This window comes from Homalodisca vitripennis, chromosome 2, assembly GCF_021130785.1.
Source record: "Homalodisca vitripennis isolate AUS2020 chromosome 2, UT_GWSS_2.1, whole genome shotgun sequence".
In the NCBI taxonomy this organism is placed as follows: domain Eukaryota; kingdom Metazoa; phylum Arthropoda; class Insecta; order Hemiptera; family Cicadellidae; genus Homalodisca; species Homalodisca vitripennis.
The window spans coordinates 230,450,114-230,522,202 of NC_060208.1; positions in this window are offsets into that span (position 1 = coordinate 230,450,114).

The following is a 72,089-nucleotide window of genomic DNA, read 5'->3' on the forward strand; positions in this document are numbered from 1 at the left end:
AAAACGCAAAAAGTCATACTTTGAAACAAAAACTCTTAAATTCAAATATATTTTTACACTTACGAGTAGATAAGCTTGTTTTTGTGCAAGGAAAATATTAAATTTTATAGTAAAATGACTGAGATTTAACGATGAAATTACTTTTCAAATACATGATACGTAAACTTATAAAATACTTTAACAGATTTTATTCTGCTAAAGACAGCATTCTTTAATATCTTTTATTACAATTACTATTTTACCATTGTGCACGAAAATTTTAATCATTTTTGAAACCAAATCATTCAATCAATAATTCAGGAGGATTTGGAAAGAAGGGCCGTTGTGGTGGAGAGAGGGTAAACCGTGCCTTTGATAAATGCGTTACTGGTGAAACATGGCAATCTCCCCACACCGCAGGTCGATATCAGGGGGCTGAACACAAATAAAATGTGCAAAAACCATGCGTAAAACAACAGCTTTAAAATTGTGAATGCTAGGATTTAGACAAATCTAAAGTATATGTCAAAATTACAGAAAAATAATGCAAAGCGAAATTTGCAATATTATTTTACATTATAATTGTTTATGATAGTTCAGCAGTAATTATTTGCATTATATTCGAACTATAAGTAAAAACTTGATTTCGTCAAATTACAAGTAAATTTGAAACCATTTTAAATGGATCAAAACTTAAACAATATTATTAATTAAATTAACTAGGGTGGGATACTTAAATATTTGAGTTTTAAAGTACACTTTCAAAAAAATTAATCAATATAATTTTAAAAGAACAGGTGTGGAGGACTAAAAGTGTCGCTAACTTCAGAAAGTTTATATCCTACTTAGATCCGCCCTTGCAAATTGGTTTTTTAACGAGGTTCTTTACAGGTTCTTGCCAATTTTAAAGAGTAGGTGTTTTGTTATAAAATGTTTTCTTCTAAAGTTTAATACCTGCAAAGAGAATTCAACATCTTTGCTTATATTGTTAAGCTATTATAAAGAAAACTCAAAGCCATTTGATGTAATGGGTATTTTATACAATTCAGGCCGTTATTCTTATACAGGGTGTACATAAAGTCCTGCACGGGTATAATATTTTCTGAACGATAACAGATAAATCAACAAGATTTGGTACATCAATACTACACATAAAAAATCTATTCGTAGTAGGCTATTCTAGTTTTTCTTGTTTTAGTAGTGCTGTCCATCCTTTCTATCAGTGCGCTTTAGTACAAAAGAGTTTGTCGTATTGCTTGTAGTTCTTCAACTACACTACGTCGCTTGACGAACGTGAACGTATAACACTTCTTATGATGGTTGGTTGGGGAAATAACAGGACGATCCCACGAGTAAGCATGCCATTTATTTAATGACTACTTTCACGAGAGGAAGCCAATTTCTAGAACAAACTGTAGGGAGAACTGTTCAACGCTTTATGGAAACAGGAAGTGTTTCCGATCGTCATAGGTCAGGAAGGCCCGCTACTGCGACAACCGAAGACAACTCTTTAGATGTATTGCAGTCATTTATTGAGAATCGCAAGAGTCCCTACGCTCAGCGGCACAAACTCATGACATCTCTGTTTCGTCTGTTAAAAAACTTCTGAAAGGGTCTAATTTTAAGCCTTATAAAGTTCATTTGGTGCACGAACTCAACGAAGGTGATTTCGATCGTGGTATAGAATTTTGTGAAACTATGATGGCCAAAATAGATCGCAACGAAATTGATGTAATCAATATTGTGTTTTCGGACGAGTGTTCATTTATGCTGAATGGAAGCGTAAACAGGAACAATTGCCGTTACTGGAGAAGCGAAAATCCTCACTGGATGCGGGAGGCACATACGCAATATCCACTAAATGTCAATGTCTGGCTTGGTGTGATAGGTAACCAGTTGGTGGGTCCTTTCTTTATTGAAGGAAATTTAAATGCAATATCATACCAACGTTTTGCTGGAAAATGAAATTACACCAGCACTTTGAAACATGTTTGGAGAACATTTCCAGAATATCTGGTTTCAACAGGACGGAGCACCCCCACACTAACGGCATCGACGTAAGAGCCTATTTAAACACTGTTTTTTGGCAAAGGTGGATCGGAAGGCGGGGGACTGTAGAATGGCCAGCACGTTCAGCAGATCTGTCTCCATTAGAATATTTTGTTTGGGGTTTCCTTAAGGACAACTTCTACAAAACTAAACCTCAAAATTTAAATGAACTGAGACAAAGAATACCTCAAGAATGTAAGACGTTTCCTCAATTTTATCTGCAAAATACTGTTAATAGTTTTTATGTGCGTCTTTCCAACTGTCAAATAACCGGAGGTGCACAATTCGAAACATTTACTCTGAAAAAATTCGATAAGTAAACATATTTTTTAAATAAAACATTTGAACAGCCGCCATTTCGTACTGGATAAATCTTTTTGAGTGCGGTTTTGCGGCATTAAACTCTGCTAGATAAGCCCTTTAAAATGATGTCCATATTGACCTATGCGGGATGGACAGCACTACTAAAACAAGAAAACTAGAATAGCCTACTACGAATAGACTGGCTAATAGGAAAGTCCTAACTGCGACCCAAAGATAAGAGATTTCTAATTGTTACTGTTAGCAGGTTTTCCCCGTTATCAATATATTAGGACCAAATTTGTAACCCTTGAGGATAACTAAACGTCATAATTCACTTCTGTACAACTGACAAGCATAATGTAGTAGTTAGCTGCAGTATTCGTTTGGTTGCAGTTTTGCTTTACTGGGGTTATGGCTACTAATAAAATGTAACCAAGTAAAAACCTTTGAACAGCCGCCATTTTGTACTGGATCAATCTTTTTGAGTGCGGTTGTTTGGCATTAAACTCTGCTAGATAAGCCCTTTAAAATTATGTGCATAATGACCTATGCTCCTATTTAAGATTTCCTTCTGACTCCTTGCGGGACGTCCCCATGATATTACAGAAAACTGATAGTTCCTTCAAAAATTAGATTTTTAGGGGTAGTATTTATGTACCAAATCTTGTTGATTTATCTGTTATCGTTCAGAAAATATTATACCCGTGCAGAGACTTTATGTACACCCTGTATGTCATGATATTATGTCTGTATATGATTTGCTTCCCAGCTTGATCCAAAGTGACATTTGACGGATGTAATGAAGGTATTTAATTTACCGTTAAAAAGTTGGATTTTTTGAAGGAAACAGAGATTACTTAATTTTTATCTTACTGCGTAAAATAAATTAAGGATTTTTCATGACTACTAAATGGCTCAAAATACTAATTTTCGTAGACCTACCATTGCATTGCTACCTTTCATTCCGTATATAAATCGCCCCACACCAATTAAACTATGTTATCATTCACAATATTCTCTCAATTATAAAGAAAACTATTAAGTGTGATTAGATCACCAGTTGAGAAACCATCATATGCAAGGAAAAGCGTTCTGTGATAAAAATGGATAATTCGTAATATTTTAAATATATTTAACTCTCTTCAATGTACTTGTGATGAAAATATTATTACGTGTTTAAATAATTACCTAATATGTTAATATACAATTAGTTCGTATAAAAAAGAATACAATTTTTCGACAAAAAATTGTAATATCTAAAAAAACATTCTTAAGGTGCAGTTTACATTATTTCAAGCTCTGAAGGTCCGTTTCCTCAAACAAAGAAGATCAGCTCCTTGTTGAGGAGGGAAAGGAGAGGGGGAGAATATGAAAGAAATAGAGATAAGGAGTGGAGGTAAGATAGGTATAGGTATGACATGTTGTGTTATGTTATCCCTACAAAAATGGACTGGTCAGAGCACTGTAACCCCACCTACTGTGCAAGGGTGGAGCAAGTATGATAAGCTTCAAAATATAGAAAACCTAATATTTCTGCAGGTACGTCAGACAGGATGTCATGAAAAGCTTTTCAGGATAGTTCTATATATGTTTTAAAAATTACTACACCATTACCAGTTGTTTGCAAATATTTATGTTGTATTTTTATAGTACCTATAAGTCTATAAAACATTCTCATTAAATACGTGAAATACATTTCTTTCTTTTTTTAAAAATTGATATAATTTTCAATTTGACTTAAGGGGGCCATTTACCCATAAAAATGATTTTTTTTTTCAAAAATTTTTTTTTTTTTTTTTTCTGTTTTTATTTCTTAAACATTCTGGAAGACATGTTTTGGACATTTAAATAAGTTTTTATTGACTAAATCATGGTTTTTTGTGTGGTTTTGTACATGCATACACTGCCTGACTCCCATTTTTTTCGCCTGCATGCAGAAACCTTCATTATGCTACACCCAAATACAACTATCCAACAAAATTATTATTATTATACAATTATTATATAATTATACAATATAACAGTGGTTGTTTTCTCAGAGTTTTTTGATTTGTTAGGTTGGCAATACCAGCCAGAAACAATCTGATTTTTTGTACTGGCAAGCAGAAAGCCAGCTGTTTGTGTTTTGTTTTACTTCTCTAGCCTTGTTTTGTTGTGGTCAGTAAACACAGTGTGTTAATTTTTGAAGTTTGCTTTTATTTTCAGTAGAAAAGCACAAACTATAAATAGTGAAATTGATATTAGTTTTATATGTTAGTGGAAGTGTTTGAAGGACGGTGCTGTCTTCTTTGATTTGTTTTGAAGGTAGACAGATTTGTTTTGAAGAATTTTGGTGGTGAGCTTATGAATTTTTGTATTGTTAGTGAAAATGGCACCGATAAAACATTCTACTATTCAGAAAAGTGCTAGAACTAAGAGTAACAAAAAACTAAAAGCTGCTTTAGCAGCCAGTATAAAAGATGGGGGCAAGTGGAAAAAAACTTATAGGCCTACCACATCCTGTGATGATTCTAAACCCTGTTCCCAGTACTTCTTCTAAAAACATCTGAGAATAAGAGTGATTTAATTAGGTCTACAAAATCATTAGGCCTACCTACTATTAGAGTAAATGATATAAACACAGCTTTTACTAGGCGTAACTCGGAAGTTAGCTGCGAGGATAACACAAGCCTTCACGGCAGTACGCATAACACACCGGAGTACGCAGTGGTTGACATTAGGTGTTTGAAGCCTCTTGTTACTAGCCTAGCTTGCCCTCTATGCTTTCAACAAAATTTAGTTTTGAAGACATCAGACCAACGTGGGTTTGCAATTAAAACTTACGATTTCATGTAGTACTTGCGAAGAATTAAAAGCTTCTTCTTTTACTTCTGATACAATTGATGAATCTAACAACTTTGATGTAAACCGTAGAGTTGTGAAAAGTTTTACAGCATTAGGAAAAGGTTATGCTGCTGTAGAGCAGTTTTGTATGATTATGAACATGCCTATTTTGAGTAGCAAAACATTTAACAAGCATGCTTCAGTTGTAGCAAATACTGCCATTGATGTCAGTCAAAGTAATCTTGAAATGGCTCGAAAAGAGTGCGTGAAGTATACAAAGAAATGGATTGTACTGTAACTGACGATTCTGTCATTGATCTCGGTGTGTAAGCTACGATGGATCGTGGCACAAGAGAGGCCATACATCCAATTATGGCATTGGATGTGTGATAGAGCTACAAACTGGCCTAGTCGTAGACTATTGCGTACTGTCAAAGTATTGTCAGGTGTGTGAAATTACTAAGACAGAGTTAGGTGAAGATTCTCCAGAATATAATATTTGGTTTAGTGGACATAAAGACTTGTGCTACAAAAACTATGATGGGTCATTCCCCAGCAATGGAAACAAAAGCTGCGGAAATCCTTTGGCAGAGATCTTTGACCTATAACTTTCGTTATGTCACTATTTTGTCGGACGGTGATTCTTCTGTATTTGGTCACCTCCAGAGCCTTCATATTTATGGAAATGAGTTAGTCCTAACAAAAGAAGAATGTGTTAACCACGTTGCCAAACGCCTTGGACTGGGCTTCGCAATATTATTAAGACATGTCGTACTAAAGGTATAACCCTTGGTGGCAAAGGCTACGGAATGCTCAAGGAAACAACAATTATAAAACTGACAAAATATTACAAGAATAGCATCCTTAGGAATAAAGATGACATTTCTAAAATGAAAAGTGACATACTTGCCACTTTACATCATTGTACATCCACAGATGAAGCGCCTCGCCACTCAAAATGTCCTGATGGAGAAAAGAGCTGGTGTTTTTACAAAAGGGCGCAAGCTACAAACGTTACACCTGGTCCGCATAAGGACAACTTGGGTACTGCCATCACGCCACAGGTTCTCAGACACATCTTTCCTGTTTACCAAAGGTTAGTGGCAAAGGATTTGTTGGAAAGATGTGTAAAAGGAAGGACCCAAAATGCAAATGAGAGTTTGCATGGTACCATATGGAAAAAGTGTCCTAAAACAAGAAAACGTTTCGAAAAAAGACTCTTGAGGGCGCAGTAGCTGAGGCTGTTTCACAGTTTAATTTTGGAAACTCTGTATTTTCATTGAGCATGAGTGCTGCTGGAGTCTCTCCTGGAAGGTTCAGTGGTAGAATAATAAATATCAGAGACAAAAAGAGAGTTACTAGCACTGTGCGCAAGAACAATCTGCATTACAAGAGATATCGAAGGAATTTGAAGCTGAAGAAGCAGAGACTAGAAGACAAGAAGAAGAAGAAAGAAGGGGCCTACTTATGGAGCAGGGGAACTTCTAGGAACTTATATCCTTATAAGTAAGTGTTTAAACTAAATACAATGTAAGAATTGTGTCAAGCTTTTGTTTTTTGGACTTTTCCGAAAGTTTTAAATTTCTGTGTTTTGCGTCGCAGGAAACACTCTAACTTTTTTATTTGTTAATATATCAACTTGAAATTTTTTATGTACTCTCCTAGATACTTTATCTACACACTGTAGCATGGAAATTACAAAAATACTACAAATAACCCCACAAAAAAAATCTTTTTGAAAATTTTTGTTTTAAAACCTGACTTTTTGAGGAAAAAAAATTTTTTATGGTAATAAATAACTGAATTTATTAAAAACCCATGCTACAGTGTGTAGGTATTTGCTTACCCTACAATTAAAAAAAAGAAATACTTAATTATCTATAATACTAATTAAAACTAGAGTGTTTCCCGTGATGAAAACAAAAAAAAAAAGTGCTCTCCCCCCCCTAAGGCAATGGGTGGGGGGGAAAGAAAGTTTTTTCATTGAAATTTTTTTTTTACAAAAACTAACCAGGTTATAATAAAATAGTCAAATAAAAAAAATTATATAATTAAAAAACTTTTGGTTTTGGGTAAATGGCCCCCCAGTTTTATTTCAATGTTAAACATTTTGGACAAGAACCACAAGGTAATCACATAAAACTTGTCATACATAGTGATATAGTATATGATTTAACTGATATAACTTTAGTACATTCTCAGTTATAAAAAAATAATAACAAAGATTCTTCTTACTTACATTTATCATTCAACTATCGCTTAGATAATGATATGTGTGTGTGTTTGTGTTACATTACCTTCAATTTTTGACCTAGTTTTTTGCTGTTTTAGACTGAATTAAAGCAAAAGAACAACTTGTATTAATGCTAAGATTTAAAATTATTTGTACTTTTTTCTGTTTAAGCAATAATTGTCTGGATTATTAGAGATAATTTGAAATGTATAGTAAATAAACTTAAATTTGTGGTATTAAATATAACAAAGCTACGCCTTTCCTATTCTGATATGAGTAAAACGTCTAATATAAGCCTTTTGATAAACAACTACTACCTCAGTTGGTCTTATTTTTCACAGTGTTCCTTTTAAATTTCTTAATATGTAATGATTTATTTCCAAACAAATTAATGTTGAAAGCATTGTGGAAAAAGTTTGAAAGGTTTTGTATAAAGAAAACAATGACCCAGCTTCTAAGGAATTTGAACAAAAGCTGCCACATTTTCACACACTAAACTACCAATGTACTTTACTATCAAGATACTGAAGATTTCAATATTAACTAAATATATGTGTCCTTACCACTTTAGAAAACCCTGACAGAACACTTTATTCGTCCCTCATTTTTCTCTCAGGAAGTGTTTTTGATGTAGTGTGATTATTGAACTTGTCCTATTTACAGTTATTACTTGTCTCAAAAATCAGAGTATTATGACCATTTACAAAAAGAGAGATAAATCTACAATACCAGTTGATTTTTTTGGTCATCCCATTCTTATTCTAAGTGTTGCTTTTTTATTGATGAATTAGTTAACAACGATTTCTAAATATATAACGCAATCGCGAACATTACATGATGAGAAGTCCTTTGTTGTTTGATTGAAGGAAGGTAAATTTGGTGTTGCATGAGATTGAATTTGACGAGTGATGCAAGTGTATTGAAACGCCCTAATTGGTGTGATTGGTATTGAGATGTCCAGCATAAAGCAAACCTCAATAGTGTTTACCAATGTTGCGGAGTGCCACTCAGGGATTATGTCGTCACTTAAACTGATCGTTTCCAATCGTGCAAGGTGATAACCAGAATAGTTGACATAGACATAGTGTATTTAAATAGTTTCTACTCTAGATCTATTTACACAAACACAATTTTTTATTGATGATTAACATGTGGTTGTATACTATTTGATTTTGGTGAGCCAAATACTTTTAATATGTATTTCATTCTTTATAGAAAACTCAGTTTCCATGCATGTACAACTGCCATATACCACAAAAAGACAACATAGCCACTACAAGTGTTATTGTTATTAAGATGTGCCAAGTTCACACCGTGTTCACCAAGCCATGCACGTTGTATTGGATATCTTTTTTGTGGAGCATACATAACTTTAAGCATTTTCAATACTATACTTTTACTCACACTATCCTAAGATTACACACTAGTCCCTCTCTCATCAGGGCGTTATCACTCAGGTGAGTAGACGGTTAGTAAGATAAAGACATAGACACACTTTTGAAATTTTGTCCTCAGTTCAGTGGAGATTGTATTTGGGTTAGGAGTTGACCAATATATCAAGTCTCCAGGGCTTATTTGTAAGGGTTCCTTATATTCAAAAGTACATGGACTCCATTTTAAGTCCCTCTCGGTTCTTGAATAAAGCATAATATACCTTGGCATCAAAATTATAAAATTAGCTTCAAATTAACATATTTTTACGCACGGAACACGGTATTATAAAACTGTACATTATACTGCGCATGTCTGTGTAAAACGCATGTTAATCAGACGAGTTATATGAAAGCAACTATCTTGCTGTACGTTGCATACACGTTAATTTGTCAAGAATATGCTTTCTGGAAATTAAAGGCTAGATAACGTAGGTAATACACAAGATATTAAACTTCCCGTGATAGGGACTGGATGTCTCTTATCTATCTAGCGAAATCTACCTCGGTCTGAAAGTGAGTGAAGCGAGACAAGCGTTGATAAGAGTTCTGGGAATTTGTGTTATTAAAATGATAATTGACATAAAATTAATTTTGGTGCAATGGCAAACTATTTGCCTACGGAATCTACTAAATACAGGCCTTATATTAAGTTTGTAAATTGCTGTATTTTAAAATTAATATTGAAGACTGTCTTTCACTTAAACTATTCTAATTTATAACCAGAGCAAATAAATAGTGATAATGAGGAGAAAGTCACGGATTGGGGTTGTAAAACAAACGAAGAATTAAACATTAAAATAATACGCGTTTACTCCCAAGTGTACAAATAAAACTACTATTATAGAAAATCAAGTTATTGGCTACATTTTTTAAACTAAAATATTACACGTTTTTATATCTTTTAAAAATAAAAATGATATTGTATTCATGGGTTTGGAGTAATCGAGCAACAATAAGCCAATACCCCCAAGTGAATAAATTAAATTACGGACTATACAAAATCAAGTTATTGCCTACATTTCCGTTCATTAAAATATTGCATGTTTGATGTATTTGAAACAAATAAATAAGTTTATACAACTAATTTTAGATAAAAAATTGATAAAATTTCTTATTCCAGAGTGGTGGCTTGCAAATATTATGGTGTAAATTAAATTGATTGTACTATTACTCCCATTACTTGTAATTTTGGTAGAAATACCTTTAACTTTTGGCTTTGAAACAAATGATAGATACGTATTTCTCGTATGTTATGTTGAATTTAGCCTAACTCAAAAATTATCCCTTAGAACATAAGCACTCGAAATATTCCATTATTGTATAGATAAGTTTACATTCACTAATAAAATGAGACTGAGATGTTATATTAAAACAGTGTGAAAATTAGAAATGTATAAAGATATAATAAACAAAAGAAGTGATGTGTATCTAAGGACAGTTTGAAAAAGTTCGAGAGAAATTGTTAAGTATATATTCAAGGCTATCCATAATAATATAGAGACACTCTAAAGTAATTTTTAGCATACCTAATCCAATGCTAATATAAAAATTATTATGCATCTAAATTAAAATAAAGGAACAACTAGAAAATTGGGCTAAATCCATTAAGTCTTCCTTTCTTTTTTTATGATTACCTCTCTAATTGATTATATTTTGAAAAGTGCAGTGATCTAGTCTAAAATCATATAGACAAAAATGAATCGCAAAAATGTTTTTTAGAACTCTTTTTGTGAAATATTCATTGAAATCAGAAGAAGGATTATATGAAGTAAAGTATTGGAAAATTTAACTGAAATATTTTGGAAAACAGAAGAAAATTATGTGTTATGATTAAAGTTTAACTTACCCCAAGAAATTGGAAGAAACGCTTATTTGCATTAAATTTATGTAAAATATTAAATATACAGTGTTTCATCAGTAGTGTAATGCAAATGGTGAATATTTTATTCCCGATTTCACCAGAGACGAGTAATGAACAAACTCCTTTACATTGTGATATGACATTTTAACATGATGTATTGAAACAGATAAATAAACAATAACATGCATAAGTGATCCATTTTTGCTAGACTAAAGTCCAAAACCAACAAGACTTGTAATGCAAAACCTTATAAACGATTATTTTGGCATGTATATTAGAATTAAATTAATAAGGATTTACACCTCGTACAGAAAGTAGAGAGAATTTCTCCCTAGAGTGCAACAGGCTTCACGTTCCTATGAAGGTATGTTATATTTCCTTTATCAGAGAAATAAGGCAAAGTCAACTATACAAATTAAAAAAATTTAGACCGAAATTTTATAACAAGTGCCCAGATTTAGAACCTTTTTAACCTAAGTATATTTTTAAGACCAACATATTTATATATTATTTCATTCGGGGCAAGAAAGCGAACTAAAATTAGGCACTTGAATTTAAACGTCTGAAAGTGTGGATCTTTTAACCGGAGTAGGCTTTTTCAGTCCTACGTATATGTATAATGTTTTCTTCATTGGGCCAACAAGGCAGTCTCCTATGGTAACTAGAAAATATCTTAGAGGGCAGATGAAAGCACTTGTTGACAGGAGCAGGTTTTTGAGAACTACTATTGTACCTTTTGTTGTCTTCATCACGATAATAAAGCAGACACAGCTGTGACGTTAGAAATATAATTAATTTGAAACAGAAGAGCTCCTACACATGAAAGACATGATACAGGAATCATGCTTAACTCTCTCACTTATAACCATGAACTTTCTGTTTTTAAAATAATGAAAACGAGAATTGCCAAATAAAAATTGTAACATTATTAAATAAAAGATTGATAAATGTATACAACAATAAGGGGTAACAAATTTTGTAGAGCATTTAAAAGAATCGTTTTCATCAATTATGGCTAACCAAGTACGTAACAGGAACCCGCGATAAACACCTACCGTAAAATGAAAATACTAAGAGGATCGGAAAAAAAGGAAAAATATTACATAGAAATTTCATATATTGCGATAAATATGTACTTAAAATAATAGTGTATATAATTTAATTTTATGAAGATGTTTAATTAATTTTATTAAACATTTACTCTTAATGTAAGATCTAAATGTGCCAAGTTAATAAAATCGTGTAACTCTCCTTTGAACACTGCAATATTATGTTAAATCTCGATTACTATCGTTAAGGTTTAAATTATATTTTTCAGTCGATTAATCGAGTATCTGTTAAAATTCTAGGCGCTGTATTACAATACTTGTATAACACAATAAACAGTGTTAAAATACACTGTGTTTTATCTGGAGGTAATGAACTGGTTTTAAATAAATGATAAGTAATACAGAAATGTCGTAGTCTATTATACAACTAAGCCTGTACATGGCTCTGCAATAGATCTGATAATCCTTCCATCCTGCATAGTGCCTGTCGTCTCTAGGACCTTTGTCTGTTCATGTTCACGTAGTTTATTATCTCGATTTATATTTTTACAATTTCTTTGCTCATGTTCTTTCGCATAGTGATAAACACCTGGGATTCATTATGGTTCAGTGCTTAGCTACATTTCCTCAGGTTTGAAAATTTTAGCAGCTTCCTGAGGTTCTCAAAATTTGTTCTTGATATTTTGCAAATGAATATGAAATCCCTCTTTTCCTTTAAGTACGTTCGTTATCCTGGCAAAACTTACTTACTACTAGCTGTACAAGTCTTGCACAAGAATATCATCCAGGATTTTGTGATTTAAATTTTCAAATTACCGTATAAATTCTCAATACATATGTATTTAATAATTACATAATATCTTGATCAATTATATCCATAGATTCTCACATTTTTTTCTTCCATAAATCATGATTAGCGATTATGCTTCATTTAGTTTTGTTCGTTGTATCCAGCTTACTTTGAAAATTTTCCCTAAGCTTTTCAATACCTTTCTTACCTTATCTTAATAATTTCCTTACGGATGTATCTACAAGTTTCCTCTACTTACTTTTTGTTGGCTTTAAGATTTTCTGCAGAACTTTTGTCTATTTTGCGTACATTCAGATGGAATCCTTGGCTTTGTTTATTTTCTATTGGTTGGATACTGCTTAACAACGCGTTATTTTCCTTTTCTCAAGTTCGAACTCTGAATTGCTTAAGCTTTACACTTATAACGAAAAATACTCCCCCAATAACTTTACGTAAATTCTTTCCTATGTCCTTTCCCAGCCATCGCTATTTTCCTTCATATTATTTGTTTTTCTACCTTTTGATTGTCTTTTTCCTCTATTCTTATTCATTAGTTTTTTCCGTAAAAGGGAAGTATTTTGTATTAATTTTTTATAAGATGGAAAATTTTTATCATATAAATAAGTTATCATTGTTAGATATGTTAAACAGATTGTTTTAAGGCAGTGGATATCATTCTTATAACATAGCCTAGTAAACCAATAACAGAAGAAATACTATCAGAGTGAGAGGGGAAGAGAATGAGAGGGTGATATGGGGGCTGAGTGATAGGCCGAGGGAGGTAGAGAAATATCTAATGGCAAGGCTAGGGCCGGTCTGAATAAGGAATTATTGAGTGAAAGTGGAGAGAGGGCTGGTTTGATGTCGGTCAGCCAGACTGCTGTATAATGCATTTGTACTTAGCTGATGAGTTTCCAAAGGCATCGTTAATACCTGGAGAATTCTTCAGGTTAATCGCAAGGTTTCTTAGTATCTTAGTGTTTCTGTTGCAAAAATATTAAGGAATTAATTAGAAAATTAATTATCAACATCACTAAGAAAATACAATGGCAGAAAAAAAATATACACTACTTGACTAAATGTCAACTAAGTATCTAGATAGTATATAATTTGTAAATAACCAAAAATATTTGCCTAACTAACATACCAATGATTTCTATAAAGTTTAATTCGCATTGAAATTCATTATTCAATTATAATAATGATGTTTATCTGGTATTTTAAATATATATTCACAACCCCTTTACCTTTTATTACAGTGAAATCTGAAACTGTTTTCTACTGATAATTGAAAACATTTCTGATAACCAAAAACTTCTAGACTGTTGGATTTAGGTTATTACTTTGGATAGGTTCTGCAGTTGCTTCAACAGAGAAAGTAGATTCTGGAAAGTTAAAAATTTGCTTCAAAGGACTATTTAATTCTGCTAATTTACACTATCACAAAGGTATATTTTTTCTCGTTTAAGATGGCTCTGTTGTGCATTTTAACTTCGCTTCTTTAATAGAATGAATCTTTTTGTGGTTCAGTAGCAAAAGTCATTCATATTTGGTTTTTATTTAGTTAAATAATTTTGAAGTACTATTTTTGAAATCTTTGATACACTTGAACTACATTGAAAAAGTATAGGCATTAAAAATGGATAATAAAATTACAATGAAATATTAGACGAAACAATTGTATAAAGGAAGATGTTATCAACAATAGTATCCCCCTTCAAACAACCTAGGCCTACTTGTCGCCCACCCGAGATCCTATCGTAAAGAAGTAAGTTAAATATAATGGAATCAGGAGAAGAAATGGTAGTATGAAGTAAGATGTTTCCAACAATAGTCTCCCTCTTCAGACAATTTGCCTGACTCCCACACGAGATCATATAATAAATGCATAAGTTAAGTTGAATGAATAAGGAGAGGAAATGATATCAACTAGTCCCACGAAATCTGTAACTCTGGAATTGTTTTGTTTCATATTCCACTGCCTACAGAATGGTTCTCCGAACCACAGCTACTAATAAAAGTACATTAGTAAAGCAAATACACGCACAATCAAGTCATTAAGTAGTATTTAACGTGATTATTTATTTGTGTATTAACACCATAATGTCTTATTTGAAACTATAAATAGGAAATTTCAAGTTGTATATTACTAACAACTAGTCTGCACCTATTATTATAGTGCTTCATTACTATAAAGTGAAGTGACTATAACAAGAAAAATGGTATTTGGTACAACCTTACAACCACTCTATTGTGTAACAATGCATAACGTACTAAAATCAACGTTTTAAGTACAGATTTCATGAATATTTATTTATTATTATATTTAGTAGTTTTCGATTTCAATTTGAAGTATACTATGCAAAACTGCATATTTGTTATTTTTTGAAGAGTAAATTCAACCACGGAGTAACCAGTTTAAAAATACATGACACCGAAAATGGTGGGTCTGAATGGTACCGACCTAAAACTACTACAATTATATTTTATTTTATCATAGCACTAGCTTAGTTATTAGCCGTTAAGACTAATAAATGCAAAAAAATTAACATGAAATTATCTTTATAATAATATTTTTTTTATCTAGCACAGTAACACAGAGGGTGGTTATGATATGAGAAAATTCTTTTATGGACAATTTTTGAACTATTTCACAACATGTAAAACAAATTTTACCTCATGTTCTACTTAATTTCTGTTTTATTTCAGTCCGCAGGTATTTTTTCCTTGGAAAAAATTCATAAGTTCCAAGTCATTAAATCCATATTTTAATCATTTTTATAAAAAAATAGGCCAATGTCATATAACTTACTGCTAAGAAAAGAAAATAAATACAACGGAGCGTGTTGAAATAAATGTTATACTTTTCAATTCCTTATTTGTCTATGTGTGTCAGAATTTTTTCAAAACATTCTTTAGGAATAGCTCATTAATTAATGGTTTTTTTAAAAAGGAAAGTGCCTATTACACCGCTATATCTTAATACTTGATGTTCATATTATACATAAAAATGTATTAATTCACAAAGACATTTCACAAAAACTCGACTTAACAAAACCATTTGAGTTCATGTAACTAAATTATAGGCTATATAGTGTTAAAAATGATTCATTTATATCGTTTCGCTTTACTTAAATTATTTAAGAGAAGTATTAATATTAGGAGAATGATTCGATTTTTAACAAATAAACAAAAAGGAAACTATATATAAATATTAGTTTTGGACACCTTAGCTGCCTCATTGAGTATAATACGTACATTCATTCATTATTCTAATGTAGAACTATTTAATATTACTCGGATTAGTTCGTCACTTATTTCTCTACAAACTATAGTTTCCAAGCATTTAATGACACTGAAATGAAAAATAAATCTGTAGTAGAACCAACTGTAACACGTGCCAAAAAACTTAAATGAACAATAATTAATTTTAATCAACCACTGTTTTTATTACATGGCAAATATGAGATTGTAAATGCGTTTTAGAACAATCTTTTAATGCATCAAAAGATTTTAATTATGGAAGTTTATTCATTACTTTTATTTTAAATCTGGCACTCAACTTTTTAAAACTTGCATTGTATACCACATATTGTTTTTCATAATTTCTCCATACACATTATAAGAGACTTGAAATGTACACTATATCATAACATAAATGAAAAACTGATGAACTTTTAAGTTGGTATGTATCCCCTTTACTTATATATTATGATTTAGAAATGAGAAACGGTGTGAGGTAACATGAATATTGTGTCGATGCTGGAGTGCTGTTGCTAGGCAACATGTTTGTTTATTTAACCCAGCTCGGCTCTGTTTACCCTACCTTCTCAAGAAATTTATAGTGTCTTTCTTTTGCTGAAAACTTCAAAAACAATTTGTCAAGAATATATTATATATATATATAATTATATATTATATTTCAATTCTAAATCGGAACTCAGAACTAATATTAGGAGACCATAGGTAATGGAAATATAGCTTATACTTGAATACAAAAAAAGTCCAACGAATTCTTGACAACTATATATATATATATTTGCGTTGCAAGTAATCAAATCAACATTGCGAAATGCTTTCGGTTTGTTGTTAAATGATCTAGTCACATGACCCTTTAAGCTATTCGGAGTAACCAAAAAGCTTTAAAAAAATGTTATGTTGTTTTTTAGTTTCAATTTTGATGTTGTATAAGCTATACTTAAATAGGAGAAAAGTTAAAATATTTGCAATGATGCATTGTAATATACTGCATAGAACAAAGGTTAAAACTCTTTTTTCTTAACAAAAACTCAAACTTTTTTTTTTTAAATAATGTTTTATCAGTGAGTGAATATACATGTTTTTAACTAAAAAAGTATTTGTACTAAGTTGAAGATAGTATTTAACAGGGTCGGCTTTAAAGTGTATTAAAACACAAACACACACACACACACACACACACACACGTTCAATCTAGTGGGTTGTTAAATAATGTTTCAGAATAGGTAAATGCGTTTGTCGACAAAATTATTTACATACTAATATGTAGTAGTACTGTCGCATTAAATTACACAAGAAAACAAATGCCACTACATTGGCTATATGCTTAAGACTTTTTGCCATATCGATCGTAAGGCTCAAGGTGCATTGTTCTTGAAGACATTCCAGTGATAAATATTCTGCGGTTATGAGCTTAACACAAGTTATCGTTGTTTCAAAAATAAATATTGCCCAGTGAGGCGACTAAGGGCTGGAATGGCTACCGAATGTAGTTAGTTAAACATTGTAGTGAAGGCTGCCTGTGGGCAGACATTGGTATTTTTACAAAATACTATTAAGGAAATATAATATCACCTTTAACGGATTACAATGCTAAAAATTAGCGATTAGTGAGTGAGACAGCCAGGTGTGTGCAAAACTATAAATTTGCTGTTACTTGAGGAGAAATATATGTATATAAAATGCAGGAAAACCCCTTCACTATGTCATCAAATAGTTCTCCATCTTTCAGATATCTATGAATATTGAACACCCTATCTCACGTGTGCATTATGATTTATATAAAAACAAAAATAAGGCCACATCATGCATATATAAAACCACCAGGCGTGGCAACCCTTAGAACAATGTGTATATTTGTTATTAATCTTCCAGACATGCTGTAAAGTTCAAATTTAACATGCATTGTAAACATGAATCTATTTAGATTATAAATACCCATTTTTATAAACATCGAACACAAATAAGGGTTGAAATGGAGTTTCAAACCTAGAATTAATTATATATCTATTTTGCAACTTCCCTATTTCCTTCTATGATGAAAATTTACACTCATGAGTTCCACATAATCAACAAAAGTGGAAAACGTTTTAATGACAATCATCCATTCATAGGGGCCGAAATGTTCATAGGTCTGTTCATCCTCAAGAGTTACAACATTTTACTTTTTCCCCCCCCCCCCACCCCCCCCCCCCCCCACCCCCCCCCCCCCCCACCCCCCCCCCCCCCCACCCCCCCCCCCCCCCACCCCCCCCCCCCCCCACCCCCCACTTCACTCACTTTCAGACCGAGGTAGATTTCGCTAGATAGATAAGAGACATCCAGTCCCTATCACGGGAAGTTTAATATCTTGTGTATTACCTACGTTATCTAGCCTTTAATTTCCAGAAAGCATATTCTTGACAAATTAAAGTGTATGCAACGTACAGCAAGATAGTTGCTTTCATATAACTCGTCTGATTAACATGTGTTTTACACAGACAAGCGCAGTATAATGTACAGTTTTATAATACCGTGTTCCGTGCGTAAAAATATGTTAATTTGAAGCTAATTTTATAATTTTGATGCCAAGGTATATTATGCTTTATTCAAGAACCGAGAGGGACTTAAAATGGAGTCCATGTACTTTTGAATATAAGGAACCCTTACAAATAAGCCCTGGAGACTTGATATATTGGTCAACTCCTAACCCAAATACAATCTCCACTGAACTGAGGACAAAATTTCAAAAGTGTGTCTATGTCTTTATCTTACTAACCGTCTACTCACCTGAGTGATAACGCCCTGATGAGAGAGGGACTAGTGTGTAATCTTAGGATAGTGTGAGTAAAAGTATAGTATTGAAAATGCTTAAAGTTATGTATGCTCCACAAAAAAGATATCCAATACAACGTGCATGGCTTGGTGAACACGGTGTGAACTTGGCACATCTTAATAACAATAACACTTGTAGTGGCTATGTTGTCTTTTTGTGGTATGGCAGTTGTACATGCATGGAAACTGAGTTTTCTATAAAGAATGAAATACATATTAAAAGTATTTGGCTCACCAAAATCAAATAGTATACAACCACATGTTAATCATCAATAAAAAATTGTGTTTGTGTAAATAGAGCTAGAGTAGAAACTATTTAAATACACTATGTCTATGTCAAATATTGTGGTTATCACCTTGCAGAATTGGAAACGATCAGTTTAAGTGACGACATAATCCCTGAGAGGCACTCCGCAACATTGGTCAATACTATTGAGGTTTGCTTTATGCTGGACATCTCAATACCAATCACACCAATTAGGGCGTTTCAATACACTTGCATCACTCGTCAAATTCAATCTCATGCAACAGCAAATTTACCTTCCTACAATCAAACAACAAAGGACTTCTCATCATGTCATATTTTCTATTGCGGTATATCTTTAGAAATCGTTGTTAACTAATTCATCAATAAAAAAGTTACACTTAGAATAAGAATAGGATGACCAAAAAAATCAACTAGTATTGCAGATTTATCTCTCTTTTTGTAAAAGGTCAGAATACTCTGATTTTTGAGACAAGTAATAGCTGTAAATAGGACAAGTTCAATAATCACACTGCATCAAAAACAATTCCTGAGAGAAAAATGAGGGACTTGAATAGAGTGTTCTGTCGGGGTTTACTGAATTGGTAAGTACACATACATTTAGTTAATATTGAAATCTTCAGTATCTTGATAGTAAAGTACATTGGTAGTTAAGTGTGTGAAAATGTGGCAGCTTTGGTTCAAATTTCTTAGAAGCTGGGTCATTGTTTTCTTTATGCAAAACCTTTCAAACTGTTTTCCACAATGCTTTCAACATCAATTTGTTTGGAAATAAATCATTCCATATTAAGAAATTTAAAAGGAACACTGTGAACAATAAGACCAACTGAGGTAGTAGTTGTTTATCAAAAGGCTTATATTAGACGTTTACTCATATCAGAATAGGAAAGGCGTAGCTTTGTTATATTTAATACCACAAATTTAAGTTTATTTACTATACATTTCAAATTATCTCTAATAATCCAGACAATTATTGCTTAAACAGAAAAAAAGTACAAATAATTTTAAATCTTAGCATTAATACAAGTTGTTCTTTTGCTTTAATTCAGTCTAAAACAGCAAAAAACTAGGTCAAAATTGAAGGTAATGTAACACAAACACACACACATATCATTATCTAAGCGATAGTTGAATGATAAATGTAAGTAAGAAGAATCTTTGTTATTATTTTTTATAACTGAGAAATGTACTAAAGTTATATCAGTTAAATCATATACTATATCACTATGTATGACAAGTTTATGTGATTACCTTGTGGTTCTTGTCCAAAATGTTTAACATTGAAATAAAACTGGGGGCCATTTTTACCCAAAACCAAAAGTTTTTTTAATTATAATTTTTTTTTTATTTGACTATTTTATTATAACCTGGTTAGTTTTTGTAAAAAAAATTTCAATGAAAAAACTTTCTTTCCCCCCCACCCATTGCCTTAGGGGGGGAGAGCAGTTTTTTTTTTGTTTTCACGGGAAACACTCTAGTTTTAAATTAGTATTATAGATAATTAAGTATTTCTTTTTTTTTAATTGTAGGGTAAGCAAATACCTACACACTGTAGCAATGGGTTTTAATAAATCAGTTATTTATTACCATAAAAAATTTTTTTCCTCAAAAAGTCAGGTTTTTAAAACAAAAATTTTCAAAAAGATTTTTTTTTGTGGGGTTATTTGTAGTATTTTTGTAATTTCCATGCTACAGTGTGTAGATAAAGTATCTAGGAGAGTACATAAAAAATTTCAAGTTGATATATTAACAAATAAAAAAGTTAGAGTGTTTCCTGCGACGCAAAACACAGAAATTTAAAACTTTCGGAAAAGTCCAAAAAACAAAAGCTTGACACAATTCTTACATTTTATTTAGTTTAAACACTTACTTATAAGGATATAAGTTCCTAGAAGTTCCCTGCTCCATAAGTAGGGCCCTTCTTTCTTCTTCTTCTTGTCTTCTAGTCTCTGCTTCTTCAGCTTCAAAATTCCTTCGATATCTCTTGTAATGCAGATGTTCTTGCGCACAGTGCTAGTAACTCTCTTTTTTTGTCTCTGATATTTTATTATTCTACCACTGAACCTTCCAGGAGAGACTCCAGCAGCACTCATGCTCAATGAAAATACAGAGTTTTCCAAAATTAAACTGTGAAACAGCCTCAGCTACTGCGCCCTCAAGAGTCTTTTTCGAAACGTTTCTTGTTTTAGGACACTTTTTTAAATTTTTTCCATATGGTACCATGCAAACTCTCATTTGCATTTGGGTCCTTCCTTTTACACATCTTTCCAACAAATCCTTTTGCCACTAACCTTTGGTAAACAGGAAAAGATGTGTCTGAGAACCTGTGGCGTGATGGCAGTACACCCAAGTTGTCCTTATCGGACCAGGTGTAAACGTTTGTAGCTTGCGCCCTTTTTTTGTAAAAACACCACTCTTTTTCTCCATCAGGGACATTTTGAGTGGGCGAGGGCGCTTCATCTGTGGATGTACAATGATGTAAAGTGGCAAGTATGTCACTTTTTCATTTTAGAAATGTCATCTTTATTCCTAAGGATGCTATTCTTGTAATATTTTGTCAGTTTTATAATTGTTGTTTCCTTTGAGCATTCCGTAGCCTTTGCCACCAAGGGTTATACCTTTAGTACGACATGTCTTAATAATATTGAGAAGCCCAGTCCCAAGGCGTTTGGCAACGTGGTTTTTTTAAACAACATTCTTCTTTTGTTAGGACTAACTCATTTCCATAAATATGAAGGCTCTGGAGGTGACCAAATACAGAAGAATCACCGTCCGACAAAATAGTGACATAACGAAAGTTATAGGTCAAAGATCTCTGCCAAAGGATTTCCGCAGCTTTTGTTTCCATTGCTGGGAATGACCCATCATAGTTTTTGTAGCACAAGTCTTTATGTCCACTAAACCAAATATTATATTCTGGAGAATCATTCACCTAACTCTGTCTTAGTAATTTCACACACCTGACAATACTTTGACAGTACGCAATAGTCTACGACTAGGCCAGTTTGTAGCTCTATCACACATCCAATGCCCCATAATTGGATGTATGGCCTCTCTTGTGCCACGATCCATCGTAGCTTACACCGAGATCAATGACAGAATCGTCAGTTTACAGTACAATCCATTTCTTTGTATACTTCACGCACTCTTTTTCGAGCCATTTCAAGATTACTATGACTGACATCAATGGCAGTATTTGCTAACAACTGAAGCATGCTTGTTAAATGTTTTTGCTACTCAAAATAGGCATGTTCATACATCATACAAAACTGCTCTACAGCAGCATAACCTTATTCCTAATGCTGTAAAACTTTTCACAACTCTACGGTTTACATCAAAGTTGTTAGATTCATTCAATTGTATCAGAAGTAAAAGAAGAAGCTTTTTAATTCTTCGCAAGTACTACATGAAATCGTAAGTTTTATGCAAACCCACGTTGGTCTGATGTCTTCAAAACTAAATTTTTGTTGAAAGCATAGAGGGCAAGCTAGGCTAGTAACAAGAGGCATCAAACACCTAATGTCAACCACTGCGTACTCCGGTGTGTTATGCGTACTGCCGGTGAAGGCTTGTGTTATCCTCGCAGCTAACTTCCGAGTTACGCCTAGTAAAAGCTGTGTTTATATCATTTACTCTAATAGTAGGTAGGCCTAATGATTTTGTAGACCTAATTAAATCACTCTTATTCTCAGATGTTTTAGAAGTACTGGGAACATGGTTAGAATCATCACAGGATGTGGTAGGCCCTATAAGTTTTTTCCACTTGCCCCCATCTTTACTGGCTGCTAAAGCAGCTTTTAGTTTTTTTGTTACTCTTAGTTCTAGCACTTTTCTGAATAGTAGAATGTTTTTATCGGTGCCATTTTCACTAACAATACAAAAATTCATAAGCTCACCACCAAAATTCTTCAAAACAAATCTGTCTACCTTCAAAAACAAATCAAAGAAGACAGCACCGTCCTTCAAACACTCCACTTCCACTAACATATAAAACTAATATCAATTCACTATTTATAGTTATGTGCTTTTCTACTGAAAATAAAAGCAAACTTCAAAAATTAAACACACTCTGTGTTTACTGACCACAACAAAACAAGGCTAGAGAAGTAAACAAAACACAAACAGCTGCTTTCTGCTTGCCAGTACAAAAAATCAGATTGTTTCTGGCTGGTATTGCCAACCTAAACAAATCAAAAACTCTGAGAAACAACCACTGTTATATTGTATAAATTATATAATAATTATATAATAATTGTATAATAATAATAATTTTGGTTGGATAGTTGTATTTGGGTGTAGCATAATGAAGGTTTCTGCATGCAGGCGAAAAAATGGGAGTCAGGCAGTGGTATGCATGTACAAAAAACCACACAAAAAACCATGATTTAGTCAATAAAAACTTATTTAAATGTCAAAAACATGTCTTCCAGAATGTTTTAAGAAATAAAAACAGAAAAAAAAAATTTTTGAAAAAAAAAATCATTTTTATGGGTAAATGGCCCCCTTAAGTCAAATTGAAAATTATATCAATTGTTAAAAAAGAAAGAAATGTATTTCACGTATTTAATGAGAATGTTTTATAGACTTATAGGTAATATAAAAATACAACATAATATTTGCAAACAACTGGTAATGGTGTAGTAATTTTTTAAAACATATATAGAACTATCCTGAAAAGCTTTTCATGACATCCTGTCTGACGTACCTGCAGAAATATTAGGTTTTCTATATTTTGAAGCTTATCATACTTGCTCCACCTTGCACAGTAGGTGGGGTTACAGTGCTCTGACCAGTCCATTTTTGTAGGGATAACATAACACAACATGTCATACCTATACCTATCTTACCTCACTCCTTATCTCTATTTCTTTCATATTCTCCCCCTCTCCTTTCCCTCCTCAACAAGGAGCTGATCTTCTTTGTTTGAGGAGACGGACCTTCAGAGCTTGAAATAATGTAAACTGCACCTTAAGAATGTTTTTTTAGATATTACAATTTTTTGTCGAAAAATTGTATTCTTTTTTATACGAACTAATTGTATATTAACATATTAGGTATTATTTAAACACGTAATAATATTTTCATCACAAGTACATTGAAGAGAGTTAAATATATTTAAAATATTACGAATTATCCATTTTTATCACAGAACGCTTTTCCTTGCATATGATGGTTCTCAACTGGTGATCTAATCACACTTAATAGTTTTCTTTATAATTGAGAGAATATTGTGAATGATAACATAGTTTAATTGGTGGGCGATTTATATACGGAATGAAAGGTAGCAATGCAATGGTAGGTCTACGAAAATTAGTATTTTGAGCCATTTAGTCATGAAAAATCCTTAATTTATTTTACGCAGTAAGATAAAAATTAAGTAATCTCTGTTTCCTTCAAAAAATCCAACTTTTTAACGGTAAATTAATACATTCATTACATCCGTCAAATGTCACTTTGGATCAAGCTGGGAAGCAAATCATATACAGACATAATATCATGACATACAGGGTGTACATAAAGTCCTGCACGGGTATAATATTTTCTGAACGATAACAGATAAATCAACAAGATTTGGTACATCAATACTACCCCTAAAAATCTACTTTTTGAAGGAACTATCAGTTTTCTGTAATATCATGGGGACGTCCCGCAAGGAGTCAGAAGGAAATCTTAAATAGGAGCATAGGTCATTATGCACATAATTTTAAAGGGCTTATCTAGCAGAGTTTAATGCCAAACACCGCACTCAAAAAGATTGATCCAGTACAAAATGGCGGCTGTTCAAAGGTTTTACTTGGTTACATTTTATTAGTAGCCATAACCCCAGTAAAGCAAAACTGCAACCAAACGAATACTGCAGCTAACTACTACATTATGCTTGTCAGTTGTACAGAAGTGAATTATGACGTTAGTTATCCTCAAGGGTTACAAATTTGGTCCTAATATATTGATAACGGGGAAAACCTGCTAACAGTAACAATTAGAAATCTCTTATCTTTGGGTCGCAGTTAGGACTTTCCTATTAGCCAGTCTATTCGTAGTAGGCTATTCTAGTTTTCTTGTTTTAGTAGTGCTGTCCATCCCGCATAGGTCAATATGGACATCATTTTAAAGGGCTTATCTAGCAGAGTTTAATGCCGCAAACCGCACTCAAAAAGATTTATCCAGTACGAAATGGCGGCTGTTCAAATGTTTTATTTAAAAAATATGTTTACTTATCGAATTTTTTCAGAGTAAATGTTCGAATTGTTCACCTCCGGTTATTTGACAGTTGGAAAGACGCACATAAAAACTATTAACAGTATTTTGCAGATAAAATTGAGGAAACGTCTTACATTCTTGAAGTATTCTTTGTCTCAGTTCATTTAAATTTTGAGGTTTAGTTTTTGTAGAAGTTGTCCTTAAGGAAACCCCAAACAAAATATTCTAATGGAGACAGATCTGCTGAACGTGCTGGCCATTCTACAGTCCCCCGCCTTCCGATCCACCTTTGCCAAAAAACAGTGTTTAAATAGGCTCTTACGTCGATGCCGTAGTGTGGGGGTGCTCCGTCCTGTTGAAACCAGATATTCTGGAAATGTTCTCCAAACATGTTTCAAAGTGCTGGTGTAATTTCATTTTCCAGCAAACGTTGGTATGATATTGCATTTAAATTTCCTTCAATAAAGAAAGGACCCACCAACTGGTTACCTATCACACCAAGCCAGACATTGACATTTAGTGGATATTGCGTATGTGCCTCCCGCATCCAGTGAGGATTTTCGCTTCTCCAGTAACGGCAATTGTTCCTGTTTACGCTTCCATTCAGCATAAATGAACACTCGTCCGAAAACACAATATTGATTACATCAATTTCGTTGCGATCTATTTTGGCCATCATAGTTTCACAAAATTCTATACCACGATCGAAATCACCTTCGTTGAGTTCGTGCACCAAATGAACTTTATAAGGCTTAAAATTAGACCCTTTCAGAAGTTTTTTAACAGACGAAACAGAGATGTCATGAGTTTGTGCCGCTGAGCGTAGGGACTCTTGCGGATTCTCAATAAATGACTGCAATACATCTAAAGAGTTGTCTTCGGTTGTCGCAGTAGCGGGCCTTCCTGACCTATGACGATCGGAAACACTTCCTGTTTCCATAAAGCGTTGAACAGTTCTCCCTACAGTTGTTCTAGAAATTGGCTGCCTCTCGTGAAAGTAGTCATTAAATAAATGGCATGCTTACTCGTGGGATCGTCTGTTATTTCCCCAACCAACCATCATAAGAAGTGTTATACGTTCACGTTCGTCAAGCGACGTAGTGTAGTTGAAGAACTACAAGCAATACGACAAACTCTTTTGTACTAAAGCGCACTGATAGAAAGGATGGACAGCACTACTAAAACAAGAAAACTAGAATAGCCTACTACGAATAGATTTTTATGTGTAGTATTGATGTACCAAATCTTGTTGATTTATCTGTTATCGTTCAGAAAATATTATACCCGTGCAGGACTTTATGTACACCCTGTATAAGAATAACGGCCTGATTGTATAAAATACCCATTACATCAAATGGCTTTGAGTTTTCTTTATAATAGCTTAACAATATAAGCAAAGATGTTGAATTCTCTTTGCAGGTATTAACTTTAGAAGAAAACATTTTATAACAAAACACCTACTCTTTAAAATTGGCAAGAACCTGTAAAGAACCTCGTTAAAAACCAATTTGCAAGGGCGGATCTAAGTAGGATATAAACTTTCTGAAGTTAGCGACACTTTTAGTCCTCCACACCTGTTCTTTTAAAATTATATTGATTAATTTTTTGAAAGTGTACTTTAAACTCAAATATTTAAGTATCCCACCCTAGTTAATTTAATTAATAATATTGTTTAAGTTTTGATCCATTTAAAATGGTTCAAATTTACTTGTAATTTGACGAAATCAAGTTTTACTTATAGTTCGAATATAATGCAAATAATTACTGCTGAACTATCATAAACAATTATAATGTAAAATAATATTGCAAATTTCGCTTTGCATTATTTTCTGTATTTTGACATATACTTTAGATTTGTCTAAATCCTAGCATTCACAATTTTAAAGCTGTTGTTTTACGCATGGTTTGCACATTTTATTTGTGTTCAGCCCTGATATCGACCTGCGGTGTGGGAGATTGCCATGTTCACCAGTAACGCATTTATCAAAGGCACGGTTTACCCTCTCCACCACAACGGCCTTCTTTCCAAATCCTCCTGAATTATTGATTGAATGATTTGGTTTCAAAAATGATTAAAATTTTCGTGCACAATGGTAAAATAGTATTGTAATAAAAGATATTAAAGAATGCTGTCTTTAGCAGAATAAAATCTGTTAAAGTATTTTATAGTTTACGTATCATGTATTTGAAAAGTAATTTCATCGTTAAATCTCAGTCATTTTACTATAAAATTTAATATTTTCCTTGCACAAAAACAAGCTTATCTACTCGTAAGTGTAAAAATATATTTGAATTTAAGAGTTTGTTTCAAAGTATGACTTTTTGCGTTTTTTTAATTTTAAATCTGTAAACGTATACTGATTTGGGTTTAAATTAAAATAAACATAAATATGTCCTTACGAATTTGTACATCGATTTATGAATGTTATATACTGGGTTCATAGTACTGTAAAAATAGTAATTAAATAATTCTGAGCAAGAATATATGTATTTAGCTTAAGACATTTATCGAGAAGGAAGAAAGAAGAGATCCGAGGCGTGCCTGTGAACAGGGATCGATACAGGCAGACTGTGGTAATGGTTATGTCTGTGTTGAGGTCCACACACTACTCTTGCTTTACCAGCGAGCTTTTTGTGGAGTTTATTTTACGAATTGAGAAACTTTTTAGATATTATTGGGTTTCAGAAAACCATGTTTGAAAACCTATAATACCATGTTTGAAAACAAAAAGATTAACAAGGTAACGTGAAGCTGAATAATAGATAAATAATTAAAAAAAGTTTTCGCCAAAATAAATGAAGGGAAAAATATTTGGGAATTACATCCCAAAACAACTTTCACTTTATGGATAAATTCCGTACCTTGATTTTCTATTTGATTTTTATAATAAAGTAAATTTTACTCACAGATATACTAATACATAATAGACATATTGATTATGGTTTTGCAGTTGAAAAGTTTTATACATTTTATTATATTTATTGAGGTCAGTTACTGGATATTTTTTAGCTTGACTACCTTGTTATTGAATTTAGAAGTTTAGTTTAGAATTTGTTATATTGGTGTTCTTTTTGGTTATTGTGAAATTTTGGTGTTTATTATTAGTTGCTCTTGTTCATCTTGTTGTTATGCATTTATTTTATTTACCACGCAATAACCTACACATCTAGGTGTACACACATGGGAGAGCTCATAAAATGCACTGGAAGTTACTAAGAGTAGCTTTCAATCAAAAAAGATCTTGTAGGTGTCACAGTGTTTATTGTGTTTTGTTGGGATATAGCTTTGTTTTTAAATAATATATTTACTAGTGTTAATTGTTATTGTTATCATAAATGGTTATTGTTGTTACTATTATTATTTATAAAAAGTAATTTAATTGTAGAGTAGACTTTTTCAAGGTATAACATGAGAGGATTATTGCACTGTGTAGTAGCCATATGACAGTAATAAAAAGTATAAAAATAATGCGATTTTTCTAAATCCTGCATGTGACGTACAAGGCACATGGGATCATGTGCAAAGTAAAAAATTGAAATAAATAAACGTATTTGAACCATTAACATAAACATTGCAACATGATAAAATATTTTCTTGGAAAACATTCTTATTACACTTTATAAGGACTTACTGGGTAATCGTATTTCTAGTAATGTTTAATGCAAATGAAAAAACAATGTAAAGGATTACACGCGTGAAATTAGTATGTCAGCCTCTAAACTATACCATACAAATTTAATATCTTGACAACCTAATTAGTAAGAGAACAGTAGTAATGTACTCTGTAAGCCAATATTAAAATTATTTTAACGAAAGAGTTTTCTTGCACTCCTCATTCGTTATGTGCGTTAAAACTGTGGCAGTTACTTTGCTCATAAAGTATTTTTGAAGTTTTAATTAAAAAATGGAAGGAATTACATGCTTAAATAGCTTCAACTACAACTTCTACAACTTATTACAAGTTTAAAAATTTAAACAATAAAAAACCTTAGATTTTAGTTTATTTTCAGTGGTCTAAATTGAATAGGTTTTCAAATTCTCACTTTATTTATGCCCCAAACAGAGTTTCCTTATTCTTCTAACTTTGAATAGGACTAAATTATGAGCTACATGCTTACAAACTATTAAATATATTCAACATACTATAATATGATTTTTTTCAAGCATTAGTCATAGTTTTCCTTGAGTTTTCATAAAAATGCCCTTTCATTATTTTATTGTAGCTGAAGTTCTTGTTTTCCACTTTCTGGAATGTTGTGAATGTTTCTGCAGTAAAATATCTTAAGATCTTTTCAATAGTAGCCAGTTAATTTTTTATGTTTTAGGAGTAATTAGGCTAGATTACTTAGAAACGATGTATGTTGTATTGATATTCTGTCATATATTGTGTGTTTTATTAGCTATTGTTTAAAGTTAGAATATCTAAAATACACTTCTAAAACAACTCCTTATACTAAAAAAATATTTGTACACTATGTTTTATTATCAGTTTTTAAACCCCATTGGAGCCATTTGAAATGTTTTTAACATAAGAACGGTTTTATATAGTTGTAAAAACACAAATACTATTACAAGCTATTAAGGAATCGCAAGCCCCTAAGAATTCATCTTAGACTTAAGTAATAACATATTTTAGAAACTAAATGTGAATAACTAAATACAACAAGTTTGTATTTCTTATTTTTGGCGGTTTATGGCCGTGATAAAATACTAAGTTAGCAAATGGATTCAATAAAATGACATTAAGTATTATAAATGAACAAATGAATACATGTTACTATATGAATGCATTTTGGAATCCATTTACTTATACAATATTTCTTTTAATAAAACATGCTTTGTACACATAAATATAATAAATTTTACGAAAGTAATTTGTAAGCTTCCTTGGAGGAATATTCTCTAACTATAATGAAATAAAATTTGTATCAGAGATAATATATAAGTTAATATTAGGGATTATACAATTATGACAGTTTTTCGTCGCTAATACTAAATAGAAAATGTATAACAATTTACGTGAACTGAAGCAATATGAGTATAATTTAGATAAATGTTACAAATTTGTGTGGATCGCTTAACTCATATATGCCTACGCTAATGACACTGGCCTTACTCAGTTAATCGTGGCAAATGTGGCACAAACTGCGTCGTGTATGAATGTATTTCAGCTTGGTACATTAATTATTTAACCTTTTGTTAGGATCCAAATGTGTCCCGTGTAAGCGAGAAATATTACAGCTGTGACAATCTATTACAGAGTATATTTATAAACATTTAACCTTGTCTAAATTTATCAACAAACAAGAATTAATGTGTATAATTTTATTGAAATTATGTATATTATTTTCCCACTACTGATTAAAATAATGTATAAAATTACAAAGTATAAATTTTGATTAGCATAAGCTATGTATAACATGGATAGGGTAAGCTAAAAGTACCCTAATAGGTGATTCCTATTAGGGGAAAATATATGTTAAAAGCCTTAAACTACTACACATTGAGACTAAATTTTGCAATAATGTAACATGTACTGTATCCATATAATCTGAGGTTTTGTGTATTCACGCTCAGCGTAGCAATATCTTATTAGTCTTAAAAGAGACTGCAATGACAAGAGTAGATGATCAGCATAAGGTATCTGCCAGTAACATCACGCTTTTTTCACTTTAACAATTGTAAATTTACTTTTTTAAACGTTTTAAATAACTATGGAAGAACTTTCGATATTTTCTACCTTTATATGTTACAAAATTTATGAAATAACGTTTTTTATTATTGAAATGTATCTTCTTCGTTAGCTGCTCATGAAATTAGTTAATGAAAAAACGAGAAGGAAAAAGGGTCAACCATAGTCGAAAACTGTTTGTATTCGATAGGAGAAAACATTCTTTCTACTATCCATATACTACCATCTGACGATGATGAAACGTTATGTTATACGATTTTCAAAAATATAATTTTGGATATTTCTGGTCATATTACTTGATAATTGTTCTTTCAAGTGTAAATTTAATAAAAATAAAATATATAAAGGTCAATTTATTTATCAAATATTTTTATGTATTTTGTTGTACACTCTTCCGAGATATCCAGTAAATTATTTCAAATAAATACTAATTCTAAAATAAACACAGGAAAAATTAATTATGTAATTTTCATAAGCAATATTAATAGTTAGATTCATTTGTAATAAAAATATTCTTCCAGCTCAATGGAAAGAAGAAAGTACATTTTATGACACGATGAACAATTATATAGTTTATTTTTGAAATACTGGGTCCAACAAAACTTGTGAAATATTATATTTGTACATCAATAGCCAGTAGTGGTGATGTTACAAACTTGAACGGCCAACATAGTGGAACTATATTGTGTACCTAGCTCGCCAAATAACTTATAACATCAATTTTGTTCCGACTTTCAACATGTTCGTACTTTTTACTTGAACAGTTTACCTTTACACAAGTAGCGTTATGTAGCTTATATATACATTTCATACAGGCTATGCTTGTTAGTTAAAAAAAAACCATTATTAAACATACACACATACTATGTTAAGTAACATGACATTTAGAAAAGATAACTGACCTTATATGCCCATACATTTGAAACTTGGTAAAAAAAATTAGGTGTTTAGCAATAGACTAAGTTCGATGCGAGCTAGAGAACACTATAACGGCAATTAAAAATTTTCATATTTGAAAAAAAATAAATGTTTTTAACAAATTATACCTCCAGTACATAAGGTCATGCAACTTTCACATTAACCATTAGATTTATTTAGGTATTCAAAAAAATTATCCTCGTGTTGCTGTTGAACATATAAATATCCACATTTACAAATAGCAATATCAATAATACTGTAGAATAGATGGAAAAAATTCTAGTACAATTATTATACACAAAAAACAACAAGGATATCAATCAATAATTCCCCAAACTAGCACTTATAGTTATACAACCTCAATTTTCGATCTAACGTTGATAGCTGACATTAACCAAACACTAATTACGTCGATGATTACAATCTCATTTGCACAGTAGTTGGTTGGTCCAGGTACCCGTAATGGGCCTAACTAAGTTACATGACCATGAAAGAATCATTCTGAAAGAAAGGGTAAATCGATACAGAATCTACAGTTCTAATTACTCAACCTCTATTTTCAATCTAAGTTTTATAGCTGACGGTGAACAAACATTCAATAATTCGATGGTTTCTGTCATTTTTCCAGAATTTGGTTGATATAGGTACCTGCTTTGGCCAAGGTAAGTTTTAATGCATTCACAAGTGAGTTATGTCGCAAGGTATTGTCAATATCTAAAGAATAAATAAAATAAATAATAAAACACGATTTAAACATTTTGTAAATAATGATTCGTAAATGTTATCTTGATTAACATAAATACAGGTTAACCTAGGTTTTTAATATAAATACAGAAATACAAAATATACAATACTACAGGTTTAATGATTCATTAATATTTTTCTGCAGGCTTACTACAAAATTCATATCGCACGTTCTGGAAAAACGTAATAAATAACTTAATAAAGTGTTATTTTGTTGACAAACACATCAACAACTTTGAAATATCAAAGTGTAATTACGTTAGAATAATGCGATGCGTAAGAATCAATTTACTTGAATGTACTTTCATATGTCTACAGAACGTTTACTAGAAGAAATGAGGTTTATATTATCCGAAAAATATCTTATTTATGGAATATCAGAGCAGATCTTGCGTGATTTCAGCTGTGTGTCTAATTTTATTAATTATAAAGTCTTTTATTTTCCAAATTTTTTCAATAATGATTTATCGGTTTTAATAGTTGTAAATTGTGTAACATACTATACAATTTTGAAAATTGCTTTTGTTTTTCTGAATCTAATAAATTAAATTACTTCAATTATATCTACCTTGATTCATTAACAAACAAACATTCGTTTCCTTATTAATAGTTTATAAATTGATGAAAACATTTGACGATGTCTTATTTTTCTGTAATGTTTTAACTATTATATTTTTTAAAACATTTAACATGTTAATATACAATAATACACCTTTTAACACTTTTTATAGATTTGATTTTGTACAAAGTACATTTAGAATTTATCATCAGGTGCTTGTAGGAAATGAGTAAGACGCTATAATCGTGTGTGTCATGTCAAGGGCATGGCCTGCAAGGAGAGAGAAGAAAATCTTAAATAAGAGTATAGGGTGAGTAGTACATCTAATTAAATTTATTTTTAGGAGAGATACTTTTTGAGATTCAAAGTTTATTGAAATTATATAGATATATTGCTCAAATTCTATCATATAGACTTGAATTTTGGATGTCACTCAATTGGAATTTATGTCTATCAAAGTAATTTATTTAAATAAATATAACAAACTCCGGATTATTTATTTTTGTAATTATTCGTACCTATTACTATAGATTAATTTCAAATACAGATGTGATAAATCCAAATAAAAAGTAATTACAGGAACATTACTGCAACTGTATTTTTATATTTATTAGTTGGCCTCAAAATATTCGCTAGTTACATACAATCGTGAAGCCACATTTCATATAAACGATGCTGTTATAGAAAAGGAAGCATTGTTGCCATTGGTACAATGGCAATTGGGATATGTTTTAGCGTTAATAATGTGTTGTTTTATTTAATTACTATTTGTTTTAATAATGAGTTGTAGTATAGAAGCGTGTAAACTCAAGATCTCCACCATTGGGATTTCAGACAATATTTTAGTTAACAGAAGATGTTTAATTGGAAAACCTCCTCTTGTTTTATTTTTAAAATGTTTTACTTACAGTTTTACAAGTCACACTATCCAATATGGTATTCAACTTTAAATTAATTATAGAAAATTCAAACTTAATTCAGAGTACAATATTACTTTCGTTAGGATGTCCGAAATCTTTTAAAATGTCACTAATACTATATTTTGTATAATATTACTGACATTACTGTTAAAATTAGTTATTTGTAATCATTTAATGATAACATAAAGCAGATGTTGGAAGTTGCGGCCACCTTCATATATACATTCATGAACTCTTTTGTGAGATGAATTGACAGTTCATGGCGACGCGTAATGATGATTGTTATTTTAGAATGTGAATATATATAACTGTTTTTTTCATTTAAGAAATGTCCAAGAACTATAATATTTATGCAATTTTATTTAATGTTATTATCTCTATAAGCTCATGTCAGAGACTACATAAGGTCGGTCGGGAACAAGGGCGTAACCTATTTCTCCATCTTTCAAATTTATTTTTATATTCATTACTACACTTTCTGATAATATATACGTGGATACATAAGCATAAATTAAATATTAGAAAGAATAAAAATCACATATAATTCTGTTAAAATATTTAATCCAAAAAGTATGAGGATAACGTAGCAATCAGGATATATTTAAAATGCATGGAAATATTAATGTGGCTCGCCGAATCCTCATAAACTGCACACTAATGACTGTGGCCCTCGTTAAACGTAGTTAATGCTGCATAAACTTTGTTCACGTTTAGGATTGCCCATTTGAGTACAAATAGATGTAATATATCCAGAACACATCTATTTTCAAGTGTTAGGTTTATGAAAGAGCTAGTGACGCTGGTAATACACGTTATTCGCTGAGCATTTGCGTAGCCTATATCTCTAGGAAATGGAAAAATCTATCTGCCTCTCTGTCTGTAGGAACTGTCGAGAACGTCCTGTCATATAGATTTCCTGATTATTGTAATAAAAACCGATAGAAGTGTTATATGTGTATCATAAAAATTGAGCTTTGATAATGGTGTACAGCACTTCATGGAATATTGATAATCGTTAAAAAATCTTTTATACTGACATTAATGATAGTTATTATAGTCAACGATAAAATTGCAGAATACATACATTTTTACAAGTTAAGAACAATTATATGATATTTTAACGTGAAATTAATTTACAACTATATTACTTTTAGTATACATTACATAATTGAGAAATACCCATACAATTAATCTCAATATTACTTGTAACACTAGTACTATGTGTATGTTTTTTAATGAATCAATATTAGTTTAATTTTTATGAAAATTTACTTTTTTACCACAAAGGAGAGAACGAGTAGATTCATCCATTTTACGATAAACTTTTACGTGCTATACTGAGTTTAGTCATGGATCTACCATCATTGAATAGTGGTATCTATTAAAACTCCCATAAATTATTTTTTATCAAAAAAGAGCCTAAACACTTTCCAAAAGTGTTCCAGAAAACATTGTGAGAATTTCAGCACTGAATAAAAATAAAATAAAAATTTAGTAAACACCTGTTTTTATATTACCAAACTTTATGCTGAGTGCGTGATAACTGTCAAAGCTGAAAATTACGCCGATATAAACAAATCATGTCGTAAGCTACGGTTAATTAACCCCAACACGTGTGGTATTTGTCTCTGCGGTTTCATTTGCAGCCATAACGCTAGAACGGGCACAACCCTCGATGCATAACACAACGCTATTTTCTAGTTCACATATACATAACATCATATAATTATAATTTTTTTCTGCTTTTATATATACAACAATTACAAATATACTATTTTATGAAATAATTTCTAAAAAGAAAATAAGAAAATTTGGGTATAATAAAAAAAGATTTGTTTAAAAGGAATAAATTTTGCTGTTTTCACCAAAAATATTCTTTCTAAACAATATTTAATATTAAGAAATATGGCATACTACTTTATCATGCAACGATAACAGAATTTAATTTAATTTCTTTATATTCTTTTGCTCCTGTAGTACTTATTTTTATATAGTAATATTAAAAACCTTAAAGCTACAGGTCCAAATACGAATAGATTATGTCGAAATAAAATTAAAAAAACTTGTAATTTTCTAAATTTTTATTTAACAACAACACAAGGTCTTTCATTTCAAGAATTTACATGTCACCTTGAGATAGCTTTATTGATCTAAAAATAAAAAAGCTAAAATATAATATATTATCATGAGCCAATGTTACAATACTGCTCGTAGTATGCATTCTATCAATAAAGTGGAAGACTGAGTTCTTTAAAAATTGATGGGATTTTACTGGCCAATAAATGCTCCCTGATAACCTAATAATAACTGCGCAAAGAGAAAATATAGGCCTGAATAGGGCCAGGTCTACGGTAAACTATCATTGATACGTAGATCAAAGTCTCTATATAATTTCTGGGGGAAGAACTTAATCTAGATTTCGAGGTCGTGCAGCCATAACACGACTTATGCTTACGTGAGCTAATTTTCGAACAAGAGTAATTTGAACATTCTTTTATTTAAGAGAAGCTCCACTAGCATGTTTATAATGAATAATTGACTGCTGGGTTAGCATATGACAGAGGAAACGGGGAACGTGACAATTGTCTAAGTCCATTCTTCAACTACGAATTCCAATCCCTCTTGCATTGATGGTTAAGAAATGGAACTACAATTTTTATCCTCAGACTATGAAATATCTGATAAGTAAAACAAGCTTAAGAGCTTTCCTTAGTTTCCTAATTTTATCAGTATCTACCATGTCAAATATCAATCCCTTTTCTTTCCTAAAAATCTTTTCTTAGTGTTGATCAACTAGATTTGGCAATATAGCAAGTTGATCAAAGTACTAAAGTACTCTAAAGTACCTCATTATGACTTTAGAGCGAGACAATACCATAATGGATTCAGTACCGTATATAAATCGTCTAATGTTCCTTTGTGTACACGTACCTCATACATGTAGAAGCAAAAATCATGATTCTCCTAAAAACTGTGATTAAGAAATTAAGTAATATTAATTATAATTAAGTGGATAATAAGGGTTTATACACCATTCCTTTATCAGCTTAGACTAACCGGTCCTTTCCGTATCCCATATCTTATCATTAAATTTTAATATACATATATTCTAGGAGTCATACACACATTGTAATAAATTCAAGGGCTTCTAGATCCTATTAACTCTATCGTACGGTTATCATGAAAAAAAAATCATTTATTTCCCCAAAATAACAAACTGGATATTACAAACAAATATTATTGCCAGTGCTTAGTAATAAATAATACTATTACATAACGTATTTACAATAGCAGTAAATAACAAATACAAAAAAAATGATTTTTACTATGAAAAAAATAAATGGTTGGTATAAATGGTTATGTTTATGTTTAAATGGTTTCATGATTACATAAATATTTACATGCATGATGTTTAACTAACATTTACACGTTTAATGATTTCTTTGTTGGTACTGAATACTTCATAATATCAATTGTACATTATTTAAATATCAAAATAATTAAACCCCGGCAAAAATCCTAATTTAAATTTTGTATAGCCTGAGATCATGATTTTATTTTCTTGGACCAACGAAAGAAAATCAGGTAAAACTCGTTAGTCGAGATCACAGTCTCTACAAAGGCCGTTCGTCACCTGACGCGAGAGTGATAGGCCATTATCTTGGCTAAACAGGGCCATTAGTGTCCAACGAGACCCTTAGGAGCTGTGACGGCAGCAGCCGATATAATGGCCGTGGGAACTCCTTGAAGTAGAAACGGCGTTTGTGTTACTAGAACACTGCCTCATAGTTTTACCTGTACAAAAAATAAATGCTAAGCCTCGTATATATATTACTTATAAACATGAATATAAATATCATAAGAACACACGGTTACTTTTCGTTAAAATTCCGTTTGTATTAATGATAGAATATGTTTAGAAAAAACATGTTCACTTTTAATAATAACCAACATGTAATACTATGTAAGAAGTAATTTCAGAAATATTTGTCTAATTTAGTAATTCAAAAACATTTATATTTAACTTTAGGATTTTAAATGTGTAAATTATAATAAAGTTTCTTTAAGACAATAATTTAGATTTCGTTATTTTAGATTAAATTTAAGGATTACATTACTGTTTTGATATTCTAGTAGGTTACAGGAAAATTTATGTTGAAAAATTGTAACCAAAACAGTTAAAAATAAATATTAGTTTAGGGAATACAAAGTATAAGTACACTACGTGTAGTCTAATACGATTCCTCAAGCCGCATGCGACATTCCAGTTAAATAGCTTATTTATTATCAAAATATCCACCGGAAAACGAGGAGAAATTTTGGCAGCCTACTAATTGATAAGGTTAAAAAAGACACCCTTATCCGACAGAGGAAGATATTAGGGCGAAGGGCTTTTTGACAGCACCAATTTCGTCACAAGTCGTATACTTATATTATAGCAAGTAATATTTATATTTTAATTATATCCAACTCCAAATATATCCTGCATAATTCTATTCATTTATCTTGTACATCCTTACGTAACCCTAATCATCCCTCCACCTACTGTTCAGATGAACAGTTCCCCATCATCGAACTTGGTATATATACTGAAATGCAGCTCCATTCAAAATGTAGAGCCTGTAGTCTATAGGCCTACATCTATTGGGGTTTCAAAAAAACGTGAACACAAACAGATATAAAAAATATACATTTTACCTCTACACTAAGTGACGGGTTACGTTTACAAACAACCACATAAAAAGATGGCAGCTTCAAATTAACTTTCAAATTACGTGGTGTTGTTAAACATTCTTGTCTCAAATATATCATACATATCAATAGATATCTACGAAATTTATTTGCATTCTTTCTTTTAATTTGTATATATTCTTTTATGTTTCAAAGTAATTTTTTCTTTATTTTTGATGAGACTTAACCAATTAAGAGTATTGAAGTAATCAAATAAAATTAACTTAGACGGCGAAAAGAATTCAATAAGATCATGTGAACACATGTGAAATAGAAGCTGCAAAAGTGAATTAACAGAGGAACCCATTATGTTTAATGAGTTACGGGAGAGAGCTTTTGTTAAGTTTATTTTAGTTGAGGTATAAAAATATACGATGCACACATCGTAAAACTAATTTTTAAACATATCCTTCACTATTGCACCTTTTTAAAATACTAATATTACTTTGAGTTAAGTTTGATATTGAATAATTAGCATGATTTATTTTACTGTTTTTGTGTTGCTTTTATTTTTTTACATCAAAAGGCTGAAAGAAATAAGAACTAATTGACAGCATTGAGAACTTTAAATTTTGATATTTTTTTATATACAATTTACAGGGCAATTTTACCACACAAAAAAGGCAACATAGTTTTACATAAACTAAGGACAAAACTCAAACGTTGGATCAATATTTATACATATTTATAGATAAAAATAGCAAGACACCACTACTCAATCAATCAATTCATTTATTGCCAAAAACATAACATGCATAGGCATTCGTCAAGAAAATTATAATATCCCAACTTAAAGTATACACTACTGACAGATCAAGCACAACAAGACCAAATCAATATAACAAGAGTGATCTACAATTTATTATCTTCAAGGTATTCCCGGACACTGTAATATTCTCTCGAAATAAGAAATTTTTTCAGACGATATTGAAATTTCCTATCGTCCACAACAATTTTCAAGCAGGATGGCAAAGAGTTAAAAAGGCGGATGCAGGAGTAAAGACTTTGTTTTTCAAAAAAAGATGTTTTATGGCAGGGTAGGATTAGGTTGTTTCTTTTTCTTAAGGAGTAATTATGGGCTGGATTAACGTTGACTGAAAAAAGGTGAGGATACTTTTTGTAAAAGACACAAGGATATATATAAATGGATGGGAACGTAAGGATATTATTACTGCGAAAGAAACCTCTACAAGACTGGGAACGACTCAACTTGAAAATAATCCTTATAGCTCTTTTCTAGAGAAGAAAAAAATATTGAGTTTTTTTTATTCTCATATCCCCATATAGAGACTCCATAACAAATGGTAAGGATAAAAACAGCCATAGTAAGTAAGGAAAAGAATTTCCTCACTAGCAAATCAGGATAGTCTATTCCTTAAAAAATATGCAGCTGCTTAGTTTTTTCGTGACTTTATCAATATGACTAAAAAAGTATAGCTGATCATCCAAAACCATTCCAAGATAATTAAAATTCAAAGAAGGACACATTTCTGACTCTCCAATCATAATGTTTTGAGATTCAATCAACGTTTTAGCAGATTTTCTAATTCCAAAATCAAGAAAATTGGTTTTAGATGTATTTACAAACAGAGAGTTTTCACCCAACCACTGCAGCAAATTACTGGCCTGAACAAAGGTTTGTATTTCAAGCTCGGCTCGATTGCAACCAGAGATGACCAAGGAGGTATCATCAGCAAACAAAAACAACTTTGAACCTTTCACGCTTCGATGGATGTCATTTGTGAATAGTAAAAATAATAAAGGACCAAGTACGGAGCCTTGGGGAACTCCAGTGCGTACTTCTCGCTCCTCAGAAATTTTTTTTTCTCAAGCATCCTTTATCATCAATAAAAGGAATTTCAACAATCTGTCTACGGTTCAGGAGATAAGAAGCAATCCAATCAAAAACTTTCCCTCTAATACCTAAATTTTCAAGTTTTTTTGAGCAACAACCCGTGATCCATAACGTCGAAAGCCTTCGTAAGATCCAAAAATAGGCCAAACACGTGATTCCTGTTATCCAATGAGTTTGATACCTCAGTTAGAAGACTAAAAATTGCATTGACTGTAGACAAACCCTCACGAAAGCCATATTGATGGTCATGTAAAATTCCATTGACAGACAGGTAATTGGAAAGTCTGGTTAGCACAAGCCTTTCAAGAACTTTTGAAAATGTAGAAAGGATCGAAATGGGGCGGTAATTGCTAAGTTCATTTGGACTTTCTTTTTTCTTAAATATAGGTTTTACAATTGAGAGCTTCAAGTGTGATGGGAACTTCCCAGATTCAAATGACGAGTTCGCAATCTGTGCAAGAGGGCTAATCTGTACTTCCGACTAAATAGCGTTATATATATTGTTTTGCCTTAAGATGACTAATTATGATTATTACAGTATTAGGTTGCATAGGCTATTCACGAAAATATGTCTATATTTATAAATAATATTTTTTATTAGTGCGTCACCTCGATTGCACTATCTTTATTTTGTAACCTCCGTAAAGGTTTTGCGTTCAGCCTTGATAATAGAACCATAGAGACTCTTGAGCCAGGCGCTTGTTAAGAGGTGTTTTAAAATATTTATCTAACTGTAAAGTGCTGCAGCAACTATAAAGAATGTCATGGCAAAACTGATTCCAATATTTTTTAAAAAATTAAGAAATTTCATTAGTGTTCCGGTTTTTTCTGCATTTGCATTTACAGAATACCAGTTTTCCCTAGTTTATTTACCAGTTTTGATATATTTCTGATACATTTCCAGAGTCTCCCTGTATTGGATAAGATAAAAAACCTACTTGGTAAACATAAACAACTTATTCTATTGCTATGAAATACTACCTCGTACACACGCTCCAAAGGACGCGTTATATATTCTGGGACTCTTCCATGTGACCTAAAATAATGTTACAAAGTACTACAAGCAATACCTCTAAAACTTAAAAATACTATTTTTACGTTATCTTTGTTTCTCTCTTATTTTGACCTTGAAATTTTCAAAATAATGGGTGAAATCCCACTCATTACAGAACTATGAGATAACTTCTTATTTAAGTGAAATGCGAAATATTTATAAATCGTCTCTAACATTGTAACAAAGGTCCTTGAATGTTTAAACTAGGGTTAAAACAATTTTAGCTCTTTTTGCAGTAATCCTGCTAATTACAAAACAAGGATTACATGTTAATAGGATTTCCTGTAGTTGACTCATGATTTCCCTTTAATTATTATTTTGGTAAGGGATATGTTGGAGTTTTTAATGTCGTTGTTGTCAAAAAACACTGTACATTGCTAGAAATTGTTACATAATACAGGGACTTAATATTTCTCGTAGCGTTAAGCTAGATTAAATTGTTCGATACACGAATTTTATGTAAAAGTTATATATGTGAAAATACAAGTTCGTGTTACGACTGTGAAGACATACTGATATATTTAGTAATATTATCGCATAGTATCATTATATATTGGATTAAATTATTAATTTACTATAGTAAACTTGAATAAGCTAGTATAGCATTGAAGTATTGTATCGTATAAATGTGTTAATAACAATAAATGGCCTCAAGCATATTTAATTATGTATTTACTCCATGTTTGACTTACATTGATGGTGAAAAATAAACGAAAACAATAAAACAATAATTTACATAAGAACATGCAGATCTCCAGAAAATGTCCGGTGAAGGTCTGGATGGTGAAGGAACTGTTACCGTTGTTCAGGTCTGATATCGACCTGCGGCGCGGGAGATTGGCGTCAGTAATTCATTTATCAAAGGTTGCTCCCTCTCTCTCTATCTCTGTACTTGTACAATAAGGCTTTTCTTTTGCTTTCTTCTTACCCTGTAAGGATATTTTGTATAAATATTGATGTGCATTATAGTTTGAGTTCGGTTTATAAATAAATTAGTATTTATTATATTATATAAAATAACCAACAACATAAGAATGCACTTTAAACCTTGTCAAGTGAAAAATGGCATTTTATTCTTTCATACAATGTTTGATTTCTTTATCAATAAAATGGTTATTAAGTATTTTAAATGAAATTCTTATTCTTTATTTACAAACGTAAAGGCAATTTACAATACTTTTCTGTGATATTTCCTATATATCTCTTTAACTATTGTTGATTACATTAAAAGCTTTAAACAACCATTAAACAATTAATGTTATTATTAATCTTGCTGGTAACCAGTTCAGATTAGGGTTTATTTATAAACACAGTCCCAAGGGCCTAAAACACAACGCTTGAAAATAAAATATAAATGGAGCTGTGCGCTGAGAGTTTCTATATTTTTTAAATATAAATGTCAAGCAGTTTTACGTTCCGTAAGAAATAAAACAATGGTCATTAATAAAAGGTTTTCTACACTACGGATCGGTCAAAATTAATAGTACGAAATTAAATTCCAACACTAGGAGGCAACGGCTTATCTTCCGATCAAATTATAATACAAAGTGTTGGACTTGCTATAGCAATATTTCCTACCAATTCAATGAAGAGCTAGAAGAAATGTTTATTTGTAATAACAAATTTCCCAAAACAGAATTAACCAATAGTATGCAAGGACTAAATGATTTTAAAAATTTTATTGAGAACAATTGGATTCCTTTTATTTGAGGAAAGTTCAATTTCCCTTTCTTCTAACTAATACTGGGTGTCCCAGAAAGGAATGCACTTTTATTTTGGGTAAAGCCGAATTTCCAAGAGAGATAAGATAAAGAGATTATCAAGGCTTTGTAGCCATGCCCGCGGAAAATCATTTGCCATGGATCGCTTTACCGGTGAGCAGCGTGCTTTCTGTGTACGCGAGTATTACCATACGCTTTCTTATGTGACAGTTCGACGACACTTCCGCGCTCAATACAGACTTCATGATCTCAACCAAACGCCATCAGTGAACATAATTAAATGCTGGGTGCGCAAATTTGAAGCTACAGGATCAACTATGAACCCTCGTCCCATCGGTCGCCATAGAGAAGTGCGTTCTGAACAAAATATCGAACGTGTCCGAGATGCTGTGGAGGATAATCCACATCGATCAGTAAGAAAACACGCTGCTGCTTTGAATATACCCCGAACCAGTATTCAACGCATTTTGAAACAAGATTTAAAGTTACACCCGTACAAAATCCAGTTAGTACAAGCATTGAAAGAGGCTGACTACCCGCTTTGGCTTAACTACGCAAACGAGATGCTTCGTAGTTGTAGAGATTTAAATAACATAATCTTCAGTGATGAAGCACATTTACTACATGTCGATGGATATGTGAATAAGCAAAACTGCCGTTATTGGTCTGCAGAAAATCCAAGGGAGAAACACCAACGCTGTTTACATTCCCCGAAGGTTACTGTCTGGGCGGGAATGACTCAAACAGGCATCATTGGGCCGTATTTCTTTGAGGATAACCAAAGGAACACTGTGACAGTAAATTCCCAGCGATACATAACAATGATTAATGATCATTTACAGCCGTTCTTGCAGACGTTACCTCGGGCTAACAGGCAAAGATTGTGGTTTCAACAGGACGGAGCTACGTGTCATACAGCAGGAAACTCCATGACTGCAATAAGGCAGCTGTTTCGTGGGAAAGTCATTTCCAGATTTGGTGACATCAACTTTCCTCCGAGAAGCCCAGACCTAACTCCACTGGACTTTTTTTTGTGGGGGTATCTAAAAAGTCGGGTGTACAACAACGCTCCTGCTACCCTCGATCATCTGAAGCAAAATATTCGTGAGGAAATTGAAGACATCCCACCAGAACTCTGCCGTCGAGTTTTCGCAGATGTAAGGTTTCGTTTGGCGGAGTGCCGGCGCCGGAGGGGTCTACATCTGGATGATGTAATCTTTCACAAGTAATTTCCCTGAAGTGTAAAAACAGGTAATCCTGGGATAATTGCTGTAAATAAAGCCATTTTTCTGTTTTTTTTTTTCATTTTAAAAGTGCATTCCTTTCTGGGACACCCAGTATTATAATTGAGATAGTAGAAAATAAGCAGTAGAAGTAGTAATGATATATGCACTACGCTGTTCAAACAATGTTTGCTATTTGCTAGTTGCTTATGGGTTTGTTTGTATAGCTCGTGTATAGCTAAATGCTGATATGTCATCGTGTATAATGGGAAAGATATATCTGATCACATCTGTACACGGCAGTGTACACTCGTATTGTTCCCAAATATTGGAGTTGCCGGGAATAATCTGTTAAAGTCCCTATCTCCTTCTAGAACTATGGAAACAAACTGACCTTGGTAAAATTCGGCTTTAAACATTCTAGATAAAATTCTATTTCTCTGTCACACAATACGGTTTAGAATTCATATTTTGTTAATCCATCAGGGGCTATAAATATTGGTAGTTAACCTGAAAAACGATAATGACGGTTGATAGTTTGTTTATTTAATAAAACAGAGTTCTGTTAGTAAATTATGACATCAGTGACCGGAAATACCGGTAGTTGACCTGTAACACGGTATGTTGAATGATACGTTCAAGAATATCAAACAGACTTTTTTTAGTAAATGAGTACATCAGTAGCTAGGAATAGCGGTAGTTTAATTTTTTTTATTTATTTTTAAAGGAGAAGCCCATCTCCTTTTAACTCTTATTCTGCCCGTCCTCATGGGCCATTGGCCTGTGCGAGGATCTTATGAAACAGAATAAGGGGAACAGTCTATATAGTGCAAGGTCGATGGTACTGATAAAAAGTGCAACGGTCACAGACAGGATTCGAACCTGCGCTATCTCTAACTCAGATTTAAAGTCCAACGTCCTAGACCGCTCGGCCATCGGCTCTCCAAAACCTAGTCTGATACACGATGATGTTAGATGATAAGCGTTGAATATCATACATAGTGTTTTCAGTGAATGAGTACATCAGTGGCTACAAAAAGCGGTAGATAACCTGAAACACGCTGATTAGGGATGATAATGTTTAGTATAAAACAGAGGTTTGGTAGTAAATTATGACATCAGTGGCCGAAAATACCGGTTTTTACCTGGAACACGATGATGTCAGGTGATAAATTATTAAAACCACTGAGTGGAAACGGTTTTGCGTCCCATTTACAGGATTTCTCAGCATAGTGAGTTGTAACTGCAAACTTTGTTTAGCATCAGGGCCCAACCTAGATCAAACATATTCGTTTTATTTCTTATTACGTCTCGTTTTGTAAATAATATCGTTTCATGCACTAAAAAAAATTCAATTTATTTTAAAATATAAGACAAAAACATTACTGTTATTGAAAATATTTATATCACTTTTTTTAGAAGCACACATTTAGACTCATAATTACAATTAAGTCAAATATAGTGAATGAGTAACAAAAATTTTAGTTTTTTAAGCAGTTTTATTCGAAGGGACCTTTCTATTTTTTTCTACTTAGTAAATTTGTAAACATAACTGTCATTTAAACTAACTGAATTATATTTTTTTCATTGATTAAAGTAATACAAATTATACTCACAGAACATTCCATATAAATCAGGCTGTCTATATAGTTTTTATTGGCAAAGAAACATAACATAAATATTTTGCATGTAATTTACTGCAGTATAAAATGCAGAATATCGTCAAATGACATTAGGAATTAACAATGGAACATTTTAATAACTTAAGGTTACACGTTCCAGTGAGGTAACTCTTGCAGGTATGTTATGTATGTGTTGGTGCGAAAAAATCAAGACGAGCTGTATTGTCGAAGTTTTCTTCCAATAACCACCACACCCATTCAGAAATAGAATTTAAAATTTTGTTGATCAATTATTTAGATATTCATAAAAATAGTTTAGTGGAATAGGGTAAAATATTCCTAAAATTGTTAAAGTGATATCAGAAATATTAGATAAGTCCACACCGGTAATTTTACAGATCCATTTGATGTATTTCTTAGGGATCATACGAAAACTTTGACTCTAAGCCAAGTGAGAATTTTGCCAGTAATATTTCTTTTTTAATTTTCATGGCTTACTTAGTAATAATAAAATATAGTACGTTTTCAAAAGATTAAATATAATATTATGCTTGGGATCAATAAAAGTCTTGATGGTAGGTGAACATTTTAAACTTTGATCACAGGTACTTAAAAATTGGTGTTTACTTGTAATACTTAATAATTTACATTGTTCAATTGTTTTAAAATTAAATAGCTATAACTACTGAATGAATCCACCTTTTGAAGTCCGGTTTGCGGCATTGTACTCTGCTAAGTAAGACCTTTAATTTGATAGCAAACTTGACCTATGCCGCTATTTAAGAATTTTGTCTGACTCCTTGTGGACCGTCCCCCAAAGGGATTATCCGGTCGGTAATTGGGCAGATGTGTTCATTACTATCACCAGTAAGCACGTGTGAACTTTGGTATTTCTATCTATTATGGTTCAAAAATTAAAAAAGAGGTTCCAGACTTAATAAATTGACACCCTGTATAATTATAGTTAAAGAAAGATATTAATAATTGTACTTAAGACTTTGTTGATGTAATCATCAGTTTAACGAAAGTGAAAGGTAGGAAGTATTGTTCCGTACTCCGATACATAAACTACTGATATTTTGGACGTTATCTAGTAGCAATGTATCACTTTACATTACAATTTACGCTAAAAATTACTTATGTGCAAGAGTTTGAACTTAATTTCTTACGTTACGCAGCCATTAGTCCTTCAGTTTTAAATAAGCAGTATTGTTTGTTGGCTCTATTGTTTTGAATTGTCCTTTAATTAATGTATAGGATTCAACTGGTTATTCCTCCATCGTATCCAATTGTAAAGGACATTCAATATTTTGTCTTGTAATTTATTTTCTAAAAGACTAAATTGGTTAGATGCTACAATAATTTCAATGCACATTAGATTGAACAAAAATCGCAGCGAGACAAATCATGAAATTAAATCCAATCATATTTTGGCCCATGCAATGGAGCATAATTAAAGATTGGTAGAATGTTTTTTTTTTAATTATTTACTAATTTAAGAATCCGCATAAACTGAAAATTAATCATTTATAAATCAAATAACATGAATGATGTTAATCATTTATAACATCAGTGGGTCCTACAAACTAAAGATCCGGATTGTCTATGATATGTATAGTCAAAGATATAAAACTAATAATTAAAATTTTAATTGATTTTTTTTTTAATAAACTACACAATTAGTGAAAAATTTATTTCTTAAATTAATATTCCTTGTATTATGCCAAATTATTTACTCTTTGTAATTGAAAACTAGTTTTATTAACATGTTATGTTTCTTTTCTTAATTATTTTTTCAGTATGTTTACACCTGTATACCTCAATAATGTTGTTTTTCAGATGAAATGTAGAGGATTTTTGTTTAAATTTTATGTTTTTATAAAAGATGTATACTATGTTAATTAGATTGAAATATCAAATATGATGTGGTTGAATTGCCTCCTAATAGGGTGCCACAACCGTAGATGGAAGTTATATATTTAAATTGCAAACATGAATAAATTACCTTGAACCAGAACCACGGTGCGCCAGCGCTATCTACGCGTCGAGGCGTTTAATTACATTCCGCTTTTACGTTACACATCTTGCTGCATCTTCTCAAGCAGGCTTCGTGTGATTACGAGATTTAAAATTCCCATCCTTGAGTGAAACTGAGTATAAAAATCATGTAGGATTGAATATTAAATACTAAACATACTGGTGAAACTTGTTGTTCTGAATAACTTGAATTCTATTCCTGTTGTTAAACATTACTTCCTCTTCTTAACCGATAAACTGAGGTCAAAAAAATCTGTTTTTATTTCTAGTTTTATTAGACTACTGTGTAATAAAAGGTAAAAAGATGTTAATAAAAGAATATTTTATGCATTTTTGTGTTATTCATGAACTTAAAAGTATGATCTATCATAACTTCTGTAAATTACTACAATATAACTAATAAAAGAATAGCATTCTTTTGTACTATACATATTAAATTCTATTAAAACGTCCTAAATAATTAGCAATTATATGTCTTCGCTAAACATACACGCTCATAAACTTTTAACCCGTATCCCATGTTGAAGTATTACCTTTTTTACTGTCACAGAACCTTAAAATGAACCATCATAGATTATGGATTTTAAACACAATATTTTTTATAATAAATTAAAAAAACTCTATTTACCAAACAATACATGTAGCTTTGATATTAAACAGTTTTATGAAAGATATCTCTAATTTACAATTCACAAAATTACATTCGGTGCACCATTTACAGTAAAAGGAAATCTGTACGCATCTTTTTACTTTTACTTTATCTTTAAAGATAAATAAAGATAGTTTTATATCATTAATATATTTACTGACTACACTCTTATTTTTAAGATATCCAGGTACACAGGCTGCGCATAACGCGAAACAAATTTAATAGTATATAAATATAGTACAAAGTCTACACTGTGCTGTAAGTATGCTAAAAGTGATAATTATGGTGATGGTAAAATAATATAAAATAGTACAAAACAGCATAATGTTTAACAATGAAGGCTGAACAGGGTGAAGTTAGCGAGGCAAGGCAAAACTTTCCTTGTAACTTTTTAGCTTTATCCAACCCAGCAGCCACACATGTTTCAGATCATAAAACACCATTTGAATTAATAAGAATCTCATTATAAGTTCAGTTAAAACTAGTTACTAAATGTACAGAGTTAGGCATAAAAAGTTACTTCAGCTTTTATTAATTAGCCCAACGTCAATCACATTATTTTTACATTATTAATTACTCTAGATCCCTTGTCAAAGCGTTAAAAAAGGTTTGGATTATTACGTATTCCTAATTAATCATTTATTTAAATGAACTAACTAAAACATTTATTAAAGTGCATAGTACAAATTTTCCAAGCTTCATCCTGCATTCTTGGAAATTTATTCAAAATATAGCTGATTATGACTAGTATTTTAGTGTGCAGTGTAATATTCTAGAGTAGTATAAAGTATTTACAGCTTCATACAAGGAATTATAAAAGTTTTTGATATAACAGATTAGAATATTTCGTAGAATTAATAAACAATGCAAACTAATTTATTTTTAGATGATTTATTATTGTGGTACAAGTAATAGTGACACGCATATGAAATACTCCAAACTTTTTTACAAAATGTTAAGATATATCTTTCTCTTTTTAACTATGATTTGTCAACAATAAATTGTTGGAGAACATCACAAGTTAATTTTAGTTTATTACTTGCTCCAAAATATTGGAGGAGCCTCTATTTCACCATCATGTTGAGCTTTTATCTCACATTAACAGTAATATAACAATTAAGTGTGTATACGAAAGTTTAGAATTCTCCACATGAGTACTCCGCCTAACAATAACGTGGGGAACACAAGATAATTTTGATACAGTTGGTGGGGAACAGTTGATAGCGTGCTCAAGGCTATCTGAGCATGCTTTGATTTCGTTACTAAATTGAGCCTTTATAAGACATTAATGCTAATTAAATTAGGTATTAGGTCACCTTTTGTAACTGACAATGTAAACATAACGTGTGTATACGAAATTGTAGAACTCTCCACTGAACATTACTGTGTGAAACACAACATAATTTTATTTCATATTTAAGGCTATCACACAGACTTTGAGTTTTTGAAATTAAAACGGACATTAAAGTAAATATTCATTAACTCTTTATGCACTATATAGTTATTTAAATTCTATGTTTTTAAAGGTAGACAATGAGAAATTCTACACTGTGGTGGTTCAAGCAGCTCGCGGAAAATGATGATTATATAGAACTTTAGGCAATTCAATAAATTTTAGTGGCGTGCATTATAGTCAATTGTTCATTGAATTTTAATAGTCTCGAATTGGTCTACTACAAGATATATTATGATAATATTATTTTACAGATATGTATATTAAGTGTAAAAATGATGTCCAAAATAATGTTTTGGCTTAAACTATTAGACACACTAAAAGATTTTGAGCTTTTAGGTAGATTTTCTTTTATATTTTACCAAACTATTCAGAAGGAACCCTAGACGTTTGCAAAAAATTCAATTTCCAATATTAAATAACAAAAATCTTTCTCATTGTTTGCACAAAACCTGTAATATTTAAGATTAGTTTTGACTATAACATTTTTGTTTTGCATTTAAATACAATATGATAATGTCCATATTGTCTTAAGATACTAATCAAAGACAATGTCTTTTTATCAAACGTAGCTACCCTAATGTTTATCTTCTAAGTGGGTATTTTGCATGTAGATTAATGGAAATAGAAGTGTAGTCTATACTTTGTTTAAAATATTTATGGAACACCTTATAACATATGCAAGAAAGCGTTTCTCAACTATTTAGAATGCTTTACAGAGAGTAAATCACCCTCTTGGGAGTTAAGGGAGGAAATCGCTATTGTCCGACACAGCGGTGTAGCCGGCATCATCCATCTTCAATAATGGCAGGTTTTCCTCCTTTGATTTCCTGTCAAGTCATATATTGGCCTGCATAATCTGCAATACGTTGTAAGGTTGAAGTCCTCCAATAATGATTATATATATATATATATATATATATATATATATATATATATATATATATATATATATATATATATGTATGATATCTCTTTGTTTTATGAAAGGTTTACTCCTAAATATTTCGTCTTTAAATTTGTTTTGATTTCCAAATATAAATCAGGTCATTATAACCATAATCTTTTAATACTAATGACATGATGAATATTTGATTTTCTTCAATCTCATGTTTAGAAAAATTAATATAATTAATCAAATTCATATAGTTTTTGCTTTTTCACTTCTTCTCTCATTCAGCTGCATTTTTAAATTAAGCTGCATTTCTTCACAAGTTTCTGGTATGAGACAATACATGTATGGGTGCATTTTAAAGACACCAATTAATACAATTTTTATTGACTTTTGAAGTGAAAAATATTCAGCAATAATGATTATGTCCTCAGATCGGTGTGCCTGAATATATTGAGTCACTAAATACGTTCTCAAAAAGTTGGATTTTTAATTGAGCTGCATGTAACCGAAAAGTATAGTAACATACATATATGCAAATATAATTAACTCCGAGCTCTGATTCTATGCAATTCTAATACACATATGCACATCCACTTCATAAAAACGAAACACTATTTTTTTAAACTTTACTACAGGTGCAAGTCCCAATAGGTTTACACCTAACAGCCAAATAGAACTAAACATACAGTAAATTGGCGATCGTCACGGCACAAACAGGATTTGATTCCATCGTTGAAATAAAAGTTCAAACAAAGTTTTTTTGGTGTATGGGTAATATACATTTCGATTGGGTGCATTTCGTTCCATGTAAATAGGCTGGGTAGTAGACCAGGACGAAAATCTTAAGAATGGATAGGGCTATAAATTTTAATTTCTTAAATTTTGCTTTTCATATTTAAGAATTCTAAATAAACTCTTCTCCTGAATGTCTATCTGCATGTGCAACTGTTTCATATTTGAAAAATATCTACAAAATATCCACCTTTAGCTTTTAAATTTTGCATGATATTTCACTTACACATACAAGTCAATTTCATTGATATGAACTGAAAAAAATAATGGTATTCAATGAGATAAAAAGTTAATTGGACACAAGCTGGATCGAAATTAATATTAAGAATGTTATAAAGTAGTAAAAGCATTATATTAATAACTATTTAGACAGAGAAGCTTTGAACAACTAAGTGTAATAATAACACTCGTAATGTTTGGTAAGCGATAAACGTTCATTATAGTAACGCCAAGATTGTAAGTTTTTCAAGGAAGGAAATTATCTCAAATTAAATGTGAATTTTTATATGTTGTATTATAAACAAAATATTTCATTGTAGATCTCTACACTTTCCTATTAGTAAATAATAGCGGCAAGGAAGTTTATTAAACTTTAGAATCTAATGACATTACAGTTAAAAGCAAAATGACCTGATCCTCTAGCGCGCATATAATCTATTCTAGTAAACCTTGATCTACCAGTGTTCATGGTTAAACAGCATAGTTCAGTACATAGTTATACACTATTTTAATTTAAACACTAGCAGTTATCTTCGGTTAATAGTATGAACTGGCAGTTACACTGATGGTTAATAATTTTGACCCACTGCCAAGTATAAACACTGCTCATTCCAATATTGAGGCCTGGGACGTGAAACAACTCAAAATATATTTTGCCTTTTAGTATAGTTGTTAAACAGCATAGTTCAGTACATAGTTATATACTATTTTAATTTGAACAGTAGCAGTTATCTTCGGTTAACAGTATGAACTGACAGTTACACTGATGGTTAATAATTTTGACCCACTGCCAAGTATAAACACTGCTCATTCCAATATTGAGGCCTGGGACGTGAACAACTCAAAATATATTTTGCCTTTTAGTATAGTTGTTAAACAGCATAGTTCAGTACATAGTTATACACTATTTTAATTTAAACACTAGCAGTTATCTTCGGTAATAGTATGAACTGGCAGTTAACTTACACTGATTGGTTAAATAATTTTGACCCACTGCCAAGTATAAACACTGCTCATTCCAATATTGAGGCCTGGGGACGTGAACAACTCAAATATATTTTGCCTTTTAGTATAGTTGTTAAAACAGCATAGTTCAGTACATAGTTATACACTATTTTAATTTAAAACACTAGCAGTTATCTTCGGTTAATAGTATAAAACTGGCAGTTAACTTACACTGATGGTTAATAATTTTTGACCATGCCAAGTATAAACACTGCTCATTCCAATATTGAGGCCTGGGACGTGAACAACTCAAATATATTTTGCCTTTTAGTATAGTTGTTAAACAGCATAGTTCAGTACAGAGTTATACACTATTTTTAATTTGAACAGTAGCAGTTATCTTCGGTTAATAGTATGAACTGACAGTTACACTGATGGTTACTAATTTTGACCCACTGCCAAGTATAAACACTGCTCATTCCAATATTGAGGCCTGGGACGTGAACAACTCAAATATATTTTGCCTTTTAGTATAGTTGTTAAACAGCATAGTTCAGTACAGAGTTATACACTATTTTAATTTGAACAGTAGCAGTATCTTCGGTTAATAGTATGAACTGGCAGTTAACTTACACTGATGGTTAATAATTTTGACTCACTGCCAAGTATAAACACTGCTCATTCCAATATTGAGGCCTGGGACGTGAACAACTCAAATATATTTTGCCTTTTTAGTATAGTTTGTTAAATAGCTAGTTCAGCACGGATTTAATACACTATTTTAATTTGAAACACTAACAGTTATCTTCGGTTAATAGTATGAACTGGCAGTTAACTTACACTGATGGTTAATAATTTTGACCCACTGCCAAGTATAAACACTGCTCATTCCAATATTGAGGCCTGGGACGTGAACAACTCAAATATATTTTGCCTTTTAGTATAGTTGTTAAACAGCATAGTTCAGTACATAGTTATACACTATTTTTAATTTGAACACTAACAGTTATCTTCGGTTAATAGTATGACAGGCAGTTAACTTACACTGATGGTTAATAATTTTGACCCACTGCCAAGTATAAACACTGCTCATTCCAATATTGAGGCCTGGGACGTGAACAACTCAAATATATTTTGCCTTTTTAGTATAGTTGTTTTAAACAGCATAGTTCAGTACATAGTTATACACCTATTTTAATTTAAACACTAGCAGTTATCTTCGGTTAATAGTATGAACTGGCAGTTACACTGATGGTTAATAATTTTGACCCACTGCCAAGTATAAACACTGCTCATTCCAATATTGAGGCCTGGGACGTGAACAACTCAAATATATTTTGCCTTTTAGTATAGTTGTTAAACAGCATAGTTCAGTACATAGTTATACACTGTTTTAATTTGAAACACTAACAGTTATCTTCGGTTAACAGTATGAACTGACAGTTACACTGATGTTTAATAATTTTGACCCACTGCCAAGTAATAAACACTGCTCATTCCAATATTGAGGCCTGGGACGTGAACAACTCAAATATATTTTGCCTTTTAGTATAGTTGTTTAAACAGCATAGTTCAGTACATAGTTATACACTATTTTAATTTAAACACTAGCAGTTATCTTCGGTTAAAAGTATGAACTGGCAGTTACACTGATGGTTAATAATTTTGACCCACTGCCAAGTATAAACACTGCTCATTCCAATATTGAGGCCTGGGACGTGAACAACTCAAATATATTTTGCCTTTTTAGTATAGTTGTTAAACAGCATAGTTCAGTTACATAGTTATACACTATTTTAATTTGAACACTAACAGTTATCTTCGGTTAATAGTATGAACTGGCAGTTAACTTACACTGATGGTTAATAATTTTGACCCACTGCCAAGTATAAACACTGCTCATTCCAATATTGAGGCCTGGGACGTGAACAACTCAAATATATTTTGCCTTTTAGTATAGTTGTTAAACAGCATAGTTCAGTACATAGTTATAACACTATTTTAATTTGAACACATAACAGTTATCTTCGGTTAATAGTATGACAGGCAGTTAACTTACACTGATGGTTAATAATTTTGACCCACTGCCAAGTATAAACACTGCTCATTCCAATATTGAGGCCTGGGACGTGAACAACTCAAATATATTTTGCCTTTTAGTATAGTTGTTAAACAGCATAGTTCAGTACATAGTTATACACTATTTTAATTTAAACACTAGCAGTTAATCTTCGGTTAATAGTATGAACTGGCAGTTACACTGATGGTTAATAATTTTGACCCCACTGCCAAGTATAAACACTGCTCATTCCAATATTGAGGCCTGGGACGTGAACAACTCAAATATATTTTGCCTTTTAGTATAGTTGTTAAACAGCATAGTTTCAGTACATAGTTATACACTATTTTAATTTAAACACTAGCAGTTATCTTCGGTTAAAAGTATGAACTGGCAGTTAACTTACACTGATGGTTAATAAATTTTGACCCACTGCCAAGTATAAACACTGCTCATTCCAATATTGAGGCCTGGGACGTGAACAACTCAAATATATTTTGCCTTTTAGTATAGTTGTTAAACAGCATAGTTCAGTATACATAGTTATACACTATTTTAATTTGAACACTAACAGTTTATCTTCGGTTATAGTATGAACTGGCAGTTTAACTTACACTGATGGTTAATAATTTTGACCCACTGCCAAGTATAAACACTGCTCATGTCCCAATATTGAGGCCTGGGACGTGAACAACTCAAATATATTTTTGCCTTTTAGTATAGTTGTTAAAACAGCATAGTTCAGTACATAGTTATACACTATTTTAATTTAAACACTAGCAGTTATCTTCGGTTACATAGTATGAACTGGCAGTTACACTGATGGTTAATAATTTTGACCCACTGCCAAGTATAAACACTGCTCATCTCCAATATTGAGGCCTGGGACGTGAACAACTCAAATATATTTTGCCTTTTAGTATAGTTGTTAAACAGCATAGTTCAGTACATAGTTATACACTATTTAATTTAAACACTAGCAGTTATATCTTCGGTTAATAGTATGAACTGGCAGTTACACTGAATGGTTAATAATTTTGACCCACTGCCAAGTATAAACACTGCTCATTCCAATATTGAGGCCTGGGACGTGAACAACTCAAATATATTTTGCCTTTTAGTATAGTTGTTAAACAGCATAGTTTCAGTACATAGTTATACACTATTTTAATTTAAACACTAGCAGTTATCTTCGGATAATAGTATGAACCTGGCAGTTAACTTACACTGATGGTTAATAATTTTTAACCAACTGCCAAGTATAAACACTGCTCTTTCCAATATTGAGGCCTGGGACGTGAACAACTCAAATATATTTGCCTTTTTTAGTATAGTTGTTAAACAGCATAGTTCAGTACATAGTATATACACTATTTTAATTTGAACACTAACAGTTATCTTCGGTTTAATAGTATGAACTGGCAGTTAACTTACACTGATGGTTAATAATTTTGACCCACTGCCAAGTATAAACACTGCTCATTCCAATATTGAGGCCTGGGACGTGAACAACTCAAATATATTTTGCCTTTTAGTATAGTTTTTGTTAAACAGCATAGTTCAGTACATAGTTTATACACTATTTTAATTTAAACACTAGCAGTTATCTTCGGTTAATAGTATGAACTGACAGTTAACTTACACTGATGGTTAATAATTTTGACCCACTGCCAAGTATAAACACTGCTCATTCCAATATTGAGGCCTGGGACGTGAACAACTCAAATATATTTTGCCTTTTAGTATAGTTGTTAAACAGCATAGTTCAGTACATAGTTTATACACTATTTTAATTTAAACACTAGCAGTTATCTTCGGTTAATAGTATGAACTGGCAGTTAACTTACACTGATGCTTAATAATTTTTGACCCACTGCCAAGTATAAACACTGCTCATTCCAATATTGAGGCCTGGGACGTGAACAACTCAAATATATTTTGCCTTTTAGTATAGTTTGTTAAACAGCATAGTTCAGTACATAGTTATACACTATTTTTAATTTTAAACACTAGCAGTTATCTTCGGTTAATAGTATGAAACTGACAGTTAACTTACACTGATGGTTAATAATTTTGACCCACTGCCAAGTATAAACACTGCTCATTTCCAATATTGAGGCCTGGGACGAGAACAACTCAAATATATTTTTGGCCTTTTAGTATAGTTGTTAAACAGCATAGTTCAGTACATAGTTATACACTATTTTAATTTAAACACTAGCAGTTATCTTCGGTTAATAGTATGAACTGGCAGTTTACACTGATGGTTAATAATTTTGACCCACTGCCAAGTATAAACACTGCTCTCATTCCAATATTGAGGCCTGGGACGTGGAACAACTCAAATATATTTTGCCTTTTATTATAGTTGTTAAACAGCATAGTTCAGTACATAGTTATACACTATTTTAATTTAAACACTAGCAGTTATCTTCGTTAATAGTATGAACTGGCAGTTACACTGATGGTTAATAATTTTGACCCATTGCCAAGTATAAACACTGCTCATTCCAAATATTGAGGCCTGGGACGTGAACAACTCAAATATATTTTGCCTTTTAGTATAGTATTGTTAAACAGCATAGTTCAGTACATAGTTATACACTATTTTAATTTAAACACTAGCAGTTATCTTCGGTTAATAGTATGAACTGGCAGTTACACTGATGGTTAATAATTTTGACCCACTGCCAATTATAAACACTGCTCATTCAATATTGAGCCTGGGACGTGAACAACTCAAATATATTTTGCCTTTTAGTATAGTTGTTAAACAGCATAGTTCAGTACATAGTTTATACACTATTTTAATTTAAACACTAGCAGTTATCTTCGGTTAATAGTATGAACTGGCAGTTACACTGATGGTTAATAATTTTGACCCACTGCCAAGTATAAACACTGCTCATTCCAATATTGAGGCCTGGGGACGTGAAACAACTCAAATATATTTTGCCTTTTAGTATAGTTGTTAAACAGCATAGTTCAGTACATAGTTATACACTATTTTAATTTAAACACTAGCAGTTTTATCTTCGGTTAATAGTATGAACTGGCAGTTAACTTACACTGATGGTTAATAATTTTGACCCACTGCCAAGTATAAACACTGCTCATTCCAATATTGAGGCCTGGGACGTGAACAACTCAAATATATTTTGCCTTTTAGTATAGAGTTGTTAAACAGCATAGTTCAGTACATAGTTATACACTATTTTAATTTGAACACTAACAGTTATCTTCGGTTAATAGTATGGAACTGGCAGTTAACTTACACTGATGGTTAATAATTTTGACCCACTGCCAAGTATAAACACTGCTCATTCCAATATTGAGGCCTGGGACGTGAACAACTCAAATATATTTTGCCTTTTAGTATATAGTTGTTAAACAGCATAGTTCAGTACAGAGTTATACACTATTTTAATTTAAACACTAGCAGTTATCTTAGGTTAATAGTATGAACTGGCAGTTAACTTACACTGATGGTTAATAATTTTGACCCACTGCCAAGTAATAAACACTGCTCATTCCAATATTGAGGCCTGGGACGTGAACAACTCAAATATATTTTGCCTTTTAGTATAGTTGTTAAACAGCATAGTTCAGTACAGAGTTTTATACACTATTTTAATTTGAACAGTAGCAGTTATCCTTCGGTTAATAGTATGAACTGGCAGTTACACTGATGGTTAATAATTTTGACCCACTGCCAAGTATAAACACTGCTCATTCCAATATTGAGGCCTGGGACGTGAACAACTCAAATATATTTTGCCTTTTAGTATAGTTGTTAAACAGCATAGTTCAGTACAGAGTTATACACTATTTTAATTTGAAACAGTAGCAGTTATCTTCGGTTAATAGTATGAACTGGCAGTTAACTTACACTGATGGTTAATAATTTTGACTCACTGCCAAGTATAAACACTGCTCATTCCAATATTGAGGCCTGGGACATGAACAACTCAAATATATTTTGCCTTTTAGTATAGTTGTTAAATAGCATAGTTCAGCACGGATTTATACACTGTTGTATAAGTACCCCATGAGTACATTGAAAAAAATAACTACTGTTAATGAGCACTAATGGCTTTATGTAGTAACAACATTGAGGCCTGTGCGGTAGTCTGGGGTATTTAATCAACTCAACAAACGTTCTTCCATCAATATTGTTGTTTATACAGCACAGAACACTTATACACTCTCTTATATATGTTCGCACGAGTAAATGATGGTTGATGAATTTGACCTAATACCTAATAACATTAACGTAAATTAAATTTCCGTAATAATAACGTAAATTGCATTAACATGCAATAACAGCATTGAAGGCTGCACAATACCGTGAGAAATGTAATCTACCAAATTTAATCAATTTGCGACTATAATAGTGTTATTTGCAAAGCTTAGTTCGTTGTTGGAGAGCTCTACATTTTCGTAAACACACAAGAATGCTTATTGTAGTTAACCCCCTGATAGCTCAGCTTCTACTTACCATGTGTCTATCAGTGGTTTAAATGCATTACAAACGTGATTTATTAGAGAACCTTAAACATTCACATACGTATGTTGTGGGTGTAACAAAAATAGGTGACGTTAACTTTCACTCTGGTAACATTAACATTAATTTTATCTATAATTTCAATGTAATAACGACTGCGAGGGCTGTCCGATATCGCGGGGGAATGTAATCAACTGAACTTTACCTTGTTTCTCGCAAAGCTGTATATGTATTACACGTATATTTCAGTAAATCACTCTAAAATCTCTCACACTTCTTACAAAATTTAAAAAGTGCTTGATTGCCATTATTGCTACGTTTCATGCTACAGATATGAATCAAGATATATAAGAAATATATATCCAATAGATAATATTTATACTGCAGTCACTGTTGTTAAAACAATTGATCTTTTGTGTACTTGATATTTGAATTTGTAAAAAATATACAGATCATTAAGGAAAAACTTAAGACGAACTAAATAGTATCAAAATGAGATATATATTCTAATTTAACTCTCATATTTTAGGGCTTAAAAGTGATAGAGATTTGATATTTTCTTTGTTGTATACAGTGACTGTAATAACACTAAGAATAGTAAAGATCGCGATTATGCACGAGAATGGACACATTTTAAGTATATGGCTAAGGGTTAAAACTTCTTTACAACCGGCCAATAAGTCATCGCTAAGTTTCGCAGGAAAGAACCCATTATTCGAGTTTGAAATTATAGATATTTATGTATTTTATTTAAGAGTGAAGTGTTTTAAGCCTCATAACGGTTCCAATACAAAACAATCCTGTTCTGTGTATTCCAGTAGTAACCAATTTAGTAGCTTGGAAATTTTCTTCCTAAAGTTGAGTGGAAATTCGAAACTTTAGAAATATATTTATGTAGATAAAAATATGGGTAAATTTTGATATGATAACACTCTGTTAAAATAATTATAGCATAAAGAAAATAACTTTTATTTATACGAGCTACTCTATTTTAATTATATATAACTCAATTTTTACAATTTCCACGGCATCTTAAAAAATTTTAAATATCCCGAAACATCTCTGAAATATATCAATATAGTTTCATATATCCCAATCTGTCTGTATGTTCCCGGACCGCAAGCAATAAAGACTACAAATCACTTTAAAGAGATGAGGTTTCAATTACCCTATATAGAATTGTATATCATAATTTTTTATGTAATTATTTCTTTTTAAGTATATTAGTATTAATACTGGTTTACAGGTATTTAATAAAATACTATATTTTTAAAATTGTGTGTGATGAAACAAAGTAAAATATAATTATAATAATAATACAATGCTATGTAAATGTGAATTTGAAGATGACGCTGTTGTATGCGTTGAGGGTTGTGCCCGCTCTAGCGTTATGGCTGCAAATGTAACCGCAGCGACAAATACCACACGTGTTGTGGTTAATTAACCGTAGCTCACGAGATGATTTGTTTATGTAGTGTAACTTTCAGCTGTGCCAGTTATCATATACACGTTGTAATTTTTGATAATAGAAGAAAACTGTTTATTTATTAGTGTTAAAATGTTAATATTTTAAGGAAAATTTTTCAAATTTGTCCATGATGTTATATGTTAATAAATAATTAAAATTTGTACAAGTATTTGTTCTAAGTACATAGATATTAAATTAAGCATAGCGCGTTGCCGTCAAAGTCCTTTCTTAGTGTAAATTTAACTAATCTAACCGTTTATTACTTAGTGGAAACAAGCGTTCATTTTCATAAAAACTTAACTAATATTGATTAATTTGTAAAAACCTATGTATAATACTAGTAGAAACGTTATTATATATAAGGTAATTTAAAGGCCGAAATAAATTTAAACAAAGAATTGTACAAATAAAAAACGTTTAACTAAGCGTAAATTAGCTTATTAATGTAATATTTTTTTCTGGAAGATTTTTTTGTACTAAAAATATAAAATTTTTAATTAAATAATAATATTAAAATATATATTTTAAAATATTACTGATTTTATGATAATGAACGGGTCCCTCAAATATGAAGTTGTCACGTAAAATAAAAATGCATATCGCTTAGGCAGTAGCCAGGTGGACTTATATATATATATATATATATATATATATATATATATATATATATATATATATATATACCATCATGAATCACGTAAAATAAATTATATTATACGAATAATATGGAAATTGAGGGGATGAGATTTTATCATCATTATAATGAAAACGAGATGCAAGATTTGATGTAACATGTTACATGTTAAAATGTCGTATAATTCTTTGAAATGAGTACAAGTTGATTTATTCTACAATATTTCCAATGCGATTATGTTTATCCATAGAATCAATAGAACAATATTTCCTAACGCTCAGCCATGTTCAATGAAGAGCCATATCGAACTCGATTTCACTGATACACAATAAAAAGTATGTAAGTTTCTATGACAAGTCTTAGAAGCCTAAAGCTCAGGTCTTTCTCGAGATATCGTTTAGATAGACATGAAAATATGAATGGAATTTTTCTATCCCCTTGAGATATAGGCTACGCTAGCGCTCAGCCAATAATCTGTAGAGCCAGTTTACGTAGTGCTTCCAAATCCGTAACTTTCCATTTGAATAGAGAGAGTTTATGCTTGTATTACATCTATTCATACTCGAATGGGCAATCACAAACCTGAATAAAGTTTATGCAGCATTAACTACGTTTAACGAGGGCCACAGTAATTATTGTGCAGTTTATGAGGATTCGGCGAGCCACATTATTATTCCCATGCATAAATTATATTCTGATTTGTTTCGGTATCCTTTCTGTTCTAAATTTATTGAAATGGATATAATTGAAATTTGTCAAACATTTTATATACATTGAAATTGTAATATTGTTTAAGAGAATTACTTTTAAGGCTGGATATATAGGTTTCTAAAAATATATCTATGTTTGAGTAAACGCGCTTGAGTGTGTAGCTCTTTTTCCGATCAAGCCCTATGTAGTGTCCGACAAGAGGTTATAGAGTTGGCCGTATTAGAAAGAAAATGGTAAGAATTTTATTTTTCGTTCTTTTTTTAATCTTTCTACATTTCTGAATAAGGACTCTATAAAGCTTTAATAATGATATCATTGTGCCTTTCGAAACTTAGACGATTTACATTATATTATAAAGACATCTTTAGTTGGCAACTTAAAAGCGTGGGAGACGAAAAAGAATGTTATCCAATTACTCTAATCAATATAACACTCATCTTAAACACTTTAGCACGAGCCTTAATAAACCAAAAAATATAGACACGTTTAACAGGAAGGATACACTTATACACTAATTCCAATGTAAACATTATAAAGAATATAGTTGCTATTCTATCTTGAACACAAGGGAATTTTCAGCAGTAGTTACAAAACACCACAACAGATTCTTAAACTGTATACATAACACTACTAATAATTTCGTGAATGTTAACTTCGATACATGATACTAGTGATGGCTACTAAATCGCGGAACTGTCACAACCAGGGAATGTCTCATGTTTGTTATTGATCTCATCTTCTTGATAGGTCTTTACTGGTAATTAATAGGTCGTTTAAAGACTCTTTTGTATAATTATAAACTTCAATTCCTAATGCTATATCATTGGAAAAACTGTTAACACAGCAATATTATAGAGACAGGGATAAAGGTTTTATATTTCAGTATTACAAAGATCGTTAGCGGTTCACAGTGAATGTGCCGGAGACATAAAATCGATAGCAGCAGTACACGCGTGGGCAGCACCAGTTAATGTGTGGATCTGCTGACACAGCCCAGCGCTGGTTATATCACGTGATATAACTAGACATGGTCACTTACTTATCCAGTTACCCAACCAGTTATTGACCAGAGTTCACAACCTGTTTTAGGAAAACCACCTTGGATGGTTTTTTTACATCAATATTTACTTTGCATTGCACCGTATTCTTTCCATACAATTCTACAATGATCAAAGTTTCAAGCTGTTACAAAAATTCTTCAATTTCAGCAGAAAAATTCATTTTTGTATTTACGAAAATTATAAATCCATTTTTTTCCGAATTCTAGGATTGGAAATGTTTGGTATAGCAATACATTTTAGTGACCAATTGTGTGTTAAAATTGTATTAGTTCTTGGTACATTTTAGAAATTCCACGGAGTTTCTATGATGATTTTGCTACCATTCTACTATTTCATAACACAACTGAGGAATAATATGAGAAGTTAATAAACTTATGTAAATTGTTTAAATAAGTTTACAACTTACAAGTGCTTAAATAACAATAATAATAAAGTTTAGAAAAAAGTTGGAAAGTGCTGATTCAATAAGAATGTTGAGTTAAGCTCCATTTCACTTTCCACTTAGTGCAGCGTTTGAATTCTAATGCTTGGGTAGACTTGACTCCTAGACTCTGGATCAACATCCGTATGAAGAGATAAAATCAGTCAGCGACAATGAATCTCAAAATGAACTCATTTCATCGATTCATATCAGAGCCACCCTGACTCAAACAACAAAGTGGTGATCTCTTCAAATCATTCGACTTATCCAAGTTACGCGTAGCTTACATTAAAACAATTTAAATCTTTACAATTGTATAAACTATTATAATCTGAGTTAGTAAAATAATATTACATCATATTAATTTTACTGTATACAAATTATTGCTTGTTGGCAACTAAATTTGGACAAGGATTACATATTTATGAATATACCCTGTAATACAATGTCACAGCTGCAATATTTTTCGCTCACAAATGACACATTTGGATCACAAAAAAAGTGTTATTATTAAATACATCGCCCAAAATAATGGATACATGTCAAGCATGATTGATGTATTATCGAAGAACTACGCAAAGAAAGAAAATAAGAAGAGATATCAAATATATTCAATGAGGCTGCCTTGTAAAACATTGCCCCGAAATTAACAAATGCTTTTCAAGGCTCCATCTCTAATATAGTGGATGTGGTATATTTTGGTCAATTGTAACAAAAATAATAACTAATGCCTTCCTTATCAATAACAATTTCAATATATCACGTAAAACTCCACGTATAATTGCCACCCTTGAAATTAAGTTACACAATGTACGAATCATATTTCAACAATACATGATTAAGCATGGATATAATTCACTCCAGAATCGCATACGTTTTGTGCCCTTAATACTTGGAGTTCATTACTTCATTGTTTTACTATTACTTTTATTCTGAATTTTTACTACTGCGGATTATGATAAAACATACTCTCTTCTTCAATGTTGTGTGGTTTTTCCTTTGTTTCATGAGATATTTATTACTAATAGATTTGATATACCAAGAGGTTGATCTAAATCTGTACCACTATAATACATTCAAAATCAATAACAAGTTATTAAATAAACTAACAATTTCTTTCCTTCCACATTACTAATCTATTATATAAAAATGAAAACTGTTCGTGTGTAACAGCATCACTTACAAACGGCTGGACGGATTCGCCTAATTTTTTTTTTAAATTTGTTCGTCTTGATCTGTAGAAGGTTATAGGACACTTATTATCCCTTTCCCGATTCAGGATTCCGCCCCACTGGTTACAGAAATACCCGTAAGAAATGCATTGCAGCAAACATATGTTATTAAGTGAAAGAGTCTTTTCAAATTTTTAATCAGCTGTTCTTTGTAAACATATATAATGCGACAAAAAATATATTTATATATAATTTAATTACTACACTTATAGTTTTAAAGCATAGAGTAAGCTTAAGAGAAACGACAAATTTTGTTTAAACTGTTTCTGCAATCACTGTTAAACATAGACTTTACTATCCAGATAATACAATTCAAATTTGACGTAAAAATTCACCTTTAAACTGCAATATTTATTTAATATAAACCATGCTCATGCTTGATCAGAAGAGCAATGCAGATATCATAATTACTATCTTACGTTGGCTACAAATATAAAGAATGTTATAAAATCAACCTTAGTTGTTTTTTTTTGACAGAAGTATCAGGAATGTGGTACATACCTTCATAATGCGCCCCAAGAAGCTCACGAAGGAACGACTATCAATTATCTCAGCAATGTTTAGAATGTGATAGAAAAATGAATAAGTGAATATAGTGTACTGTTTTCAACGGGAAATTGCGTGCGAAGCCGCGGGAAACTTATTGAAATGCGCAGCGAAGCGCGCCGGGTCCGCTAGTTCTAAAATATTTATTAATACACAGTTGTTATTGTATCATATTTAGTAGCTAGTAGGAGTGATGAAAAGAATATATATGTGGTTAGTTATTTTTTTGCTAATTTAACTCTATTTAATACACAGTAAACATTTTTCCCACACTAGTCTTTAATTTTGAGCATCATTTGTCCTTAAAATTAAATGTTTCAAATCAAGTTATTCTACATATAAAAAATATAAAAACAACATTGATCACGGATGTACATCAATAGCATATGCATAATGGAACTACATCCTGGCGTGTTAGCTATTGTTACGCCTATTTTCGTTCATTTTGTGTGTAATAACAAGGTACCATAGGCAATAGCCAAGGCACTTTCGTGTTTCCTGTACCGTGAAATTATGAGCTTAGCGCTTAAATTCATAAATATATTTAAAAATATGTAAGGAAATATTTTTTTGTTTTCATGAAAACAAAATTATGGTAAGGTTGTGAGCATGAATAAACATAAATCTGAAACATCAGAAATTAAATCATTGTTTTACATAAAAACGCTTACACTAACAATTTTGTAATATTTATGTTTGTGTTTGTATAAGAAAAGTATTAAAGTTACCCATAACATAACTATAATTTATTTAAAAATTAAATAAGCCTATATTTATTGGCTTACATTATCGATAATGATCGCAAAAGTTTCCCCCTCTGCCATGCAAAGGAAGGTAACTGTTATAAGTTTCCAAGATGTTTGACATTATTTTTTTACAAAGTGGTTTTTTTACTTTTTATGAAAAAAGTACAGTGCCATAATTGGTTTTGAAATCCAATCATGCGATCTATAATGCGGTAGGAAAAGGAAAGGAAGTCCGGTAATTTTAGTGGAGAGGGCAACCGTACCTTTGATAAATGCATTGCTGGCGGGCATGGCAATCTCCCTCACCGCAGGTCGATATCAGGGCTGAACACAAATAAAATCTACAAGCAATGTATAAAACAACAGCCTGGAATTGTGTAAGTTAGGATTTAGTGTTTACATTATTGCGATAACTTACCTTTATGTGAACCTCAGTTGTTTTTAACTTGAGTGTTGATAACAACATTATAGACATATTATATGCAGCTATTAGGCACAATTGCGTTAGTTAAATGTTCCATAGTATTGTAATATTAAAGGAATTTTGTAATGTTGCTATGGGTTTTCCTTAGAAAGTTAAACATTACGTATCAAGGATCAAAATTTAAACTCTTGTACAAGTGTCAAAAAACCTAAGCTAAATTATTAAACAATTACATACTAAGAAGTGCAGCTAAACCAAAGTCTTACTAGCAACAGATCTAATTGTCAGTCTGATCCATGCAGCACGGTATGTGCAGTAATGTAGGATTTTATTATGACGATCAGTCTGGGTATAGAAGTATATTCTTGATCAATTATACTAGTTATATTTTTGGATAGACTTTTGTAAGTTTACTGCTATAGCTTTACTAGTTTTTAATTGTTGTACTTTCTGAACTTGTGCCTTAAGAGTTTCTAGACACCGGATAAAAAGGATAGATCCCAATTCTAGAAACAGTGGTTTTTTTTATATTCATGGTAAAAGTGAAAAATGAAATTGAAAATTTAATGGACAATTGAATTTAAAATGTCTAAATCATTTCATAGTTTCAACTGATCCGTGGCCAATAATAGATTTTCAAAAAAGAGTTAGGAAATCTTACAAATCTTATAACATTGCAAACTAATTGTAATGTCGATTTCAGTTTTGTTCTTTTTTTGTCACAATTGAGCGGAAAAGCTTACTTAATGACAATAATTTAAAATAAAAGTGTATAATAATACATATTTTAGTTTAATAAAACTAAGAAATTGTCATATTTTTGGTGCATTGTAAAATAGCTGAGTTTCAGATAATATTATTTTAAATGAAATGAAAACCTTTAAATAAATATGAGTATTAAAGAAAAGTTATAAAAAGAAACGAATGTAAGCATTTATTGCATTTTAATTTCCAATTACACAAATTTTTTTGATGTAAATTAAAAATATATAATTTCCTTATCATTATGGTGTAGCAGTAGGTTTTTTATTAATCATGCAAAGGTGTCCTTTTTCGGTTCTTCAATTTCACAAAATACAGATCGCTGAATGGAAAGATAGTAAGTTTTTATTTATCATTCTCATATTTTTATTTGATAGAGGCTATCAATTTCTGCTTTGTACTCCGGTAATAAACGTTCACGTTCTAAACGAAAAACATTTGGTGCATATATGTATTATATTTCAACATAATTTCTCCAGCATAATATTATTATATACACTTTTAGAACATATAAAAATAAATAAAACGAAAAATAAATTTGCTGCATATTGCTAATAAAAAGAAAGAGTAAGCACTGCGCTAAATGTAAAACTTCGCATTACGTTTAATCAAATGTTATTTATAAATTTAAAAAATAGGAAAGGCGTCGTAGGAAAGGTGGTCTCGTATTTAAATACGAAACTGATATCCTCCGGACGTAAGTGGACATCCACGTCCGCTCAGACACGGCTGCTAAACTAACCGAAAATGAAAACACATAATCGTAACAATTGAACATATAAAATGCTCATATAAAAATTATCGGTACTCATTTATGACTATGGAGATATTTACTGTTGCCGTGATCAGGCAAGTTGGCGGGGACCAGGCTACATCGGTACTGGGAAGATCATGGGCAGTCTACTCCAGAATTCTAAGAAAAATTAGGTATGCGCGTGAGACTATTTGTATGTGGTATTAAAAGATAGTTTATGCGGAATAGTGTCTTGTGTTAGTGTTCAGTGAAAATAAAATTTAATTTCAGAAATTGTGTATTTAGTCTTAGAAACATTTTATTAGGTATATAAGGTTTTTATTATTCGTTTATAATATATTTCATTTCATTTTCTGAGGTACCTGTACGTAAAGTTATTACTCACATTATCATGTTTAGAGATTATATTAATAACTTGCTATTGAAATACATTTTTATTTGTTTCATATGATTTATATAATTTCTTTTAATTTGGAAACGAAGCTCATTCATGTTAACTACATTTTTACATATTGAAATGTCTAGATACTTCAAAAACAAACAAAAAAGATTTTCCTCCGCTTAATTTGTCAATAATAACAATCTGAAATAAAATAATAGGGAATGTAATTTTTAAATATAAAATGTGTTATTTAAATCTATTAAATATAAGCAAAAAGGAATGTAAAATACTAGTTATGATTAAAATTATAATGTTTATGTGATAAATGTATATTATTGATCTCTAGAGTAATTTAAAATGATCTCAAAGTAAATGGACTTTGACATAAATAAAATATGTTATAGTTCAAGTGATTGTATTGTATTGGAGATCAACCCTACTAAAATATCTCCTCACAGTATCCATAGCTTAAAGTATTTTTTTTAATTGACAGCCAAGCATTACTTGGTGAACCTCCAATCAGAATTTGTATAGTAAGTTAAAACCACAACCTTACACAAAAAATAAACAATATATTAAATATCATTTCTTCAGTATTATAATAAGAAAAATGAGTAAGCACTGCCCTAATATGTAAAACTTTGTTTCAGTTTATTTAAAAGAAATAATTAAGAGACGCTTGAATGTGCAGAAAATTTCGAAAAAAATATTTACAATATAAAATAGTAAATTCAAATTTAATTATGTAAAACATATTATATCTACCAGTAAAATTTTATTTCGATTAACACATGATTCTCATTCTTGAATATGTTTAAATTGATCTATATCTGAACAATAAAGATAATAAATTAAGCGAACTAGTGATTTGCAATAAGATACTTAAGCATGTCTAAATTTAAAGTACACGTTCAAGAAATGAACCAATATAATTTTAAAAGAACAGGTGTGGAGGACTAAAAGTACCGCTAGCTTGAGAAAGTTTATATCCTACTTAGATCCGCCCTTGCAAATTGGTTTTTAACGAGGTTCTTTACAGGTTCTTGACAATTTTAAAAGCAAGGTGTTTCCTTGTAAAATTCTCTGTTCTAAGATTAGTATTTGCAAAGAGAATATAGAATCTTTACTTATACTGCCAACCTAATTCTGCCAACCTAAAATAGCTTCCTTTTTTAAGTTAACTCCATATTTGTGATTTTTTTTTTTAATTGTTCATTAAAGGCAACTATGACGGAAGGACACCACAATTTATACTAACAATAATGTTAATCTTACTTTTCTGAAAAAATATAATTTTTTGAACTATAGCATGAAGACTTAGGTAGCGAATATTAAAAATGTGTTTATGAAGTTCAATATAAGCAAACGTAAGGAGAGGGACTATAGTAAAATGATACTATTTATTTAAAACAAGGGTAACGTTATATTGTATTATATTATAATTTTTTAATGGAAGTTGTATTAATTTATTTAAAAATTATTTTAGTTTCCTCGACCATAATTTTTGCTGCCTTAATCAAGCATAGCCCACTCATATATCTCAAATACGTTTTTAATATTGATAAACCCCTCTCATTTCTCAATTAAATAATAATTTTGAAACATAACTTAAAATTCAAATTCAAGTAGTGAAGCAGGAATTCTTTTAGTGAGGTTACCCCTAAAAGTTTATGTTCAGACGTAAAAAAGTTGGAAGGGAAAATAACTACACATTCATTTTCTACCCAGGCTAAACTTTTAGAATATGAACACCACCAAGAAATTGTTTGAATTGATCTCTATGAATTGCCATAACTTTCTAAATCCTTTTTATAGTAATAATGGCCATTACGGTATACTCTTAAAATGGAACTCTACCGAATAATCTTCCAGAGTATTTCTAAGAAATTAGCTAACAACGAGATTTTAAGTCTTTCATTTACTCACGGGAAATGGTTTCCTTTTGCTTAATGAGACTTTTCCTCCCTGGCCTATTTGAATTTAAATAGGGAAATCAATTACACATAGACCCTTCTTATGGCTTTGCATTTTTGTTAGTAGCGTGACATTATATAAACTTTGTGCAGTTGCTTCAGGAGTCTGCTCAGTTAAGGTAAGGCTCGGACTAAATAAGCAGGCCACGCAAAGAAATTAAATAGTAGAAATAGAAAAAGTAGTAAAAATGGATTTCTTTTAGGGAATTCGTAGCTCTCAAAAATGGGTTGCTATATTTCGTTAATCAGATCATGACTACGAACCTAATCTAACAGATTTAAACAAACATATTATTTGGTTACTTGAACTTTATAACTAATTTTAGAAGATTCTTTACCTTATTGAATGTACTCGTATAGTCCTATTTGAAACCCTACTCTAATACTTGTAAAGCTGTTATATTATTTAATGTGATTGGACAAACTGAGTAAGTACCCACCAGAGGTTGATTTACTTACTCTTACATGGTTAAACTTCGCGCTTGATACAGAAAAAGTCACACACACACACACACACACACACACACACACACACACACACACACACACACACACACACACACACACACACACACAAAGTTAAATTGTCCACATAACATAAAGTGTCAGTAATAAAAGTCAAGAACAACGTTGTAATTTTATAATGTTAAATAACGAGATAAGATTCATGCTGAAGTAATACTGGGCAATAAAATACAAATTAAACTGTTGTATAAAAGTCTAGTCTAGTATAACAGGAACAGTCTGTTTATTAAACCTTACCTAAAAAAATAAATATAATAAGCTTATTTTAGTCATTTATACATTAGTATCAAACATGGTACGTTATAGTGCTTTTTAATCTAATTACAGCACTTAAAACGTTTATTTTCTCTAAAGTACTGTTATTAAACTGTTCTGACTTAAACCATTTATACCATTAATAAGAGCAGAATTTGTTTATGTGAAAAGCATGAAAATTTCAATATGATTGAACGAATCACTTAGTCTTTTCTAACTCTATAGTATTTAGGATTTTTTGACAATAATAGTGAGGAATACCTATAAACCTTGTTATATTACATTTAATGAAGTATAACAATCCCTAACTAAAGTACTGGGTTTTTTACAATGAAATATTTAACAGTAATAGTGAGGAATACCTATAAACCTGGTTATATTACATTTAATGAAGTATAACAATCCCTAACTAAAGTACTGGGTTTTTTACAATGAAATATTTAACAATAATAGTGAGGAATACCTATAAACCTGGTTATATTACATTTAATGAAGTATAACAATCCCTAACTAAAGTACTGGGTTTTTTACAATGAAATATTTA